Below are 72,089 nucleotides of genomic sequence, written 5' to 3'. Positions count from 1 at the left end.
GTGTATGCTTTAAAGATATGGAGACACTATCTATATGGGGCACAAATTCAAGTTTTCTATGATCACAAGAGTTTGAAGTATCTATTTGATCATAAGGAACTAAATATGAGACAATGGCGATGGATAAAGTTCTTGAAAGTTTATGACTTCGAACTACTATATCACCCGAAAAAAACAAATGTAATGTTACACATACTACTGATGTAAGTTTACAATTATTTAGAAATACTTATAAATCTATTTTTTAACCATTGACATTTGATTTTTATTTTATTAAATTAAACTTTAAGGTTCCGTTCAAAAATCAAATGAATGTATAGAACAAATATTTCAATCACCGTTTTAAAAAGAAAAACTTGGGAGAATGCATTTGTTATTGAAAGATTATGACAGCATGAACAATTAAGAAAAAGAAATTACACTAAACGCATGTATTATTTTCTATTACACTAAACTCATGTATTATTTTCTTAATTAATTATTTAAATATATAGTCATTAAATTCAATTGAAAACTTTTTACATGAACTTGTATGTAACCAACGTAAAAAAACTTGTAAAATACTTTAAGTTTAGCATTGTATTTCTTGTTATATTAGTTACTGAGAAACATATCTAAAATAATACTATAGAATACACTTTTTGTAACAATAATTTATTTAGCTAATTAAATGATAGAAATACAACTTTACAACTATATTATATAATGAAGTGGAAACCTCGTTATTTAAAGTGGTTTTCCAAGTATATTTCACCAAACAAGTATGTTAGGATCATTAATTTCTCCCATGAGATGCCACTAATGGAAATTTCATATTTAAGTTGTGTTTTAAGAAACTTCACCAAACATGGTGGTGGAAAGAGTGAAGGCGGAATATTAAAATGAATTTTATATATATATATATATATATATATATATATATATATATAAAAGAAAGTGGATTAGGTTTAGGGTTCTATGGCTTTCACCAACACCCTTTGGTAGCATATATATTCATAAATCATATAGTGTAGGGCCCTCTTGTTTCTTTTCCTAGTGGAAAGGTTGTCATTTTCAATGACCACATGCATTTATGTTAATTTAAAGTTTGAGGACTACCTCTCAAATTATTGTTCATCCAAACCACATATTTTCATAACATCCATTAGGATGCTTTCATTATCAAACTACACTACTAAAAATTTTATATCATATAGAAAATTTTCTTGCAAATTTGTTAAAAAAATTTGTAAAAAAAATACTTTTTTCTACTATTTTTCTAAGAATTTTAATTGACAAGTAATTCTTTTGTGAGTAATTATTTTTTGCAAAATTATAAAATTTGCAAGTATTTCCTACAAAATTTGTTGTGAAAAGTGTTTTATACAAAATATTTTACAAAAAAATTGACAACAATTTCTTGCAAATTTTTTTTATAACAAAATTTATAAGTATTTCCTAAAAAAAATTCAAAACAAAATTTACAGAAAATGAGTTTTTTTAGTAGTGCTAGATGTCTAACTACATTTTAATTAGTATTTTATAAAATTATTATTATTCATTTTATTGTTTTCTCTATCTAAAGGTGAATAGACTTGAGTTGAAAATTAACAAGTTTCTTCTCTTTTTCTTTTTTTATTTGTTTTTCACATTTTTTCAGTTAATTTTTATATATGACTTTATTTTCTTCTTATTCTTCTTCTACACGTGATAGAAGAAATGAGGGTATTTCTTCCTGAAAACACATGCATGTTACGCCTAATTATTATTTTTTGGAAGTACTAAAATATTTTTTTTCACAATTTTTTTATTAATACTTCATGTGATCTATGTCTTCTTCTTCTTCTTTATCTCTTACACACTCTCTTTGTCATTGTAGATAAGTTGTAGAAGAAAAGGTCTTTTTCCTCATAACATATTTTTGATGCATATGACCATTATTCTTAATAACACTCTTTTTGTAGTTGTAGACAAACGGTTAGAGTGAGGATCTTCTTTTAGTTTCTTCACATATTATAATATAATATCAAATATCACTATTGAAACTGTAGTAATTAAGAATAAATCTTTAATGTTTTCTTTATTTCAATATATTTATTTTTAAATATTTTTTACCTCTCAAAATTATTTTCAAGCAAAAGTAATTAAATATTCACTCAACATATTCATTTTCACTTCAACATACAATTTATTTTGAAATTCCTTGTGCACATTTATGAAATAAATATTTGCATTTTTTTTAACAAAAACATGTAAAATATTGTGAAGAAGTGTTCAAATACACAAGAGAAGATTGAATTATATATTAAAATTGTTTTTAATAAATTTTAAGAGTAGCATTTGACATAGACAAGATGAAGTTTTCCTCAACAGCTTCACCCAATGTTGCATACTACATATCTTGTTTAAACACCAACTCACCAGATACAAATTTATGTGCACAATGTTTTGGCGTCAGAGATTATCAAACTAAACACAACTATGTCTCACAATAATTCGTTGTAAAAATACGTAAATATAAAATATAATATTAATTATGACATATGATATATTGATTCTTCAATTTAGGTCACATATATGTGTACGATACTTTACTAATACTTATCAGTGAAAATTTAGTCTATAAAACAATAATATTTTTATGATGATAATAATTTATAAATTTTTTTAAGTTGACAACTTTAATACATATGGTTTTAATTTGGATTTATACATTAACAATAATATATTTATGACATTTTTAAAAATTATTGCACATTTTTCAATAGACATCTATCATGTATCGTATCATATTATTTTTAAAATAAATGTATCGACGTATCAGATATATGTCGTATCTGATACACGTATTATATTTGTGTATCATAAATTATGACTATTATGACTATTGAAAATATAAAGGTTAAGAGTAACTTTATAATATTTATTTTCAGCATATTAATTTTAAAAAATTTCATTGGTCTCTCGAGACTACTTTTAAAATAAAGTAATGAAATATTCATTCAATATATTCATTTTTCGCTTTAGAAAATAACTCAGTTCGAACTTCTTTTTAACATATTTTATGAAATTAAGATGTATATTTCTTAAATAGTGATAAATGTAAAATATTGTCAAAAACAACTCAAATACACAAGAGTGTTAAATTATATAAGCTTAAATATTTTTTTGTCCCTATTTACGTTGTATTTACTCAAATTGGTCCTTATTTTTGTTTTGTGTTCAATTAGATTCTAATATGTACTTGTCAGTTCCGGGTTTGTTTGATTTTTTTTAATTTTTCTTTAAAATTTTTAATTCTTTAAAATTTGAAATTTTTTTAAAATTTTAGAAAAATTGTCCACGTGTCAAGTCAGCATCATATACCACATGTCAATGTCAATGCCACATATCAGTCTGTGGTTGTGTTATTTCTTTGGTTTAATTACTCGAATGGTATCCGTTTTGGTTGAGGTGTGTCAATTTGGTGCCCACTTTTAAAAAAGTGTCAATTGCATCCTAACTTTTGAAATAAATGCATCAATTAGGTCCCTTTTAGATAGAGATGACTAACACCATTAACGGTGTGCCACATGTCAGTTTGTGTTTTTTTTAAAACTTTTTTAATTTTTTTTTGCAAAATAAAAATGTCACGTGTCAGGTCTCTAGTATAACACATGACATTGTAAGTGTCACGTGGCAATGCAATGCCACGTGTTAGTGTCACTATCAAATGTTTATCTCGATTTAAATTTAGTCTTCATATATGTCTCAATGATTCAATTTAGTCCCTATTCATGTCACAAATCCAATTTTGACCCAATATTTTTTAATAATTAAAATCCATTTTTTATAAGATTAAAACTAATTAAGTATAAATATTTTTACAAAAACTTAATATATATATATATATATATATATATATATTAAAATTTAGTGATAAAAGTCATTTTATTAAGTCATTTTTAATAAAAAATATTAGTATAATATTCATACAAATAAAAAATTTGGTTTAAAATTAGTGAGAGACAATATTTTTCTATTTTTTTTTAAAAAAGTAATAATTAACAAAACATTAGTACTTAATAAGAAGTAATAATAAAGTACTATGTTAAAAAGTCATTTTTAATAAAAATTATTAGTATAATATTTATACAAATAATAAATTTGGTCTGAAATTGAAGAGAAACTAATATAAATATTAGTACTTAATTTTGTAAAAATATTTATACTTAATTAGTTTTAATTTTATAAAAATATGGATTAAAAAAATATTTTCATTATTAAAAAAAATTGGGACAAAATTAAATCAGATACACATATGTAAGTACCAATATTAGGACCAAATTGAAAAAAAAAATTAACTGTGGGACTACATTGAAAAAAAAAAAACTGAACGAAAACTAGGACCAAATTATTATTTAAGCCTAAGTACTAAATTGAATCAAGAAGACATTGAAATCAACACAATAATATTTGATAGTGACACTGACACGTGGCATTGCATTGCCACGTGGCACTAACAATGTCACATCTCACAATAGGGACCTAACACATGACATTTTTTTTGCAAAAAATAAAAATAAATAAATAAATAAATAATGAAAAAAACACTGACTGACATGTGACACGTCGTTAACGGAGTTAATAATTTATGTCTGGAAAGGACATAATTGAAGCACTTTTTCCAAAGTTGGGATGCAATGGACATTTTTTTAAGAGCGGATACCAGATTGACACACCTATACCAAAGTGAGTATCATCCGAGTAATTGAACTTATTTCTTTTTGTTCAATTTAGTTACTATATATTTATTTTTGTTCAATTCAATTTCTATATTCATTATTTTTGTTCAATTTAGTCTCAATTTTGGTTAAAATGAAAAAAATTTATCGTTTCTAAATTAAGACCAAATTTACGTTTTCTATAAATATTATAAAAATATTTTTTCTAAAATTGACCCTTTTATTAATTATTTTTGAAATTTAATTATAAATTATTATATTTAATAATAAATTGAATATAATTCTTAGATTCAATGGTTAAATAGAATATAAATTTAAAATATTATTATAATATAATTATTAGATGTTTTTTCTAATAATTATATTCTAAATAAATATAAATATTCTTAAAATTGAAATTTAAAAATATTAAAAATATTTTAGAAAACGATACTAATATTTCTAAAATTGACATTTAAATATAAAACATTTTAGGTTTTAATATCTAAAATACAATAAAAATATTAAATGTTTTAGATTTAGATGTGAATTTTTTAGTATATTTTTCTAAATAATTTAATGATTGTATTATAATATATTTTAAATAATTATATTTTATTTAATAATTGATATAAGAATTATATTATATTCAATTTATTATTAAATATAAAAAATTATAATTAAATTTCCAAAATAATTTATAAAAGGGTCAATTTTAGAAAAAAAATTGTATAATATTTATAAAAAGAAATGGCCTTAATTTGAAAACAACGAAATTGTTTTATTTTAACAAAAAATTAGACTAAATTGAACAAAAATAATAAATTTAGAAACTCAATTGAACAAAATTAAATATATAGAAATTAAATTGAAAAAAAAAAAACAATCACAATTACAACACGATCCGGATAGGCTAAGTCGTGTTGGCCTTAAGGATACAAATTTTAAAAAATTCAATTTAAATTTCTTTCATAAAAAATGGATTTTGGATTTCAAATTTGATCAAAATATTTGGACTGAATTTAAATCTTGATTTGGGTCAAAAATCCAATTCAATTTTTTGAATCTAAAATAGATGTGAATTGAAATAACACTAACATTAACATGTAACACCATCCTAATGAAGTTTTCATTCACAAACTCACTCTATGCGAAAAAACTATATATCTTATAGTTCTATAAGCATCAACTCTTTAAAGCAAACAACCGCATCTCACGAGGGGGCTTATAATATATCAATGTAAAAACATGCATATGTAAAATATAATATGATAACAAATATGGTGATTGAAACTATAAGGATTAAGAATAAATTTTTATTATTTATTATTTATTTTGAAATTATTCATTTGGTCTTTCGAAATAATTTTCAAACTAAAGTAATTAAACATGCATTTAATATATTTATTTTCACTTTAGCATACAATTTATTTTGAAATTTCTTGGTGGACATATTTTATGAAATTGATATTTATATTTTTGAAATAATGATAAATGTAAGATAATGTGAAAATTACGAAGAAAGAGTTGATTATGTATTAAAATTGTTTTCAATAAACGGCAAGAGTTGCGTTTGAACAGGTCATAGAAAGTTTTAATTGACAAACTCACCCTAAAAGATTACATATTTTATAGTTTATTTAAGCACCAACGTATCAAACACAAATGTGTATCTATATGACGGGGGTTCCAATTGGTTCAAATGGAGATTATTTTATTTCTCAAAATAACAACTTAAATTAATTTGAGTCAATCCAAATATTTTAATTTTTCACTACTAAAATACATAACATATTATCAACATTCATCTTGATATTCAAATAAAACACAATATTCTTGCAGAAAATCAAATATTATGATCACGTCACCTTAATGTCTAAATCATCTATCCTAATGCTTGTTTAAAGAAACTTAAGCTCTCAACTCTTTTACTTTAACAAGAAAGTTAAACATATATATAGAAAATTTTGATTAATGATCTAAACATTCTCTTATAATTTTGTATTCAAGAGATTGATCTTTATCTTAAAAAAACCACATGCAAAAACACTTATTTTCTATGCATGTAAAACCTTCCAGAACTAACTTGAAAACATGGAGCAAAGAGAAACTTTCTCTAAAACAAAAATCTTATCAGACATTAATGATGCTCATAATGTGTTACGAAGAAGATTGACTTTTATCTTGCAACAAATATCTTAGAATTATTTGAGACGCAACTAATAATCAAGATAAATCTGTTTAGAAAACATAAGTATACTATTAATATTGTTAAAATATTATTGAGGGAGATCATGGAACTTGGAGTACAAGAAAATGCTTTATTAGTAATCAATTTTAGTAATTAAAAAGTTGTTTGTTATTATAATGATTAATTTAAATGTCAATTTAAAAAATAAAAATTATTGGTTACTAAAATAGTCATTATTATAAATAAAAAATTATAATTGGTTATCAATTATTTGGAGACCAATTTAAGAACTAAGTCATTTTGGTAGTCAAAAACTAGGTAACTAATTTTTAGTGACCAATTTCTTTTGGTAGCCAAAACCATGGTAACTAATTTTAAAGACCAATTTAGTGACTAATTATAATTTTTTATTTATAATAGTAATTATTTTAGTAACCAATAATTTTTTATTTTATAAATTGATATCTAAATTGATCATTATAGTGACTAACAATTTTTAGTCACTAAAATTGGTTACTAATGGAGCATTTTCTTGTAATGTGTTGGTTTTGCCAATGGTAATTGATGTTATAAAATAATAACTAAAAATAAAACAAGATAGATATATGGATAAAAAGAGATAATCCAGTTCTTATAACAAATAATAACACAATATAAGATAATATAAATGAGGAAAGGATAGAAAAATCCTAGGTTGAGACACACATAGCGTTATCCTTAGAGAGAAAACAAAAAATGTAGAGCACAGAACAATACACAATATTATTTGCTCATCCCCCAAGATGCAATAACTCGTCAGATTGATCGAATAATTTCTGAATCTTATGAACACCACTGTTTTACTAGATAATATAGAGAATAAAGAAGAACATTTTTTTAGAGGACTCTAGTGTTTGCTGTGTATTTTTTTCCTGAGTGGTATTTATAAGTAGAAAGGAGAGACACAAAAGTAAATTTTGATTTAAACAAGAATAATTTTTAATCAATAAAAAAATTGTTTATACATAGTATTTTACTCGATTAAAACATTAGTAACAGGGCTATTTTCTTTTAATTTCTTTTAAATTATACTAGAATTTCTAACCATTGAAACCATGGAACTATGTCGGAGTCTAACCTTGATTTTATTTTTGGTATTCTCTCCCTCTTGTCATGTATTAATCACGTCAATGTATTTTGAAGGTTTTTTTCTTCTTCTAATATATGTAAGAATCCGTATTTGTTAAACACATTTTTATAAAGTTGGAAGTTAAATCCTTGAATCATGCGTCACGTCATTTAGATAACCAACATATCATTTGAGCAACGTGTAATATTATTTTCCATTTACTTCAAACTCTACTATTAAAATATTTAAAATTTAAGCAAATTCAAATAATAAAATATTCAAATAATTGAAAAAAAAAACAATAATTAAAAGATCCATAAATGAGAATTAAATGTGAGTAAAATATTGTTATGGATAAATGATGATCATCAAACTATTTTGATTCATAATTTAGTTATCTTGATTTTTATCTGCTTTTATTTAATATATATATATATATATATATATATATATATATATATATATATATATATATATATATATATATATATATATATATATATAAAGTGACGGATGTTTGATGGGCGGGAGGAAGTCATGGCTCCCCAATTTTTTTTTTAATTTTTAAATTTTTTGAAGTTTTTAAAAGTTTTTAAAATATTTTAAATTATATATGATTGAAAATTAATAAAAATTAAATTAGGTATATTTATTATTTTATGATATTATTTAATGTTGATAAATAATAAAATATAAAATAAAATATAAAAAAGAATACAAATATTTATTAAAATTCTTTTTCATTATTTTTGGAGTTTTTCATATATTATATTTGTCTCTTATCTCCACCTTTTCTCTCTTTTTGTTTTTTTTTTTAAAAAGAGAAAGTTAAATATAAATTCATTATTTTTGTTCTAATTTCTTATGTTTCTTTTCATTCTTGAAAACAAAACTTTTTTTTTATTTCAGTTAAAAGTGAAATATTAGTTTAATAGTTAAAACTATGAATATTGAAGAAAAAGTAATGTGCTATATGTTTTTATAACAAATGTTTAATTCATGGATAAAAAATCCCATATTTCCTATCAATCTTGTTTTGAATTTTCTTTTTTAGAAAATACTTCCAAATTTTGTTATGAAAAAACAAATTGCAAGAAATTGGTACTAATTTTTTGCAAAATATTTTGTATAAAACACTTTTTACCAAAAAATTTGTAAAATACTTGCAAAATTTATAATTTTATAGAAAACAATTATCCACGAAGAATTTATCTGCCAATTAAAATTTTTAGAAAAAATAGAAAAAAAAAGTCTTTTGTTGCAATTTTTTAACAAATTTGCAAAAAAAATCTCATGTAATATGAAAAATTATAGTAGTTATTGTGGCTTGATTATGATATAATTTCCTTTTAGTAATTATGTCTTTGAATTTTTTATTAAATCATGATAAATTATTTTTGAATTTTAAACTTAAAAGAAAAATAGTTAGATTAATAAAGAATAGATTTATTTTTAAAGATATGTTTTAACCATCGACTTTTATACCACTTGTTAGGTTTACAGTTTTACTGGAGAGACACAAACACTAATAAGACCTAAATCCAACCATATAAGGCATTGACATCACTCTTAACCCAAAACCTTGAGGTTATGAGTCTTTATCCTTATATAGTGTTTTACTTTCTCATTTCTAGTTAATGTAAGACTTAATAGACTCACACTTGAATATATAACAATATTATACAAGTGATACAAGAATATGTCCTTAAATATAAGAATATCCATTGAAAAAAAATAAAATCAGAAAATTTTATTTAAAATAATATTAATCTCATATACAACTTTATAAATTTTAAATGTATTATTTTGCTCCCAAAATTATTGGTCATATCCGCTACCACCGAATATATGGTCTTCACAAAATGTTTAGTTTGATTTTTAGAATTTCGAATTCACATTATTGATGTGAAAATAAAAAAGTAGTACCATTAATATCACGGTACATAAATAAGTACATGTATTATTGTGTAGTATATAGCAAATTCTTCACTTTTATCCTAATGCTATCGTCATGTATCTTTTTTAACGAGGCAGATAGAATCTGAAAATTTATTAACGACACCATTCTTCCCAAGATAACATTTAAAGTTCCAACACCATTGATTACGTTGAAATTCATTCATAAAGTTGCCTGTTTTCGCACAATAATATGAACAACATGTCCTCATACATCTCAATAAAAAAGTTTTGGAATGATTCTTTCAATTAAGAACAAATTAAAGTTGGAAGAATTAAAAATTATTTTACTTTGGAAGTGTAGAATATATTGGGATTAGAATTTGAAATAGATTTTTTCAAACTTTAGTAATATATAATTCACCTATTCACAAAGCTTTCAATTCTCGGGTTAGTTATTATAATTAATAAATTAAATTTATTTATTTTAATGTCGATTTAGTATAATTTCCTTGTATTTCTTTTGTTCATTAAAAAATATGGACTAGCTATATGACCAACTAATTTTGTAGTTTATTCTATTCATTTGCTTTGGGATTTAAAATCACATGTTTATATATTAATTTATTGGATCAAATCTAATAAAATACCAGTACACTAAGGGTTTTTGTCCCGGTTATTTTTGTTATTTTTGCTCGATTTTAGAATCGAGGCATATTGAGCGGTAAAAGGGAATGACTTTTGGCTTCGGGTGGCAACCGAAGGCATAGAGACACTTTACTGCCTTGGTTCTAGAGGGATCGAAGCCATAGAGATGCTTTTTTGTCTAAACTGAAACCATAGGTTTACAAAAATTTTAATTAATTTAAAAATTCGAAGAGCATTTGACCTCGGTTATGGTAAGAACCGAGGCCATAAACCATCTTTTTTGCTTCGGTTATGGTTACAATTGATGTCATATACCACCTTTTTGCTTCGGTTATGGTAAGAATTGAGGCCTAATATACTATTTTTTTTAAAATACATTTTCTATTTTATTGTTATTCCCACATTTAAACCTACATTTTTTTTCAAAAATTAGAATAGACCAGAACAAAATATTTTATGAAACATCCACAATCGAAATAAATTTAAAAGACAATTAGAATATCCACAATCGAAATACATATCTTAATCAATACTATTATACATCTGAATTATAAATTTTGCACATGCTATCTTACCAAACTTTATGGGCTTCGCGAGAATTGGCGCAAGACTCTTGAATGTCTACAAAATAAGACATTAACTTAAGTTAGTATATAGAAAGACAATATTGCAAAGTATTCGTTTTAATTCAAATATATATTATCGTTTCCCAATTAGTTGTAATGCGAGCACACATAATGGTTGTCATCCATTACATTATATAGTAACCGCACTTGTATGAGCCGATTTGTCTATTACACTACATTATATCAACAACATTACAATTAATTAAGGAAGAAAATCAAATCAAACAATTATAAATATATGGATAAAAATATCAAACCTGGAGGGAACACCATGCAAGACATTTTGCCTTAGCAATTGATCTCCCTAACAACATGTTATGTCCATTAATTGAACTATGATAAATGAAATAAGTTAGAATACTTTTATATAAATTATTAGTATTGTATCCCCTTATATTAATTTAAAAAAAAATGTAGCTTCTTCAAAATGAAAACTCGGGGACGATACATAATCTTCATATTAAATCTCAAACGGGAAACTAAGACTAACTCACACTATAAGAAAATCAAACAACATATTTAAACAAATAATTAACCACATATATAAAATATAAAACTAATACATAACAAACTACAAAATCATAGGAAAATATTAGAATTAGGATCCTGAAGTGTAAAAAGCGAATGACAATGGAAGATGATGCAATGCAACACTAACCACGTTTTCGAAAGCTACACGACACAATAAAAAACACAAGAGAAGGTCATAAATAATAGAAAAAAGCAAAAACAACAAAAAATCTTAACAAAATATATTACCTATTAAATTGTAGTGTTGTTACAATGCTCTTAAATTCAGACTCAATGCTCTAAAATTCAAACCCAATGCTCTTAAATTCAGACCTAATTCTCTTACAAAACTACTCAAAACACCCCACACAATTTCAAACCCAATGCAAATCAATTATCGCGACTCAACAATAACCCAAATTGAAAATAAATATATACAAAACAAAAAACAAAAGGAAAACGCGTGGGAAACTTACCTTGGAGGAACGACATCGCAATGGTGGCCGAAAAACGGAGAAAGAGGTGCAGGAAATGGTCGTGCACGAAATGGAGGTGCAACGAAACAGCGGAGGTGACGTGACGGTAGCCGGAGTAGCGTGGTGGCAGGTGCAGGTTGCAGGGAGAGAGAAGAGAGAAATAGAGTTGCAGCAAGAAGAGAAGAGCGCGTGGAAGAAGAAGAGGAAAAGAGGTTCGCGTTTTTAGCCCTAATTAAACTCTATGGCCTTGGTTCAATTGATAACCAAGGCATATGATAGGTTTTGGCACCGATCGCCTGCCACTCGAGGCCAAGTATGTAACGGCTAGTGACATTTTTGAAATATTAGTCAAGTTTTGGCTTTGGGTCTCCGCAATCGAGGCATATGCGAGCTTTTGGTACCGAATTTTAATGAACTAGAACATAAAACACTTTTTTGCTTCGGATATTCTATAAACTGAGGTATAAAAGTTGGTTGGAATTGTAAAAATGTCACCGCGCCATTATATGCTTCGGTTCTTAAATAACTGAGACAAGTTAAAAACAATAATATGCACTAGTGAAGATATATGTTGATTTTGTAGCTAAGGAGTAATGAATCTAGAAGCCATTATCATTTCATATTAGGTTTCTTGTCAATTTAGACAAAATGTAGAATCTTCATTTTTTATACCATTTTACAACTCATTATTCCATCCATGAATAACTAAGAACAAAGAGAAATCAACATAACAAACAATCTTATTTTTAACATATAAATTTGTGTAAAAAAATAAAGTTATACCATTATGTAAATTTCTTCAAATTCAAAATGTTTGTGATTTATGAATATTTGCTACTACATTGGTTTTTTAAAAATAGTTATAGTGAATGACCTTGTCATCTAATTCTGAAAATTTATGTATGGAATATCCATTAATGTGAGTGGTGGAGGATTGTTTCAACCAGTATTACCTTGATGATAAAATTGTTTTGTGTGACACTTAATAAAGAAAAGAAAATTATAAATTACACATAAAAATTTGACAAGAATTGAAAAAGTGTTGAAAAGGACATGAAATTTATCTTTAACAAACAAATGAGAAAAGTGGCCATTTGATTGGGTCAAAGAACAAAGCCTGTTGGTCAAAATCAATTCCCGCAATTCATGTATTTTGTTTTCTTTCAAATGTCTTTTCTGTTTTTCTTCTTCTTCTTATTTGCCTGAATGTTATTTTTAATGGCTTTCGTAACGAATCTCTGTATTCATGTAAGGTGACAGTGTATAAACATCAATGTTCTAAAAAAAATGATGAGTAAGAGTATTTATATAAAAAGAAAATAATACACACAATCACCCAATTATAATAACTATTTTCAAATTTATATTAAGAATTGATTATCGGTGTAAAATATATCTAAACTTAAACTTTATTGATTAATAAAGAATTACCAAATTAGAAATTATTGTTTGTGCAATAAATATTATTATTTTCAATTCTACGATAACTTGTTTGTAAGGACAAATTTATACCCACTTATATAATGAAAAAGTAGTTTGACCACAAGTCGTATATGTTGTAGGTCAAACAAATAACATATCTTGTTAGTATATTAGGATATATCTCTAAATAACTCTGATATATAATATAAGACTCGAAAATAGATGATACGAGAGATCCAACAAATAACAAATATCGTTAGAGTAAGTCTCTAAATGACTTTGATAATATATATTTTAAATCTAACTCAATTTTAGAAAATCAATTTATAAAGTAAAGTTTGTAATCAAGTATATAATGAATAATATCATAAATCCAACAAATTATAAATCTTGTTAGAATAGACATCTAAGTAACTCTAATATTATATTAAAAATTAAACTTCAAACCTAAGTAAATTTTACAAAATTAATTTTTAAAGTTATATTTATATTTACTTATATAATATAAATTTATCTTATTTTTGATGAATATCGAATCATCGATATATTTATTTGAGAAGATTGATGGAAAGAAAAAGAGCTTTTGATTCCTCTAGCAAAGATTTGTTAGAAAAGTAAGTTGTGATTCACCCAACCTAGACGATGAGAAAAGAAAAAAGAAGTTGTGATCGAAATTGGGAGCATTTAAGCTAACATTATTCCTCTGAGTTAATTTTCCAGTTGAAGATAGTTGTTGGGCAGTGGCACACATCACAGTGACCTCTGTGTCTGTCTCTGATCCAAGTGGTCCATGGTTGGATATAATTACTCATCAATCAATTAGCTAGGGTATGCCATGCTGTTTCATTGTACTAGAGAGATGGAATAATATTTCAAATATCAACATTGCAATAATAATTCTTTCTTCCATTCTTCAACTTCAACCCTCTCTTCCTTATTCTTATCTACAGGTTGGTAGCTAGTAAGGTACTACGGTATTTGTACATACATCCACCAAACCAATTTAATAATTTCACACTTATAAATTATTATTTTTTTCATATCACCTTTTATTCAAGTTTACACACTGGAGTATCTTATTATTGTGTAAATCATATAAGTTCAACAATCTATATATAATTAAGAACTATTAAAGATAACATAACTCATTATGCAACTTCACTCATATTCAGTTCCACTTTTCGACACTTACCAAACATAACTCATACAAAAACCAAAGAACATAAGCTATAAATATCATGAAGATTTCAAGTTCTAAGACTCTACAACAACTCATCAACTGAAATTATTTTCTAAAATCGTCGTAACTAGAGTTTTAGACCTATTTTTAAATGATTTCAAATTTATTGTAAAGTTAACGTTCAATGGCTACAACTCTTATGAAGATCACTAAGCCAAATTAGACCAGAATTAAATCTATTGAGCAAATTTTTTATCGACTCTGAAATTTATAGGAGTAAAACACACCTTCTATCCACCTCAAATCCGTTAGGTGGTTGGGCAATTTACTAAGCAATTTTTTTCACAGTAAAAATCAACTCCTATCTGCCTTAAATTCCTTCTGTGGTTGGTGAATGCCCTAAGTGAATTTTTCATAGTAAAAATAATTTCCTCTTTGCATCAAATTTGATATGCAGTTGTTGGAGAATCCACTAAGCAAATTATGCAATAAAAAGGAGGTTTGTAGAGTTGCAAATTGCTCAAACACCATTGTAAACTATACAATAATTCTTGAAGGATTGTATTAATATATTTTTTATGCTATTAATCTGACTTTGAATATTATTATGAAATGTCTTATTTTATTAGTTTTATACTACTAAAATGAGATGTTACATTAATAGTATCAAAACAGTTTGTTCTTAAGATGACCTGAGGATTGAGAGTTTGTCATGTCTTGCAGGTTTAAGTATTCAAGTTTAAAAGAGTTTGTTTGAGAAACTATAAGTATTAACAACATAAAACATCTTGATAGAGTAATAAGGGTGAACACAAATGACTAGATCAGATATAGTTTTCCTTTCTTAATTCTAATGGTTTAGGGAAAGAAGAGATAGACAAAAGGTTTTGCTAGTTGAGTGTGCCTAGTCCAAAGATTCAAGTCGAGTGTGCCTAGGGCAGATAATCAAGTTGAGTTTGCTTAGGCCGAATAACGAGTCGACTTAACCCGGATTGAAAGTCGAGTTGAGTCGGTATGGGTCAAAGGTCTTGCCGAGTCGAGCCTGATTGAAAGATCGAGCTAAGTTTGCTCACTATTAAGGTCGAGATGAGTCAAGCTCAAGCCAAAGAATCAAGACGACTAAACCTAGGCTGAAATATATTCATCTTAGCCCAAACTGAAGGTTGAGCCAATTTGGCTTGAGTAAAAGGTTGAGATAAGTTTGATGACTAAAGTTCGAGATCAATTCGGTGACCGAAGGTCGAGTCAAGTCAACCGAAATTGAAGGCTGAGCCTGGTCGACCCCAATAGAAGGTTAACAAGGGTTGGTCAAGCAAGAAGGGTTGATCAAGAAGGCCGGGACAAATCAGTCCACACCGGATGTCGAGTCCAATCAACCAGGACTAGAGGTTAATGTGAGTTGGCTACAATGAAGGTTGAGCCAAGGCAACCCATGCCGAATATCGAGTTGAGACGACCCTAATGAGAGGTTGGGCTGAGTTGGTCTCGACTAGAGTTTGATATGAGTCGGTTCCTACCAGAGGTCGAGACAAGTGAACCCCAAATAAAAGTCAAGACGATTAAATCTGGATGAAAGGTTGAGATGAGTTGACTCCGACCAAAGGTTTAAACTAGTGGACCTAGGTTGAATTTTGAATTTAGTCATCTTGGGATGAAGGGTTTAGTTGAATCATCCCGAACCCTACATTGAGTTAAGTTAGCATAATCCCAGGTCGAGTTGAGTCGACTTAGGCCAAAGTCGAGTAGGGTCGAACCAAGTCCAAGTGGAACCTAATCGATACAGGCCTATGTTGAGTTAAGTTGGTTTGGTCATAGGTTAACTCAAGTAACCTCTGACTGATGTTAATAAGTTAAGTCGGTCTGACCTATGTTTAATAGACGTAATAATTATGTATATTAAATTGATCTCATTGAATTTAATCTAAGTGTAACATTGTGTGAGAAAAAAATATTCATCATGCTTAATAAAACTTGTTAATATTGCTCATTATAACATTATATTATGGTTATTTACTTTAATTTTAATAAGTTTACGTGTTTATTGTGATATAAGAATGAAAAAATTAAGGGCTAAATATGTTTTTAGTCCCTTAACTTTTAGTAAAAATTGGAATTAGCCCTTCTTTGAAACTTTGGCCTAATTTAGTCCCTCAACTTTAAAAATACGTGAATTTAATATTTTTAACCAAATTTTGTTAAGTTTACTTGACATATCAAATGTGTTTCATGATAGTTATTTAACTAACATTGAAGCGGAAATGTGTCAAACAATGTAAATAACTGAAATACTATCACGAAACATATTTGAAACGTTAAATAAACTTAACAAAATGTGATTAAAAGCACTAAAATCACGCATTTCTAAAATTGAGGGACTAAATTGGTTCAAAGTTTCGAAGATGGACTAATTCTAATTTTTTATTGAAAATTAAGGTATTAAAAATATATTTAATCCTAAAATTAATTATGTTAAAATTATTTTATTGAAAGTAAAAAAAAAATATCGTTTAATTTTTCTAAAAAGGCTTAAATGACAAACACTCATATTATCATTTTTCAATGGGTTAGAAGTCCAAAATTGATCACACGGGTTGACTTACCACGAGTTGAGTTAAAAAATGGCTAGCTCAATCCAACTCACTTTTTGGTCACTCAGAAATTCGATAACCCGGCTCAATCCACCATGGGTTGGCGGGTCAGTGAGTTGGCTCAATTAAAAATGTTTTTTTATTATTAACTCAATTCATTTTTATATATTAATGGATTTCAAGTTTTCACTCAATTCTCCAAATATTATTGTAAAGATAATAATTGAAAATTAAAGTATCAACTTAGATAAGTTGACTAACCAAAAAATTAAGCATCCAAAGTATTCAAACATTATTGAACAACATATGGTATTTAAAAATATCATATTGAGAAACTATATAATTAAAACTGATAAATAATTATAATTAAAAAATTATAAAGAAATGGTAAAAAAAATAATAAGGTGCTATTGTTGGTGAGTTACGAGTCAAACAACCTTCATCTCGAAGCCATTTAATCCATGGGTTAAGTGAGCTGGGTCAGTACAATCCACCTTTAAAAAAATAAAAAATTTCTCAACTCAATCCAACTCAAACTCTTGATGAGCCGAATTGACCAATAAATTATAATTCATTTTGATATATATATATATATATAATATGCATAAACTCTATATTTTTTTTTATTTCATGTTTTAAGAAAAATATATTACATAAATCAAATTACATAACTTGTGAGTTGTAACATCCCTAGGGAATATTACTTAAAAATAAATAATAAAAGAAATAAATTCTTTAACAGTCATCTCGATAACAATCCCAACGCGGGAAAAACTTAAATTTATTAGAATAGTGCGCCAAATCTCATAATTAAATCCATAAAATGTTACAAGTTTCCAAAATTTGTATTTAAAACATGAAATACAAATGAGCAAGACTCTAGCTCTAATCCCATACTAGCCCTCACTCCGCCATCTGAACATCCTCAGCACCACCTGTATCAACATCTGCTCCCGTGTAACGAATTACACGATCATCGCCACACACAAACAGAAAGGGTGAGCTGAGAAAATAAAATAACAAGCATATAAAACACCAGATAGATCATATACCCGTCTTATTCATTATATATAATTCTTGGCCAAGACCTTAACCCCAAGACTTATCAGTCTTCAAATCATACAATTGGTTAGCCTTGGACTCGGGAACATGATGCTCACACGAACCTGCCCGCTCGTGGCCTTGCCTCTAAGAACCTCCTCGCTCGTAGTCCTACTCTACGGACCTGCCCGCCCGTAGTCCAACACATGTGATCCACCAGCCCCCGTACCTCCCCGCACGTGGCATCTCTCAACGTGAGCACGGAACATACGAACCTACCTCGCTCGTATCCCCACGTGAGAGTAACTTGATATGAACCTCCCCGCTCATATCATCACATGTCAATCACCATCCATGAACCTACCCGCTCATGGCACAACATCTCCCGATCCAAGCAAAACACCATTATTAGTTAAAACAACACACACAGCTCATAACCTGACACGCATGCGCCTGGCGCATCCACCAGTACCGCTTGGCAAAACAGGTTCAGGCCGCCTGGCGATTCACGTCCCACCGCCAGGCGCTATGGCCTTCAATAGAAGCTCGCTGTCTCGCATCCGCCTGGCGGATCTCATCTTACCGTCAGGCGCCAGCCTCTACAGACTCCCTTTCTGAGTCTTCGACCGACTGGCGCACCCAGTCCAGCCGCCAGGCGCTGTGACAGTACCATACTAGTCATGTTTTCATCTCTCTTTCCATTTATCCCACACTACCCTAGTCCCTCCAAGGTAGCAAGACAATCTTGGTTAACCCCACTCTCACTCTGGGTTTCCTAACCAACCTCTTGACGGATTACAGTACCTATAACCCCCATTCCAAACTCCCTATCACACCTACTATACACCAATTTCTTCCAACATTATATAGTAAGCTCTCTTATCTCCTAATAAAAGCCACACAGTATAGTTTCGCATACCATATTCTTTACTCAACTTGCTCTATCACAATACCACACTTCCTACTAAGTTAATTTTATAATTCCTTTTACACAATCATGGTAATACCCCGAATATTAATCCAACTATCTCTTAATCCAGCGATGCGACTCCAACCAGTGGGTTCACTTACCTGAGACTTGTCATTAAAACTCTTATCCTTACTATTCCAAACTAACCTTCTTACAACCTTACCCTATCATGTGCATATCCTCACACTTAATTCATTTTCCTTAATTATATACTACAGAGTATTTAACCCTTACTGTTTTACCAACAATCGTCTACAACCATGACTTGCCCAATTTCTACTCCCTTCCATTCTTTTCTCCCTCTTTTAAGCACTCAAAACCAGACCTGCCCCCATCATCGCCTGGCGGCAAGCAGCACGCCGCCGGGCGGTACACTAGTTTTCTGCAGAATCGCAGACTCTCCATTCCTATGACACGCTCAGTCCATTTCCAGTTTCCATTCCTACTAATTTCAGTCACCAAGGTGCAACCATACCTGCACTAGGTGTTAGTTATCTACTCTCAATTTGATTCATAATAATGTCTCTATTTTCACCCTCATACGTAGCCCCCAAATTGATTCATACCCCTATCCTCTCTTAACCTTGTCCTTCCCCAAATTGGTAATCAATTTCGGTCCAACAAGGCATCAAATAGAACCCCCTCACATCAATCATAAAAACCACATGAATACTGGTACAATTAGCATCAAAACAACAAAAGAAATGCGAACGATGTCGCGCCGCCTGACAGGAATTCATCGCCGCTAAGCGGTTCAAGCCAAAACAAGAACAATGCTCATCACTAATGTGCCGCCTGGCGGTAGGGAATGAACCGCCAGGCGGTTTCTGGGAAAAACCCAGAAACTTCGATAAAACAGTGCGCAAACTGACAGATTACATGCAATTTTGATCACGAGACACGATGTAATAGATATAACTAAGGAAAACACACAAATCAACTCCCCTTACCTCTTATCCTCGCTCCAAACTCGAATTGGTGAGTGTGCTTTGAAGTAAAAACCTTCTCTTCTCTTGATTTGCACCCTTTACACCGTTCTTCCTCTCCAATTCCTCTCTGCAATGCGTCCACACCAGCTATTCTCCACCCAACGCCCACACTCCTGTCTCAATACCCCTCCTCTTGCTAATTCTCTTCCTTTTCTTTACTCACTACCTCTCTAATTACCCCTTTTTACCACTAAACGAAAACTTAAATAAAATAAAGCTTAATGGTTAATTAAGCCCCCTCACATGCTGCGTCCAGCCCTCTGAATTACCTATTCATTGGCTGCTAGGGTTCTCAAACCCCTTCAGATTCATGTTAATGAAATTTGGCAAAAAGAAAAATAGGTTAGTTCTCAACAAGGTTTGAACCCATACCCATGCACAGACCAACCAATGCCAAACCATTAAACCAACATATGTTTTATGATGATTCCTACAATTTTAAGGATTTATCATCATCCCTACGCATTCGATATATAAACACACAAAAATGCATAATTTAAATAACACTCAAGTGACACACATAGGACTCAAACCCAAGTCCTCACACACAATAAAGTACTCTCAACCACAGGAGCTAGCACTTTTCCACGTCATAGTTCTTCACATTTATTACTTTAAATGTTCTCATTACCCCATCCTATTTAAATAATTAATTAAATAACCATTTAATTTTCCCAGGTCTTACATGAGTCATCTCTAACTTGGTTAGCAAACAAATTCATGAATTTTAAATGATAATTATTCTGATTGTATAATAAATAATATATAAGAAAGAGTAATTATCTAATCATTGTATTATAAAAAAAAATTATGTTTTATTTTATAAATATCACTTATATAGAAAAAATTACACGAGTATTGTGTGCTAGGTCTTAGGGGGAGGTTCATTAGGGAGTTACAACACCAATGAGACCTGGGCCCAACCTCATAAGGGATTGACACCACTCTCAACTCAAAATCTTAAGGCAATGAGTTTATGGGTCTTCATTTTTATATAGTGCTTTACTTTCTCATTTCCACCCAATGTGGGACTTAGACTCATACTTGAATTCTCAACAATCTCCCCCTCAAGGGTGAGTTCCTTCCACATTGGTACACTTCCCCTGTAGTGGAAACCACGAGTAACCCTTTTTTGTACCGTCGTTCTTCTTAACAAGACACGCTTACCAAGAAGACTTTCGATACATGGACTACACTACATTCGTCTAAGCCAATCACCATAACCATCGACTCTGATACCACTTGTTAGGTCTTATAGGGGGAGGTTCACTAGGCAAATACAACACCAATGAGACCTAAACCCAAGCACATCAGATATTGACACCACTCTCAACTCCAAACTTTAAGGCAATGAGTTTATAGGTCTTCATCTTTATATAATGCTCTACTTTCTCATTTCTACCAATGGGACTTAGACTCACATTTGGATTCTCAACATAATGCCTCTTCCCTCTTCATTTTTCTTTTCATTTTCATTTTCTCTATCACTTTCATAATTTGATCACACATTGTAGTATCTACAGGATTACAAAACATTTCTAGTCAATCAGATTTTTCAACAAAATAAGTATCTATTTATTCCATAGATTTTTTTTCTCCTTTTATTTATAATTTGGTCATCAATCTTGATGGGGTCACTTGAGGAAAGATGCCTTTTCAATGTCTTTTTTTCATATACTAAAGTTTGGTTATGTTTGGATATCTTGCTCTAGGTCCCTAGATTTTTAAATAATCTTGATACTTAGTTTTTGAAATTGCTAAGAAGACAAACATTTTACACAAGGAAGATATTCATGATTTGACATAACTATAAGATAGATGGCATGTAATGAAATGACTTGATGACTATATTTTTTTGGTTTTTTTATGCAGGCATTGTGGTTGGCTAAAAATTTGTTTGGATGCTTGAACTTGAGTATTTTGGGTTTTGATTTGATAAATGATTGTTTAAAATGATCTAAAATGAATATTGATACTAATGAGTTGATCTAGTGACCAAGTCCGAGAAGTTAAGTATAAAGTTTTCAAGAATGGAGTTTTGGATATAGTTCAAATAAGTAAAGCAAAATTGTATAACATTTCTTATCAATAGTTATGAATTTGATATGACCTAAAACATGCATATTTTAAGTTAAGGGAACAACGCTAAATTTAAATGAGTAAAGAACAATATTGAGTAAATTATAATTTGGATTGATCATTGAATTGCTTAGAAGTTGTTTGATTTAAAAATGCTTTTGAAAATAACTTTGAAATTGATGGATTATGCTACTGAATTATTATTTTCCATATTTAAGCTCAAGTGAAATTAGAATATAGATCCAAACCTTGCTCTTAGTCTTATTTTTTCTCGAGTAAAAATAGAGAAATAAATGATCATGCTCTCAAGAGAAAATAATATTGCAACTCAACTCAATTTTTGCCTAAATTTTTCTTAAGTGAGCACATTTTCTCTTAGGCTAAAAAAGTTGTTTCTTAAATAATTTAGTATATGTTGTCTCTATAAATGCAAAATGAATATTAATTTTTATATTTGATTGATTTGTGATTTTGTTTAAATGAAATATATCGTTTTACAATGCTTATTGAGAATCATGAAACTTATAAGAATTTGCGGTCACATATCTAAGATGATATGTGAATTGTTCTTTGATTTGAGTACTAAGTATTGTCTCATATGTTGTAATAGAGATCCTTTGTTTTACTGATGATCTAAGTCACATAGACTAAGATATTAGGTGGTGAGAAGTTGGGGGGCAAAGTTCTTGCACACCTACCATGTGTAGATGTGCAGCTTGGGTTGTTGATAAATTTCTAAAACATGTTAATTTTCCACATAAATTTGGACCTTATCATGCTTTAATTGATCATATTTTGAAAGTAAACAACCTCTTTTACTTTAGATTACAAAATGAGGAGTAGAAAAGTGAGAAAATAAGGAAATTGATGTGTTTATGATGTTTTTGCAAATATTTCCAAAGAATTTAAGGATGTGGAGCTTAAGCCCCAAAAATGATGTTGAGCGCTACAAAGTCGGTTAAGGAAACCCTCATGTGGAAGAAACCCCAAGCACCCATATGAGGAAAGACGCTTAAAGTTCAACCCCCAAAATGTGTCGTTGAGTGCCAGGAAAAGCGGTTTGGAAATATCTGGAATGTAACTTTTGCAATTGAGCCACAAGATAGCGTTCAACACTTAAGGTAGTTAAGAGAAAACCTTGCATAAAAGGAAACCTCTACAGTTGAATGCCAAGCTGCAGTTGAGCACCGCCATGAACAATTTATAAAGACAGACCTCATGTCCTCATTTTAATTATTGAATGGAGAATTAAATATGTATTAGTAGAGTAGGAATACAATGTTGGAGGCTCGAGAAAGATACTACTATCAATATTCTTATACAAGAATCACAAAATCAAACTACCAATATACTTGCTAAATCCATGTGGATACGATAACCCCCATTTGGTTGCACTACAACTGATTTAGGGCACTTGTCAATCAATCACACAAATAAAAACTTTCTCCTTTTAAATCTTGATCCATTCAACACTTCGCTGTGTGAAGGTAGAGTTTGATCACTAATGGATAACTCAGAAAATACTATTGTGATTTACTCCACCCCCTATTAGTTATAATGAACTTACCTTAATCCTTTCTCTTATATTCTTTTGTAAATCTAAGTCTTGGATATTAGATTAGATATTAGTCTCTGGTAGGACATACTTAATACATATCTTTGGAAAGGTGTCAATTGATATTTCGCTTGTTGAATATCTTTGATATATAGATCCATGTGTGGTTTATGTGGTTGTTCTATGTTGGATTTTAAAAGAAAGTAAATTGCTATGACTAGTTAATAAAAATGTATCTTTATGTGTGTGTATACACACATCTACAGAAAATATTCTATATAGCGACAATTTTAATATGGCAATTGATTAAAACTGCTACTTTTTTACGATATGATACGATCGTTGGAAAATTGTCAAAATTTTCATGTAAAATATGACGTTTTTAACTATCACCTTTTAATAAGCCTTAATATTCTCTATTGTGTTAATGTATTTTGGTTAAAGTGAAATACTCCCTCTCATTTTTCAAACGGGTTTCAAGATAGTATTTTAGTTATTTATACCATTTAACACATTTCTGCTTTAAGATACACAAAATGAAAGTGATTATCAACCACAATCAAATATGCACCCGAAGATCAATACAAAACACAATTGACAAATATTCATGAATTTTAAGATATGTATTTTAAATATATATATATATATATATATATATATATATATATATATATATATATATATATATATATATATATATATATATATATATATATATATATATATATATATATATATATATATATATGCACTAATAAACTACTAGAAAGTGATTAATCTTCTTAAATTGTCCAATCAAATAATTTAAGATTCAATACATTTAAATTATTAGTATTGTATCCCCTTATATTAATTTAAAAAGAAAATGTAGCTTTTTCAAAATGAAAACTCGAGGACAATACATAATTTTCGTATTGAATCTCAAACGGAAAACTAAGGCTAACTCATACTATAAGAAAATCAAACAATATATTTAAACAAAAAATTAACCACAAATATAAAGCAATTTAGAACGGAACCTGGGAGCATGAAAGTTGAATAACAATATAAAACCGAGATCAAAGAAGATGCACAATTTGAGAACTCAACAATCTACAATGCAAGAGTACCTAATCATAAAAAATGAAACCACAAAATCCAAACTACTACAATTCATAATAGAAAGAAAAATCAAAGCAACATAAACGAACCAAAACGGCAAAAAAAAAAAACCAAAGCGCGAAGGGAAACCCATTTTTCGAACTCACCAGGAGTGAGAGACAAAGATTCAATCGACGACAACGGATGACGAGACGGAGGCGACGAAAACCGAATGATGGCGACGACAGTTGGTCGGCGACGACGTCAGAAGCTGGTGGTGGCAGAGGGTGCGGAGGGGGTTTTCACACAGAGGATATTTGAGAAGATGATGAATAGTGAAAGGGTTTCACGATTTGAGAATTTAATAGGATTTATGGCCTCAGTTCAATTAATAATCAAGGCCTAAAGTGACTCAATGGCCTCGGTCAACAAGGACCCGAAGCCAAAGGTAACGGCGCTGATAGCATTTTTGAAATTAGGGTTAGTTAAGGTTTTTGGGCTGGCTTATAGGCTTCAGTTCTATTGTAACCGATGCCTAAAACTGCCCCATATTACTTCGGTCCGTAAGAACCCGAGGCCAAATGTGCTGACGCTGGTGGCAATTTTGAAAATTTGTTTTCTAGGCTGCCTCAGAGGCTTCGGTTCTTTGTGAATCGAGGCTTAAAACTGCTTACTGCACCGGTTTTTCTGAGAACCGAGGTAATATAGTTTGATGAAATTGCAAAAATGTCACCGCCTCCTTGTAGGCTTCGGTTTCACTATAACCGAGGCTTATAAGGGAAAGTAAAATGTCAAATCTGCACTAGTGATAAACTTATCAAAATTTGGTTAAAAGGATTAAACCAATACATTTCTAAATATGAGAGACTAAATTGATCCAAAGTTTCAAAGATGGATATTTTAATTTTCGTTGAAAGTTAAGGGATCAAAAACATATTTAACCCTTTATTAAAATTTTATAATTCACTCTTATTTTTTTAATTATGATGAAAGTCATTTCCCTCTCTCTGGATTTTATTTTGTTGCTTTGCCTTTTTATTCTCTATGCTAGATAAAGATCATTGAAATCCTATTCCACCTCGAGCACACGGACCACAAACCCCTCTTCTAGTACCTACATGGCACCCTTACCTCCGCTAATTCCATCGAGTATCGCCCTTTGGACCCCCCCCCCCCCCCCCCCCCAAATTCATTCTCCCTTCTACAAATTAGACCTCATCTCTCTCATCACTTCTGTTGAGAGGCCTATGAAGGATCAAGCCACTATGTACACTTCATGATGAGAAGAATCCTTGCCGCTGGTGAACCATATTTACTCCCTTATTCGTCATTTTCCTAAAAGGAACCCATGTCGCTAGCAATAAGAGGAAGGGAGAAAACAATGTCATTGTCGATGTTGAAGATGTTAAAGAGCCACTTCATATCACCCATAGACGCATCCAGGTGGTTCAGGACCACATTACCAACAATGAACACGACATGAAAAAGGCAAGATCGAATTCGAGTTGACTTGAAATTGCCATCAATAAAATTAATTTTGGTTAAATTTTTTGTTTATTTTAAATATTTTATTTATTTCTTATTATGAAAAATAAATTTTATTAAATTACATATAAATACAAGTGAATAATTATAAATTATATAATATTTAAATTATGAAAGTTGAAAACGAATAATATAATGAAAATAATGACATTTCAAATTGTTGCTTCTTAAATGAAATTGTTTTTCTCTGGTTAATATATATTATATCAATTTTAGTTGTCGTTATTTACATATAAAAAGCATCATTGTATACACTATATTAAATGATGGTTATTGCAGTGGTTCATTACAAATCACAATATTATTATATTTAGTGGCAGTAAAACCTATGAGGATTTTTAAAACCGCTACATATGTAAATTGTGATGGTTGAAATCGTGTGATATACAAAATATAATTTGTTACAATTTACATTATTTTTTAAGTATATTTTCTTAAGTTAAACATTTGTTTCAATAGTTTACTCTTTCGTGTGTTATTTGTGTAATTATTTATGTAGTGTACTCCTATTACAATACCATGTATAAGAACAAATATGGGTAAGTGTAAGGATAAACATTTGATTTAAATAAAAATTTTGTTTTGACTTATCATTTCGTAAATATTTATATTCATATTTATTTTGTATAAATTTAGGTTGCAAAATTTTGTACAAACCCTTTTATAAATTTATAGTTAATTCAATGTTTAGGACCTTATAAATTATACTTATTTTCTCAAAAGTTCTCTAAATCATACTTACATTCTCGTATGTTTTAAATTTTTATTCATATTTATTCTATTCTTAATAAAATGACATTAATATTTTCTCATAATTTTAGATAAACGTTGTATGTTTTTAATAAAAGTCACACTCATCCCTTATACTTTTTATAAAGGGGTATTCTCTTATTTTATTTTAAATATCATATTAAGTAAAACTTAAATAATAAATATGAAAATAAAAAAGCAAAGTTTTAGCATAAAAAAATTAAACAATTTTTATAGACAAAAAAAAGGTAGCAAGTGTTATTTTATTAAAAAAAAACATAAAGAAGATGAATATTATTTAGTAAAAAATTGTCGGGGTGTGTGAGAGTAATTTAGTAAAATCTCATAAGAGGTCAATTCAATTTTTTTATCAGTATTATGGTTACTTTATGATTATTTCGAGATAATAAATTATTTATTGATTGATAATATCTAAAAAGGAATATTGTTTTAAAAAAATATTCATCCTATGTGTAAGAATTAAATTTAAAAAAAAAACATTTTAGTGGATAAAGAAAGAAAATTTCTATGAATAGTTTATAACACATTTTTTTATTTCAATAGAAATTTTATCGTTTAGAAATATTTTTCTCTGTACACTATATAAAAGTTTAAATTTTTAAGTTGTATATTTCCATAACAAATTGTGCTTTTGAAGAGTTTCCATGATAATTGAATAAGATAGGTAGAACATATTCTTGATTAGGATAAGTCTTCATTTCTCAATGATTATCTCTAATATCTTTTCTACTTTTTTTCGTGGGATTGAGAATTTGAAAGTAACATTGGTTTGATCAAGAAGTGTTGATCGTGCACAAGATAGTTTGATTTTTTATCTATTTATATAGACCAATTGGATTTTAAACTTGTTTTGTTAGAAAGGCAAACTAAACTATACATATATTCATGTTTGTATTAAATTAGATGGGTGAATTTCATTTTTGGTTGAATTATGCGGAGATGTTAGAGTATAATTATATACATCTTATTTGAAATTGTTGGATGATTAGAATATTACTATGAAACTTAAAAAGAATAATAATGATTATTGAGTTTACAATGAGTGTTATACATAGTTAAATAAATTGACAAATTGGTATTACAACATAATAAACATATAATTTATATTGGTTTGGGAATATATCATTTGAGAAATGAAATATTAGTCAAGTGATACTTAAGTGAGTTATGATTAAATGTATTATTCAAGTTTACTTAAGTGAGAACATGGTTGCTCAAACAATAATCTATATTCAGGGACGAAGCTTCTTTTAAATTTTATATGTTTGTCCCTCTCAAATTTATATACGTTTATAAAACAAAATTTTTACTAATTGTGAAAAACTCACCGATAATTTAATTAAGACATCAAATAGTAAGAAACAAAAGGAAATTTGTACATGAGATTATAACAAAGTAAGTACAATGAACCACTTTCACGTACGAAAGATGAAAATAAAATTTTCAATATGTTTGTGATAAGTTAAATGTTGGTCTTAATTTGAACATCATTAATAGAATCTTCTGAAAATTATCGTGGCAAATTATCTCGAAATCGTTTAAGATATTCAAAACTTTTGTAATCTTGAATAATAAATTATGTATTACTTTTTGTATTGTTATCTAAGGTGATAATGAATGTATTTAGTTAACTACTAACTTATTTGACGAGTAACTAATAAATAAGTTTGACTAAGTATTTTATAAATAACTTAAAGTAACTTATTTTATCTACTTTTAAATTATAAATTACAAACTATTTGAGCTCACTTATGATCATAAATGATTTCATTTTGTTTTAAAATTACTACTTTAAAATTATATATATATATATATATATATATATATATATATATATATATATATATACGATTAATTAATATAATTAAAACATTGCAGGATGACCAATCCAATATAATCTAATTAATATAATTAAAGAAAAAATTAAAATCAACCTAATAGTTACACCTTAACTACATAACAACAAGTGTTCAATGATAAGTAATTGAAGACACTATACAAAAAGTAGTTCCAACCGAATACAATAGTATAAGTGAGTGTTTTTCAAAATAATTGTTTTTTTTAAAATGAAGTTTCATTCTTTTTATGTTTTCGTCTAAACCGATTATTTCAAAAATAACTAGTTTTTCTTCTTTGAAAAATCAAATCCTATCTTTTTCAAAGTATATTTTTATCTTATTTGAAAATCATTTATCTACAATTAAAAATAATATATTAAAATAAAGACATGGTATCGTGTTTGGTTTTCTTAAAAAAAAAAATAAAAAGTTTTAGTGGAAATCATTTTCGGAAAAAATCAGGTGATTGAGTTTAGATTCTGTTGTGTATTATTATCTGCAGTATCTCTCCATTTGTGTTTTATGTGGTTGGACCGATGTTATGGTTGAAATTTAAATGCAACTTCATTGTTAGTGATCACACATTTTCCATAAAAACAATAACCGTAATTTAACTTTACCATTTCTCTTTTAAATCTTGGTTTAGACAAAGCTCGTATGTTAACTTTCTGTGCACTTATGTTGATGAGACCAATTTGGTTGTAATTAGTAGGATTAAGATAGCAGTAAAGAAGTTTAGATAAGAGATGAAAAATGTTAAAGTGAAGATGAGTTTATAAAGCTATGAAGAGATAGATTTGAATATGGCAATAAGATGATAAAAAAGAATATAATGTATGGAAGTTATTTCCTTGGTTGATGATAGATGTGTGTAGGGTGAGTGGGTTTTTGAGGGTTGGGGTCACACTTCTCTCTCTCTCTCTCACGTCCTTTTCAATCATTAATTATAATACATAAAGCTAACACAAAATCATCGTCTTCTCTTCCCTTCAGCGGGAAAAAAAATCACATAATACTATCACTTTCCTCTCTCTCTCTCTCTCTCTCTCTCTTTCTCATATATCTCTCTATATTCTTTCTATTTAGCATCTTGGTGACAAAGAATCATGGCGCTTGCATTCCATGGCTTCTCCATAAGGCACGCACTTATAAATATATATATATATATATAGGGATATTTTTGAATACTTTTTATGGTTTTAATTTGTTGGGTTTTGTTTGTTGAGTGTGTGTTTTCACTGTTATGACTGTGACTGTAACTAACTGTGTCTCTTTCTTTCTGCGGTTGTTATGATTCGGTGTGGCAGGGACTACACTTCAAAGATGAGGGCGGTTGACGTTTTCAAATGCTGGCCATTTGCCGCCGAGGGAGTCAGCCGCTGGGAGGCGGAGTCTTGGCTTCCGCCAATCACTGTTCCCAAGTTCAGTGGATGGTCGGATGAGTTTGTTGGAGAGAGATCTAACGTCGCCAGAGATGGTGGAGACCAAGGAAGGGAGAATCGGGAAAGCCGGGCGGTTTATGATGAGAGTGAGTCGGAGAAAGTGGATAAGTTTGTTACCTGTGGATGTGATGTGGAGGAGGAGGAAGTGGAGGAGGAACAGGAGAAGATCGAGATGATTTGTCCGGTGTGCAGAGAGTTCAACGCTGCGACGCTGACGGCGGTGAACGCTCACATCGACGGTTGCCTTGTGCGGAGGGTGAGGGAGGAGCGGCAGCGGATACGCCGGTTGAAGTTGAAGGCGCCGAAGAAGCGATCCATCGCGGAGATTTTCGAGCTGAAGGAGGACGTGGAAGAGGAGAAGCAGCCGCTGGAGATAGAGACGGAGATGAAACTCTTGCCGTTGGACGCCGGCGAGGTTTCGAGCGCTGTAACGAAGCTCCGGTGGCTCTCGGACCGGCTTGAGGCGCTGAGATCCAACGGAATTTCCTTCGAATCGGTGAAATCTGTCGGAGCAAACTCGAATTCCCCGGAGGAGGAGAAATCGGAGAGGCTGCGTCCTGGTTGTAGGGTTTTCAACGCCGCGACGGAGACGGCAGCGAACGCGCACATCAACGGTTGCCTCGCGACGGCGGTGAGGGGGGAACACTGCCGGAGACCGAGTTTGGATAATCCGAAGCCGAAAGCGCCGAAGAAGCGCTCTATCGCTGATATTCTCACTGTGGCGCTGCCAATCGACGGTTACGGCGACGGCGAACTCGCGGCGGGGGAAGAGATAGACGATGAAGGCGAAGAGTTCGGAGAAGAATTGGAGAAACACGGGTTCTCCGGCGAAAGAATCAAGAGTAAGAAGTGTACGAACAACATCGTAGGGAAAAAGAAAAAGGTGAAGAAGGTGATTGTGAAGAAGAAAAACAAGGCGGAAAAAGAAAGCGTTTGGCGTGTGAACGGTGAAAGTAAGAAGATAAACAAAAGGAAGAAGAAAAAGAAGAAACTGAACAACGTCTTCACTGCAACGAAGGTATGTTTCCATGTATGTGGTTATTTGTTATACATGTCAATCAATGTGATGTTATGTTATGTATGATTTTGATGGCATAAAATATAAGTTAATCTTCCATGAATGTATGTATGCATGGTAGTTCCATAATTTGGTGGGTTTTGAGGCATAAAATATTAAGCAATAGTGTAGTTTCTGTGTTGGGGTAGTTGATGGTGCCATGCGATAATAGGTTTGCGAACTCTACGCGTGGCTTTTTCTGCATCAAACTGATGCCAAAAAGTGTGGGTTTTGAGTTATTAAGAGATAGGCTTACGATTGTGAATGGTTCCTACTTTGTGGTTAGGCACTTGTGAGAAAGTTGAGGTACGAATATTGAAGATGAGGGTTTATTGATGGGTTACTAGCTACTACTACTACTAGGTGAAAGAGTTGAATCTAATGATGAGGGTTTTTGTTTGCCCATCTAGTTACTACTATTAGATAATAATTTTGGGGTAAATTAACAAATGGGCCATGGGGAACTAGATATAATTCTCATCTATGATGATGGCTAGTTTTTCTGACATAGGTTGGATACAGATTACAGCTGGATAAGGTTTGGGTTGTATGGGATCTTTGAGTGAAGCTTCAGAATTTGAAGGATCCTTTGTTTGGTCTCTAATAGGGATGTTTTGTTATGCCATGCCAGAGGACACTGCATCTGAAAAATTTACGTTGGTTTGGAGTAATATGGAGTTATTATCCTATGGACTAGTGTTTTGTTTACCACATCAAGAGATAGAAAGAATGTGATTTATTTGAAATTTAAAAAGTAAGAAACGTGGGGTATGTAATTTAATATGTAAAAATAATCCTTGTGTTTTTAGAGAAAATGAAATGAATGAGCGGGTAACAGATCCGAACCTAGGAGGAGAGTATGTAGCTACGGAAAAGATAAGCCCGAAAGTGATGATGATGAGTACATGGTAATTCTATCTGAATATATCAGTACGTTGAGGTTGCACGATACTGATATAATGTCTGATCTTTTGGTCGGTGGTAACTTTTCCCCTAGACTGGATACTCGAAAACCAGTTGAACACATTAATGCAGTTCAATTTCAAAGTTGGATTCGGTTGAAAAAACTGACATCTCAGCTCTAGTTTAAATCTACAAATTTCAACTCTTTCCAAGCTCTCATTCTCATTCTAATCATTTTTTTTTTAATACCTATATATCAACTAGTAATGAGTAATCAGAATAGAGTAACCTATAAATGGTATCAAGACTTTCTAACTCAGAATTCTGAATAGTATAAAAAACAAGTAAATATATTATAGTATTCATTGCATGAACATGTTTCCAACATATATATGATAATATGATAATAATTATTTATCCGTAGCTGTGTGGCTGAACTTTTACGTAAGTGTTTTTTTTTTGGCAGAAATTACGGTAAAATGTAAATATAATAGTTGAATATCCAAATTATTTACTGAAATTAAAACTACACCTGGATACTTTGACCCCTTAAAAACTTGTAAATACAAGTAGAAACAGCGTGGTCACGAATGTGTATTCAATTTTTCATAACAATGAAACAAATATATCTTACATTAGTTAGTTTTTATATGTTTTTATTTTAGTAATTACGTATTTAATAAAATAATAAGAAAACTTGTAAAAAATATAAAAGAATCGTTTTTATTAATTTTAGCCTTTAAACTAAAGGATTAATATGTTCTACATATAACATTTTAAAGATTATTTAATAACCTTTTTTCCTTAATTATTTGATAAAATTGTTTTGTACTAAATTATACGAAAATTAAGACTTCTAATTTGTACTAAAATTATACATACCATTTTTTGCCATTATATTAAAGAACTTCGGATTCTATTCTGTCCAGCAATATGTTACCGTTTTTGATTCGTCAAAGTGTATATTTTGCGAAAGAATACTATTATCCAGTTACTACAATTTTGGTTATTTTACTATAAAATGCAATAAAAAGTAAAGTGAAAAAAAAATGTTGTTAGGACTGAGGAGGCATTGAACTTTGAATCCAACTGTCATATATATATATATATATATATATATATATATATATATATATATATATATATATATATATATATATATATATATATATATATATATATATATGTATGTATATGTATCAACTAGTAGTATTTATAAACATAATTAATCCAACTGCAATTTATTACTATTTATATATGTGGATAGTTACAAACATTATTTAAAGAACATTTAAGATGAATTAAATATTATTGTATTATTTTATTGGTAATAAAAAATAAAAATAAAAAATTGTAAATTGTATACATTTTTATTTTAAAAACTTTTGAATACAATTAATGGAATTTTATTTTAGCAAATGATTTGTATATCTATATATTTGTTAGTTGAGTAAAGTTAAGTATTGGTTAAAAGATAAAAAACTTGAGTATTAATTTAATTTGGCATAAAAATTTACCATATATTCACAAACAAGACACTGTACATAGATAATCTTATTTTTGAAAGTGAGTATTTACGACATAGTTACATAGTTACGGATTACATAAGCTTAATTTCAATGCTATAAATTAATGTTATTGTTATTATTATTATTATTATCATAAAATGAATAAGCTCTTAAAAATTTCCTTTATTAATCGTAAGCACCTTTAGTGATATACGTAATTAATACTATTAGTTAAAATGATAATATTTTTCTTTCCTCACTATTATAAATAAAATGAATAAGCTTTTAAAAAATTATTTTGAACACAATATTTAACTTATACACATTTTTTGTATATTTAAATATGGGTTTAATATTTACACAATCAATGAAAATTATGTCTATACGATGATTTTAATGTAGTCATAAATTGTTCAAAACTATCATTACACCACAAACTCAGTCACTGCTTAGGAAATTGGACTCTTGTAATGGTGTGTGAACTCATTGGACGTTAGACAAACTTTTCCGATAATTGTTTAACACTTGAACTTTCTTGTTTAAAGTTTTAACTAAAATCATTACCAGGGAATTTAATATTTAGACTGATATCATTTCTATTACAGATATTTTTAGACAGGTATTTTGGAAGATATTTTAATTTTTAATACACATTTTCTAACTCAATTATTCTTAAAAGTGAAAAGAAAAGACTAAAACAACAAATTAGCATAAATTTATTTACTTTAAGAATTAAAATATATTCTATCATACTACATAATAGGTTTGGAAGATAAAAATATTACATATAATTAAAGCCATCAATTAATAATGTTCTGCAATATTCTTTTAAGGAGGAAAAAGAAAGTAACCTAATTGTGATAAATTTGCTTCATAGTTATTAGTATTATGTCATAAAATTTGCTTCTAATATTTACGCAAACTGGAAATACACAGCAAAGGGTAGTTATTGAGTTATTTAGGAAATTATATCCATTATTTTTTACATTATATATACATAGAAATAGTATTGCTTTGAAGACATACTTATTATCTCTGTACCCAAAAAGAAGGAAAACCAATTACCCGAACTGAAATTGTTTTTGTAATTTAAAAAAAGAATGATATTTTAATCCATTTTTTTTACCCACTTTTAATTTATCACTTCAATGCTTATTAAATCACTATATTATATCACTAAAAAGAATCAAAATAGATGATTTAACAATGATTACAATACTAAATTAGAAATAAGTCAAAAAAGATAGGTTAAAATATATTTTTTCCGTTTGAAATTATACAGTAAAATGACAAATTTCGAGGGCTTTGCTTTAATAAGTTAAGGAATTTATTTGCGTCAGCAACATATAGATAGATCTTTCTCACTGCATGTTAAGAGTGGGAGATATTATAGGGTTAGTAATAGTATTTTAAAGTTGTTTCAATTTTTTTCCTAGTCAATTAATCTAACTTTTAAAGAAAAAATATTATTGTATTAATCAAAATAATTACTTTTACTGTGTTCAATAATTAAGTTTAAATGTAATATATAAAACTATGAATTATTTAAAATTCTTTAATTTTTTATATAAAAAAGTAAAATTAATTATTTAAAATGTATATAACATAGTACAAATCATAAATTACATTTTTGTAATGTAAAAAAAAAAATCCATGGCAAAAATAACTAATATATTGAAAAAAAATATTATATTGTCTCTTATTTCTATAACGGTCCTAATGGAGTTCACACAAATTTTGGAAATTGCATTGATTTTAAAAGGTTATTTTGACATAATTTTAAAATTGAAAAAGGTACGATTGTTTAAGCTTAAATAATTTTATTTATAACTATTTCTTTCAGGGTTTCCTTGCTTAATTATTATTTCTAATTTTAGGAAATATTATCAGAATATTTTGTATGTATTGTTTTTCTTTTAATTCCAAAATAGTATAAATTCTTGATGTAACATCCCAAAATGTTACTATGAATAACATAGCAACTAAATATATTTTATAAACAACTTAAACATAAACATGTAAATATAAATATAAGTACATAAACATGCATAAAAGAATTATAACCCATTTAAATACATAAATTAAGAAAACAACTCAAATAATATATATATATATATATATATATATATATATATATATATAGATATATATATTACGCACGTCTTTTAAAAGGGTAAATTAATTTTTTCAAAATTAAAGAAGACTGTATTGCACTAACACCTTCTAAAAACACAAGTCTTACTTACTTTGAAACATTTTTAATTGAAAAAGTAACTTTTCTGTAAATTACTAATAAATAGCATAAGAAGCTTCCCCTCAAGTTTTCTTGTAAGGCATGCCATTTTATTTTATTTACTCTGATGTTATTAATATGATTCCTATAATTCCAAGACAAACTCTATATGAACATTCATTAATTTCCCTTACTCAAATAACATATATGTTTTATGAGTTTCTGTATAAAATAAAATCATTATTTTTAATTATTTATCCTATTAAAAGGGATTTTTATTTTCTTAATTATCTAATCTGTACTTAAACTATTTTGCAAATTTTAAAGTTAAAAGTTTAAATGTTCATATTCTATATATACACCGAGAGAGATGATGCATTTTACGTATATTTATTAATCATAAATATTCTTATAATGCATATGTCCGTGATACCTGCAACAAGTTTGAAGAAGTGTGATTCCTCTGCTTGAAAATGGCAGAAGTTTATGAAGGAAGAAAAGAAGTAAAAGGGAGGAAAAAAGAGGAAATAAGCCCTTTGGAATAAAAAAATTGATTCCACTATGTTATTTTTTATGATACTTTTGTGATTGTTGTTATTATCATTATTAGGCTTAATCAAGTTGGTTAAATTTTGAATGTCTCAGGAGGATGCTTGTAAACGCAAAATGCAGAATCCAGTACATAGTTTAAGGAAGCTAGGTACTGTTGGGAATAAAAAGGTTAAACTTGATGACATTGATGAGTCTTCTGCACGTGAGAAGAAATTGGGTGCAAAGATTGTATCAGTAGAAAAGAAAGAAAAGCTGAAAAACTGGGACTTGGTTATAAAGCAACAAAAAGCAGTGTCTCCCATTCGTGGCACTCTTAAGAATCACAAACATATTTCTGGAAGTACTTCAAGTGGTAGTAACATTCAAAATGGCACTGAGGAAAGCCACTACGATGTTCAAGTAGCATCATTAGATAAGCATTTGGGATTTTCTGCAGAGGATTCGGTACTCAGTCCGAAAAAGAGAAACTCGTTTGATGAAACTGTGTTGAGTTTATCTTCAGATACGCTGGCCTCTTCATTTGGAAAAGAGCAGTCCTCTGGAAATGTTGGAGGAAGTTTGAATTTGGAAGAAAGAAGAAAGGATAACACTGCCATTAACACAGATAAGAGAAAGGAGGTTAGTCCTATAGTTGAAAGTAAACAGTTTTCCAATATCCTGGGACAAGTTTGCATGCAAAATATTTTAAAGCCCTGTACCAATCAAGAGAAATCAAAAAACTTATTTGAGAACCCTGAATCATTATCCCACATGACAATTTGTGATAATAATTTGCACCGGTTTGATGGCAACACAACCACCCTGCATGTTTCTCAACATCTTTCGGCATTTCAAGGGGGGCAGAGTTCTGGCATAAATACACAAGCGTGTGAATCTGAAGCTTTGAGTTACGCTGGAAAATTCATTGATCACTTGGGAGGTCCAGTTTTTCAACCTAAACATGCAAATACAAGGACATATTTGGAGCCTTCACCCTCTTATTCTGCTTCCTGTGATGAAATAAATGAGAGACCTGAATTTCCATTCAGCACATATGGAAACAAGGATAATTCGTTGTCAGGCACGTTTTCTGCAGATATGGTTGCTGGATGGGGTAAAGGAAGTGTAAGGAATCACTGCATGGAGCAGAACTCTTACGGTTTACCACTAAATTCTCATGGTGAGCTAATCAACTTCGGTTCAGGTGGAAAAGTTGGGATGATCCAGCCAGAGACATCATGTACTTTTAGAGGTTCTTTAATGGAACATGTGAATAATGTTTTCCATGAAAATAGTCAGGACTATATAAGGATTGGTAAGAGGCATGTTGTTCAGAAGACTCCTCAGGACCGGGGCAATCCATTTCCGCATTATTCAGGCAGTTGGTTAGGTGTTAGAGAGTCACACAGCAGGAAGAAAGAAGATATCTACCCGCATAACTCTGATTGTTGTTCCAATCTCCATGTCCAGCAGCCTCTTGATTCAGAAGTGAACCTTCTCAGAAACCCTTTCATTGAACAAAATCAACTTGACAAGGTGCCAAATCATAGGGAATATGGAATGATTTCTCCAAGAGGAAGCTCGGCTCTTGTTTCACCTAATTCAAGCCAACCAACAATGAGGTTGATGGGAAAAGATGTTCCCATTGGTAGAAGCAGCAAAGAAAAGCAGCAGATTTTCGGAGGAGTTCTTTGGGCTCAAGATGAATCCAGAAGAAGGCATTATTCTGAAGATGATGATTCTATGTTAGGAAGATGCTATATGCGTGATTGGGCTTCTGGTTCTAAATTACAGAGACAAAGTGAGCATGTGTTACAATCTGTGAAAATTCAAAGCAATCGAGCATTGCAAAGTACCATGTTGATGAAAGGTCCAAACTCTGAATTTCTCAACCTGCAAAGTGATCGTATATCTCAGAATGCAAGCCTTGGAACAAGCAGAAATATTAGCACTAATCTGCGTCCTATTTCCCAAGCACCTGCTTCCTGTGCAATATACACAAGGCAACAAGAACACTTGCCGGAGCAGTTTGTATCTGGAGCTAAAACACAAACACCAGGACTCTGCTTTCATTCTCAGGTACCATCCAGTCCTTACAATTTCCATCTGTCTACTTTAAGCAACGGTGAGCAGAATGAAGAGAAGAAGCGCCATCGTGTGACAAATTCAGCGTTTGGATTTCCTTTCTTGCACCCGATTGTTGAAGAACAGGCCAAATCATCTTGGTTCAAGAGGTCCCATAGCAGTTTTCCAGCATCTTCATTAGGCTCCACATATCAAAAGATGCCCGAGAGCTCTACTACTACAAGTTTTCATCAAAATTCATGGAGAAATGATTCAACTACCACATTCGTAAATCATTCAGATGTTTTGTATCCTAATTCTGGGACTTCTCACTATCCCAGGAACGCCCCTCTTTCCGCATATGCTTCAGTTTCCACCGTTGCCAAACCACCCTCTGCCATAGATGGTTGTAGAAACATACTTATGGTCAATGACAGAGTGAAATTAGATGATATGATTGCCAAATACCAGAATCCATGCACCAATGCCAGGAAGAGACCCGGAGCTAATACTTTTGATCCTGCAATACCTAACAAGTTACTTAACAGAAAAAACTCAAGTCCCATGACAGGGCTGAGTCGAGTGACTTCAAGTGCAAATTTGCGGCAAAACACCAAAGAAGTTGAACTTAATCTCCAAGTGGGTGCAAGAAGTGAATGTGTTTTGAATGAAGGTCGGAATCTAAATCCCAGAAGCCATCTTGGGTTTCATTCTTCTGACCAAGATGACGCGGTAGTATCAGGTCCTGTGAAACTTGGTCCTGGTGCTAAGCATATTCTGAAACCGTCACAGAATCTGGATAACTCAACACCGATCCATTCTGCCATTTCTATTGCTGCGACTTCTGACTGTGGTAGGGATCTAGAACTTCAAGGAAAATTGACAAAAATGTACATATTTTAAGCGTAAATCATCATTTATGATGAGACCTTTTGCCTTAATAGTTTATGGACACCCATGAACATAACAGAATCGTCCATGTATAATATTGCCAGCTTGTGGGAAATTGATCTTTTATCATCTTCGCAATCCTGGGAAATGCTCAATAGCTTTTGACTAAACTCTACCGTTTGCTGCTTTGAAATTAGTGAAACTGGTAGTTGCAGATTTTTTTTACTAAACTACAATTACATAGAAATATTGTTATATTTTTTGTTATTTGAATCTCAAGGATGGGATTGTTATAATTTCATCAGAAAATTTCCTACTGAATTACCACTCAAAATAAAATCTTCTTGTTTGAATAATCAAGTAGAATATAAAGTCTTCATGACAGGTTTAGAATCATTAGAGTCACTAAGACGAAAGCTGTAATGATAACAGGAAATTTAAAATTAGTAATCAAACAATCAAAGAGTACCAGTATATAATAGTAGTTTGCTTAAATCATTTGAAAATTATGAGTTAGCACATATGCAAAGTTTTATGAATATGGAGGCAATTAAATTAGCCCTAATACGTTAGGATACAAACTTTTGATTGAAAATTTGAAAACTTTGCTTTAACATACAAATTGTTGTTGGCCGAGTATGTTGAAAAATTGTAATGAGTATGCAAAATCTTCTAAAGAATGTAAAAAATAATAATAAAATTATTCAATGGATCTTATATCCATTAACTTATACATGAACTAATTTTAATTTGTGAAAAGTATTTATTTTTTATAAAAATGTTTATGCAGAATCTTATTCAAACGCAAGAAATACATGCAATCATGAGAGTGTGCTGTTTGATATTGACGGAATTATTAATGATTTTATCTTATCAAATTTACTAACCAAAAAAAAAGAGAATAAAAAAGAAAAGAGAAAAACGAAATAAGTAGAAATAGTTTGCATGGTGACAAAATTAGTATTAAGATATTTCCCCTTTCACTTTGTTCACAGAATACAAGAGTGAGATATTTCTGTTCTTTACACCATTACTCTTATCCATTGTCCAAACTCAAAACATTTCTTCAATTTATGATTGTTCAAAGTTCAACTTGTTCCCCTCAACACAGCTAAAAGTTGTTAGTTAGTTACCCACCTCAAACGAACACAACCATTGAAAGATACTGAAAGCCATGGCATGTTCTCCTTCTCCAATATCTTCTTCATTCACATTTGCCAATCCATCATCACTTCCGAGGCCCAGAAACTCAGTTTGTTGTTCTCTAAGCCCTCGAGCTATGGCGAAAGAGCTTTACTTCAACCATGACGGTTCAGCAACAAAGAAGTTGCTGGTAAGGACTAATAGTTTTGTTTTGGTTATTGACAAGCTGTGAGTGAATTGGTGTGTGATTGTGCAGGCAGGGGTGGACATGGTGGCTGAGTTGCTTGGTGTTACATTGGGTCCAAAGGGGAGGAATGTTGTGCTGCCCAATAAGTATGGACCACCCAAGATTGTAAATGATGGAGAAACTGTTCTCAAAGAGGTGCTTCATCATTAACCATGTTCTTCTTCTCTTTAGAGATTGATGTTCTTTCTTTTTGTACCATGGTCGGTTTAAGGTTCTCAATTTGGAAATTAAGGTTCTCAAGCATGTCATATTTTTTTTCCCACGATTTGGTGGGTGTTTTTCATATTGTCTTATTGCTTGTGTGCTTAATAAACTTGTCTATAATCTGGTCTTCTAGTAATATGGTTTTGTGAACTCTTTCCTTGTTACTTAAGATTGAATTGGAAGATCCGTTGGAAAATGTTGGTGTGAAATTGGTGAGACAAGCTGGTGCCAAAACCAATGACCTAGCTGGTGATGGCTCAACTACATCTGTTGTTCTTGCTCATGGCTTAATCAGAGAGGGGACAAAGGTAAACAAAACCACCTAAACATGAGTCTCCTATTACATCAATCACGGCAAAATTATTTCATGTTAGCACATATGAAAAGTTGACATGTGTTGCTATATTAAAAAAATCCTATGGTTGTCAAATTTGCAAATAAAAGTTGAAGAAACATTAGTTTTTAGTTCATGCTTTGATCACCATGTTAATAACTTTAAAGGGGTGTTCTTAACTTTGAGTTCTCAAGCTCTTTTTTTCTTTCTCTAGGTTATTGCTGCTGGAATGAATCCTGTTCAAATTGCTCGTGGGATTGAGAAGACAGCAACTGCACTTGTTTCTGAACTCAGTTCCATGTCAAGAGAGGTAGGATCAGTTCATTTCTTTTTTAAAAGTTAAAACATCTAGATTATTAAAATTTTGAGAATCATAAATGTGCATTACGACTCACACAAGGAATTAACATTATTTTCAACTCAAAACCTTTTAAATTAATAAATTTACCAGTCCTTTATCTTATAAAATGTTCAACTTTTTCATTTTTTACCAACGTGAAATTTAAACTCACTTTGATTCCCGGCGTTGATTTAATTATGATTTTTGCTTTGTGTCAATTGTTGGTTATAGCTTGCAAAGTGTAACAACATTGATTGCACTTGCAGGTTGAGGATCACGAACTTGCAGATGTTGCAGCAGTAAGTGCAGGGAATGATTATGCAGTTGGAAACATGATTTCTGAGGCACTGCATAAGGTAGGCAAAAGAGGAGTAGTGACAATTGAAACCGGAAAAAGTACTGAGAATAGTTTAGAGATTGTGGAGGGAATGCAATTTGATCGTGGATATTTGTCCCCATACTTTGTCAACAATAGAAGAAAGATGACAGTAGAACTCCACAACTGCAAGGTATCATCATTTGGAGTTTGGAAGAACTTGTAAAAGTGCTTATGATTATCTTTAAGCTTGACTCAACAAGCTTCATGGTTGAGCTTATGCATCTTTCACATTGAAGCTATTACCAAGTTCTATTAAAAATGTGATGCAATTAAATGATGATAAATAATTACATGATGCATAGTTACTTGGTTGCAGTTGCTTTTGGTGGACAAAAAAATCACAAACCCAAAGGAGTTGATCAACATACTGAACAATTCTGCAAAAGAAAAGTACCCAATTGTGATAGTTGCAGAGGACATTGAGCAAGAAGCTCTAGCTCCTGTCATCAAAAATAAACTTAGAGGGGCGCTTAAGGTAGCTGCCATTAAGGCTCCTGCCTTTGGTGAACGCAAGACTCACTGCTTGGAAGACATTGCCATCTTGACTGGAGGTACAACATCCAACACTTCAACTTATAACCTTAATATGTTTTGTTTGCTGATATGTTTGGACAACAAGAAACAAAAACTTTCTCATTTAAAAGTTTAAGTTTATCTTAGTAAGATTTGTTGTTTGTTGGATCTATCGTGTTACATGTTATAGGATCATTGTTGCACCACTTACAAATCTCTAGTCTCTTGTTGGAAATATATATGTTGAGAAAGTGTGTTTGAGATTCTACATCGGTTAGAGATAAGACAAATTTATGTTATAAGTGACCTTATAAGGAAGTGCAAACCTCACCTTACAAGTCGATTTTATAGAACTGAGTTAGATTTAAGATCCATTTCTTAAAACAGTATCAGAGTAAATATTGTCTTCACTTCAGCTTACAGATTTGTTCACAAAATCCCTATCTCCGGCTTTGTTTCAAGAACTTTTTTTCAAGCTTGGCTTGATGGAGGCTCTCAGCAATAATTTTATGCTTTTCTGTTCACCTTTTCTGTTTTCATTTATGTTATTCTGTGCTATTATCATCTTTGTTAAACTTCTATTGGAATGCATCAGTAGTTAAAATGCTAAGTGGAAGTTCCATTTTTACATGCGTAGTCTTCACCCTGTAGTTTATTCTGCAGTACAACATTAGTTCTTACACCCTTTGGTTTTTTGTAATTGATATGCTGTTTTTTCAGGTACTGTGATTAGAGAAGACATGGGTTTCACCCTAGAAAAGGCTACCAAGGATGTTCTGGGTTCTGCTACAAAGGTAGTCATAACAAAGAATTCTACCTTAATAGTTACTGATGGGAGTACAAGATCACTTGTAGAGAAGAGGGTTCATCAACTGAAGAAGCTTGTTGAGGTGCATACACAACTTTCAAAACCAGCACATCTCACACTTGACCAGTGTTAAATTTTGAAAGTAACATGATCTATGATTAACATATTTCACAGAATACCGTGGATAAATTTCCCAAAAAGATATTGAATGAAAGAATAGCAAGATTATCAGGGTGCATTGCCATTATCCAGGTATTGTAAATTTCATTTCACTTTGTTTGGACATTTTGGAGTTTAAGAGTTCGGATTAAGTATGTTTTTAGTCCATAAATTTTGACGCAAAAGTGAAATTCGACCATATTAAAACTTTGATATATTTTGGTCCCCAAACTTTAAAAGTGAATGAATATAATCTTTTTAATTCAATTAAGTTAATTTTTTTTATGTGTCGAACGCATTTCATACTAACATTAGAGTTATTTACATCGTTTGACATGTTCTTACTTCAATGTCAATTGGGAAACACGTTTGACACATCAAACAAATCTAATATGATTAATATCCATTTATTTTTAAAGTTTGGAGATAAAAATGTATCAAAGTTTAACACATGAACAAATTTTAACTTTACATCAAAGTTCAAAGATTAAAAACATATTTAACCCTTAAGAATTCTGCTTCCTTTGAGATAGTTCATATACCTTTCAGCAACTTGAATTCAAATCATAGGTAGGAGCACAAACACAAGTGGAGCTGAAGGATAAACAATTGAGAATAGAAGATGCTCTAAATGCAACCAAGGTATCTATTTCATTTTCATGGCTATAAAAAGTTAATTTGCCACCATTTTTATGGTCAATCTTCCTACTTTGAACATGGCAGGCTGCAATAGATGAAGGTGTAGTAGTTGGAGGTGGTTGTAGCCTTTTAAGACTATCCAAAAAGGTGGATGCTATAAAACTACTTCTAGACAATGAAGAACAAAAGGTTTCATTCCACTCCACTAAGTTTTCCATGTCATGTTTGAAGTTTATGATTTAGCCAAACTCTTGTTTTAAATATCCCTCACAAGTTTTTGTTTTGAGTTCTATCTTTCTTTTGTCTGTTCAAGATATGGAATTTTTTTGTGTGTATTATGTTCAGATTGGAGCTGAAATCTTCAGAAGAGCTTTAAGCTATCCTGCAAGACTGATAGCGAAAAATGCTGGTGTAAATGGCAATGTTGTCATAAATAAGGTATTGAGCCTCTTGGGAGTTAATCATTTGCTAAACATGATTAAGAGTTAATCATCACATATAAAATATTGTTAAAAAACAAAACATTGGTAGAAGAGAGCAAAAGTGATCACTTGATGTATCAATTTTGCATGCTTTGTAATTTTACAAGAAAAATTTTCAAAACTATAAGCAAAGATTTTTTCTACCATTGGTCCTATGTTCAAGTAGTGTTGATGTATCAATTGAAAATTTTCAATTATTTACAATTTTAATTACCAAAATTTGGATTTTTTTTTTTTTCAGATTTTAGTTTATTAAACTAAAGAAGAACGTATATGTTGAATAAGATGCAAGCTTGAGGCGTTTATGGTATGCAGGTTTTATTGGAAGATAACATGAATTTTGGTTACAATGCTGCTAAGGACTGTTATGAGGATCTGATGAAGGCTAGGATTATGGATCCAACAAAGGTATGGCCATTTAAATACCTTTTACATATGGAGATTTTAGTTCACAAATTTACGAAATAAATGCTTGTGTAAAGGTCAAATTAGATTATCATAACAAAATTTCAATTCTTATTAGAGAAAAGTATAAAAAAAAGAATAAATTTATTTTTACAAAGTTCACCAAAATATATTGTTGTCTTTAATTCGAGTTAAGATTATAATTATTTTAGCTAATGGTTACTTTTTCAACATCTTTAATCAAGTTTTTTTTTTTCTATTGGCGGTGACGGAAATAGATTTTCTTACCAATATCAAAATAGGCTTTCTTACCAATATGGGTAACTTTGAAATTATAAATAGATTTTCTATTGGTGAAAGTGCAAGTTTAATAAAAGTTATAATTTAAGGTAAGTTTTACTAATATAGTAGGATTTCAATAGGTACAAAGTGTACTAATACTAATGTAGCACGACTTGAATAAAAAAAAAAAGTGTCAATGTGATATAATTTCAGTTTGATTGGAGTAAAGTCGTATCATGACACGAAGTTGTGAAACATTAGCAAGATTTATCTCAAGTTGTAATTTTTTTAAAACTTACACAAGTTTTATATATCAAGTCATAGTTAAGTTTAATACCAAAACAATATATTTGATATTTACTAAAAAAACATCATTGATATTAACCAAGAACACATTGTTTAATAACAATTCATAGATAACTTGGTCAATATTTGCAAATAAAAAATAATTTTAACGATTTCAATCCAAAAATAAACATTATGGACTTTAAAAAAGAAAACCTCACTTGTCACTAATCAATAATTTATATATATATATATATATATATATATATATATATATATATATATATATATATATATATATATATATATATTTTATTTTTTATTTTTTTGAAAATTTTGAAATTCTAAAATTGCACTTATCTCCCTTGAGACAATAATAAATGGCATTTAACTTACCTCCTACTTTTAAAATATAAAATTACATCCTTTATATTTTTATTAAAATTTCCCGCTTCCTATATTACAATATTTTTAAAATAAGCATAAACCTCTCTCTTTTTTTTGATAAATGACTCTCGTCTTTATAAAATTGTTACAATTACACATTATAATAATGTCATTATTTTAATGAAAAAGATTAAACTATTCTCCAAGTCCCCAAAGTTTGCCACCATCAATATATCACACTGCACTTGTAACAGATTAGCACCAGGAGAAACATTTTGTAACAGTGTTCCAGCACCACCAAGTTTTATCCAGAGTTTGCATAAAAAGGGATCAAAATTCGATCTTTATGCTTGTGCAGTAACTAAAGCTAATAGTTTTGAAGCCTAAGAACTAAAATTTAAGCCAAAAACCGAAGAAAAAGAAAAGGTAACAAAAAACAGGAATGGAATGAGTGAAAAGCATGAGGAAAATGATGTTAATTTAGCAGTGGAAATTGGTGCAGGTAGTTAGATGCTGCATAGAACATTCAGCTTCAGTGGCGAAGTCATTTCTAACATCTAATGCTGTTGTGATTGAGCGGAAGGAGTTGCAGCCAATAACATTGCCCCCAAGAAAGGCCATGATGGCTACCCCAAATCTTCCCATCTCAAAAGATCTTCCCTTTTCAAAACCTCTTCCTATGTCAAAAGATCTTGCTATGTCAAAAGGTTATTTCATTCACTTCTTCATCTTCAATCTCCTCTGCTACAATATTTTTCCCTGTTAGTAGTAATGATTGTGTGCAAATTTGGTTACTCAGGTTTCTTACCAAAGGGCTTCTGAAATGGAAAATTCAGTGTGAGCAATGAAGAAACAGTTCAGATTAATCCACAGATACATTGTACAGATAGTGGCATTAGGAACAACAAATGAAGTTACCAAGATCTCAATTTTGTAATAAATAAATTTCTAAAATGTTGATACATGGTAAAAAAAAAAAAGTGAAAATAAAAATCCTATTTTTTGTTTTGTCGTCTGGAGTAAACCATTCCCCGAATGCCATCAGGATCGGCGACGAAGCCCAACGGCCGATAGAACCCGAGAACGCGGGGCTCCGAGTAAAGGGCAATATTGGAAATTCCTCTGCCGAGAAGCTCCTTCAGCAGCCTCTCGATGACGGCCTTGCCGAGCCCGATGCCCTGGAACGACGGGTCCACCACCACGTCCCATATGATGGCGTTGAAGACGCCGTCGCCGGTGGCCCTCGCGAACGCCACCGGTCGCCGCGTCCTCCGGTGCTCCACCCATAGAACCGCCTGCGTGTGCTCCAGCGCCAGGCGGATCTTCTCCGGGTCCCGCCGTGGGAACCCCACCGCCACGAACACCGCGTTCAGCTCGTCCAGGTCCAGCCCCTCCGCGTCGCGCCGCAACAAGAACCCGCGCGACTCCAGCGCCTCGTCGGATACCGAGAGCGGGTAGTCGCCGCCGTAGGGGGAGGACGACGCGACGGAGACGCTTCGGGGGAGGGCTCGCACCCGGGCTTGGCCGAAACGGAGACAGGGTGGAAGAGGAGCGGAGATAGCGCCACGTAACAACATTTTTTTATATAGAGAACAAAAAAGTGTTTTGAATTTAATTTATAATGAAAATTTCACGCTTTATGATCATTTTCTCACTTTGTCTTAAATAATATTTTTAAACTTAAAAAAAAGAAAACTCAAGCTGAAATAATATTTTAAAATTATTCTTACTTTCTAAAATAATCCTGATTTTGATTTTAAAATCGTATGGTAAATTATTAAGTAAGAATAACAAAAAACAAATGAAAAATATTAAAGATAATGATGTAGAGAAACTAGTACTTATATAAAAATAATTAATTGTACAGTGATTGGTAATAATTATAATAATAAAATAATATTTTTTTATTTATTCTGATGGTCTGGCAGGTTTTGCAGGTTTGTGGCTGAGAGAAAGCACTCGTGGATAAGGTGGTTAGATGAGAGTTTTTGTTTTATTTGTTAAATAGGGAAATGAAAAAGAAAATAAATTGGTACAAAATAAACATGAGAGACAGAAATAGAATTATTAAAGAAAACACTTTGTGAGTTGTTTTTATGGTTTTCAATGAAAAATTTTAGGTGACTGTAATAATGATTTATTAAGATTTAGACATTAAAAGTATCAATAAATCACCAATCAAGAACTTTTTTTCATTGTTTTGGATTTCATTTAATTTTTATCTGTTTTTATTTATGTGCAGTAACTTAACAGTGAATATACTTTTTAGTTCAATATAACTTTAATGGGTTAAATATGTTTTTGGTCCCTCAAGTTTGAGCGAAATTTGGAATTAGTCCCTCATCAAAACTTTTGACCAATTTAGTCATTCATCTTTCAAAATGCGTGAATTTAGTCCTTTTAACCAAATTTTGTTAAATTTATCTGACGTTTCAAGCGCATTTCATGATAGTATTTAAGTTAACATTGAAGCAAAAATGTGTCAAACAGAATAAATAATTTAAATACTATCATGAAATGCGCTTGAAATGTCAGATAAACTTAACAAAATTTGGTTAAAAGGACTAAATTCATGCATTTTGGAAGATGAAGGACTAGATTGGTCAAAAGTTTTGATGAGGGACTAAACCCAAATTTCGCTCAAACTTGAGGGACCAAAAACATATTTAACCCAACTTTAATATATGCACTTTAGTTATAATTTGATCATCTCTTTTAATTATATTGCCTATATTAGAAATGTTGTTAATTGTTTAGGTATACTATTAGGACACTATTGTCATTCAACAAATCGGTTGTTGATATTTTTGATTAGTTTAAAATTTATTTGTTAACTTGCTTAATTAAGTTTGAAGAGGAAAATAAATAATATAGTGTAGAATTTGTAGAAAATTAAATAAAAGTTGAATGTGTTATAATTTTGTGGATGTGACAACATTTTAAGCAACCGAAGAATAATATTTGTAATATTAATAATCATCCAAAACAAAAATAAAACACCAAATGAGAATACTTTGTTATAACTAATATAAATTATTATGTCCATAGTGAATTAATTCCATTAAAATAGTGTAAAAAAATAAACGAGTTAACGACCAATTTAGTTTCAAAATTATGAAATAAGGTATTTTCTTTTAAAAATGTATAATTATCTATATTTTAGTCTCTAGTACTAAAAATTTGTCAATTTGATTCCTAACTTTAATCACTTTCAATCAACTTTATTCTTGACTTTAGTATGCAAACTGTGCATCAATCAATTGTGTCAACACAGTTGTGAAAGTTAAGGAACACGTTTACCTTTTTGTAGTATATGATATACTAAATTAACATAATATCAAGATTTAATTTTGTTACATGTTGCTCAAATTTAAACTACTATTAATTCATTAAAAATTGCATGATTCAGAAGTCTTTGATACCAATAAATGTTCAAAGTAGGGAACAAATATAAACTGAACATAAGTATTCATGTCTGATACACACAATCAGAGTCATTCTTAGTTTCATTTCCCTTGGAAAGTTCAAGATTGTTGGCATTTAACTAAATTATATATGGTTCTTAAACCTTGTAATTGATGCACAACAATTATTGATTAAAAGATATATGTAAATTCTTTGAAGCATCAATTTGGTGAAATTATTCTTCAGTGCCTCCTTGCTTCTCTATCAGCCTGCATATGCAATGTTATTTATGAGGTAAAGTTTGTTTATGCAGATCAAAAGAAAGATAAAAGTTATAACATACTGCTTTGACTACTCTCTCAAAGGCTTCAGAACCATGTGTATCTATATAACGTTCAACGGCTTTCCTTGCATCAAAACTCATCATCTGAAGAACTTTCTTTTGGTCTTCATGATACTTGGAATTTCCATAGAAGCTTCCTATGTTCCTCACATATTGCCTCACATAGTTCTCATATATGTAAGCAGCTCCATTGAACATTGGCAATACCAGCCAGAGGCAAAACACCAGCTTCATGTATGGCCAAAGTGGAAACCTAAACACATAAAAAACAAAAACTGTTCATTTCTGTCACAATTGTTCTGATATCATGTTCAATTCAACCATTTAAAGAATAACTATGTTTCTGTTAAGTTTCATGAAAGAACTTTAGAAAGATTAAGAGATTACAGACATACTTGTCAGTAAAATGTGTTATAGAATCTCAAGATTCCTTCAAAACTGGTTTTAGTTGATATATTTAAAAATCATAGTTTTAGTCTTGTTTTATGTCTTTTTTGGTTATGAATAGATCGAGTTTTACGCACATACCATGCTAGGATCTTGTAGCATGAAAGCTCAAAGAGGGTGATGAAGGAGTATAAAATCCAATATGTTAGCCACTGTTGATCATCCAAGGTTGAAGGACTCTCAATTGCCCTCATTGATGCGTATCTATTACATTTACTCATAACACAAGGCATTTAGTTATTGTATCCAATAGTAATTCATGCATCAGAGTATGTGAATGGATAAGTTTGTGCATTCATATGTTCATGTTTTCTTCTTGTTTCAATTAAGAATCAATTAGGAAGATAAAAGTTACTGTGTCCATGTACTTACAAAGGATATAGGAGCAACACTCCAGGCCTGGTATACAGAAACCAAAACAGATAAATTAGAATGTTAATAATTGCTGATAAAAGAATGAGACTGCATTATATGTACACAGTTTTATGAAACTATGGAAAGAGAAATTTGTTAGGTATAGCTTCCATTAAGAATATGCTATGTGATTCAAAAATTATATATCATTATTTGGTTTGAAAACATTACGGTTAGAACATAATTTGATATAATAATATGTCTTAATAAAATATAATGAAGTGATAGAGATTCATTTACCCCAATATTGTGTCCAAATGTCTTGCCATTGTTCCTAGGATGCCCATGATGAAGAAGCTGTTTTAAGATCTTTTGCTGGGAGCAGATTTGGAGAGTAGATGAAATCTTTGGAGTTTAGAATTAGATACATTTGCAAGTAGTTTCTAAGGTATATATAATAGTGTGCTAGCAGGGTGAAGAACTCAAGCAAAGAATGTTTGAGGGCCAACCCAAAAGCCTTCTTTTCCCTTATGAGAAGAAATAACCATAAAGGCCAAGTATATTTATTCTAAAAGATTAAGGTTTGCATGTGCTTTTGAACTTGAAAGTAGTATATTCTAGTTCATGTCACATTCCTTCCATTCTCCTCTTCTCTTTCCTTTTCACATTTAGTTTGTAAGTATGTGTATTCTAACATTTGAACCCTTTCGTTCTACTCACCAGCAAGATACTCAAAGGTGTTTATTGCTAATAATGAAATTGTTCTAATATATCCAATAATAAGAGTTGAAACAAAAAAAAAAATTGAAATACTTCTTCCTTCAACCTTCCAAAATACTTTAAGGGATCTCCAGATTCAAAAGCGAACAATATCTTAGATGCGGCAACTGACCCTTACAATTCTATCTCATCGGACTTGGGATCAAATCAGAAATAAAAAAAGAGCATAAATGGTTCATACGTTACACATGAAGAACACGTCAAATTTCGTGTCCCTAGTTCATTTTCAGGTCAGAAATCAAATAAAGTTGTAGTTATTTAAGTAGAAGTCTTCTACACCTCCTGTTTTACTTCTCATAAATTGAAAAAGTACTAAACTTACATCACACCAAAAAACCCAAAACATAAAAATGGTAGATGTGATATTGGAATTCATAACAAAATTTAAGGATGACCCTTTTTTTCTCATTTATGCAATGTGCCCTGCCAAGGTAAGAATCTTGACATGTTTCTTTTGTCTGAGCTCATGAGGCACTGGTCCAAAAACTCTGGTTCCAATAGGTTGGCCTTGCTTGTCAACAAGCACCACAGCATTATCATCAAACTTGACCTCACTGCCATCACAACGACCCTTTTGCATTGCTGCACGCACAACCACCCCGTATACAACCTTTCCTTTCTTCACTTTTCCATTAGGATGTGCTTCCTTCACTGATGCTATTATTGTGTCACCTAATCTTGCCCCTTTCTTCCCTTTCAGTGCCTGTATGCACATCACCTTTTTGGCCCCCGAGTTATCCACAACCTTGAGAACAGTCCTCATCTGTATGAAGGTGCGTTGTTGCTAAAAAAATGGAAGAGAGTTTTTGTTAGGGGTAAGAAAAAGAAAACACATTTTTTAAAAAAACATACATATCTATGCATAACAAGGAAAAGGTATTGCTTGCTACAATATATGCATAACATGAGAATATACAACTAATATATTCATGCACTGACCTGAGTAAACAAATTGTTGCATGTTATCTCATGTGATGTCGTAAGTAAACCAGGGGAACTGTTGCTCAATCCACCAAACAGAGAACGACCAACTATTTCAGTTTTTTGACACATCACACAAAAAGAGTAGCAAGTTAGATGTTAGAATATCATCTGGTCAACATCAAAAATATTCACTTCATGGTTCAATGCTAAAAGAAGATGACAGGAGAGCTGAGAGAGAGGAAAATATAAGAGCTTAACACGTGAAATTTCAGGTTAGTCCTGAATGCAGTTGTTGAACAAAAGGATCATTACATGTTCCCAAACAACAAAATCATCTTCTAATAATTTAAGTACATAACAGGAGATTCGACAAACTTCTCAGAGCTACACATGATACTACAGCAAAAATGAAAGAATGAAAGACAGGCTCTAAACAGCAACAAAATCTTAACATGTTGGGCATAAAAAACATCCTTTCAAAAATCACTTGCATAGACACAAGGAAGTTAAAGGTACAAATGAATGCGACTCTTGCTAAAAGGGCGAAATTCCAAGCAACTTATTAACTTTCCAAGTCTACATACTCGTTTCATTTTCACCCAGTGAAAGAAAGCTTCAACAGGGGCAACAAGAAGAAGAAGCTGAGCTTGCCTAGTAAGTTACAACTTCAATAATTGTTATTCTTAAGCAGAATCTGAGCATTGAATTTTCCCAAGTTCACTACTTCATTTTGCGAATGTGCAATTGAGTGTTTACTTATGAAATAAGCCTCATTTCTTAGGTTCTAAAAACTGTTTTACACATGTCAAGCTCTTACTAGAAAGCTTATTAAAGTGAAACTGACTTTCTATTTTTCAGTTCCTAAGTTTTAGTCATTAGTTCAAATCACACAAATGACAAAATTACATCAAATTTAGAGTCTATTTGAACGAGGTTCTCCGGAAGTTCATCTAGGAGAGAAAAATAAGAAAGAAAAAATAAGTTCTCCTCCATAAGCAAAATTGGCTTATGCATAAGTTAAAAATATAAATTTAAAGAATTCATATGAGAGCTTCAACAAGTTAGCTTATGCATACACTAATTTTAGCTTAAGGAGAAGCTAATTTCAATTTTTCCTCCTATTTTCCTCTCCCATAAATAACTTACGGGAAAACCATCCAAACAAACCCTTATAATGAGAAAAAGGCTGGCAGATATCTAATATTGTGTGGCTGTGATCCTACCCTCGAAACTTTCTCCATGCTTCAGAAAACGGGTGGTAGGAAAACAAAGTATGAGTGCAAGGTCACAACTCAACTCCACGCAATCTAGAACTAGATATAAGTAGTTCAGCCTCCCACATAAAGCTTATTGACTTGACAGTAAAGTGAATGGACTTCCCAGGCTGATAAACCAAAAAGAAAAGCTTCTGTCCGCACTCCTAAGAAGCATTTCAAGAATTACAAGAACTTAACATATCTAGCATTATTCAACACTCGGTCTCTATGAAAAATGAAATATCTAACTTAAAGATGCTAGCAAATATATTGGATAGGAACTCGAATTCAATGTTAAAGATCCACCTAACATGAGAAAGTAATGGGAACTGCATACCTATGACGCATAGGTGCGCTGCGCCTATATGGCTACCATGCCCATACCAGGTACATATTCCATGCTAGTACTCATTTGGTTCATGTGGTTATGTAGTTAATACCCTTCGGTAGGTTTTGTAACAAATGTTCTATAGGTTTGTTTAGACAAAATTCTCTGTAACAATTTCTAGGATTAAAAAATAAGAAACAAAAACAAAAAGAATTTCTCCATAGCTTAAAATTAGTTTATGGACAAATTAAAAAATAAAAAGTTAGAAAGTGATATTGGAGAGCTTCTACAAGACTGCTTACTTATAAGCTAATTTCAACTTTTGAAGAAGCTTGTCTAATTTTTTTTTGTTCGTATTTTTTCTCTCCTAGATGCCATTATGGAGAAATTTATCAAAACATGCCCTATGTACAGGATAAAACATCTATCATAGTTCATAACAGTGAGAAAGAACTAGTTTTTACTGCAAGAAAAAGGGAAAAGTCCCCCGGAAACCACCAATACACTGCTCTAGATATTTTGATGGGTACAGATCTACTTCTCAACGTTTATCGTTTACCATAAGTCTCCTAAACTTTTTCTTATTTCAAAGCAGTTGCTGGTCTCCTAACATAGAACCCACTCTCAATGGGCCAAATCAGTTGCAAGCGAAGCTCCTTTCTCTCTAACACAAATCCTAGTATTTCTTTGGCCAATTAACCTAACTAGTTAATAAATAATGACTGTTTATCAGTACATTTCAATACAACTTAGTTATCAACTACCAAACTGAATCAATATGATTCCAGTTCAGACCAATCAATGTGAATCTCAAACCTGTTGTCACTGAGCATTATGTTCTGTTACTTTGTTCAAAACACACAACACAATTGAAATAAAATTTCAGAGAAACCAAACACCAATTAACAGATAAACGGAAAAAAATTGAAAAAGAAAAATGGATCTTGGTAAGACAAGCATTTTTCATTTACACAAACATATTCGAGCTCATAACCATAAAGCATAAAATATTATATAACAAAATAAACTCTAAAGCTCCTCGTGTTCCAAAGCATAATTACCAGGTTTGGGAAACAAAAAATTCAATCTCCAAAATAAAATAAAAATACACAAGTTGGGTTGTGAAATAAGATACCACGAGAACATCTGGAAGCAAAAGTTGCAGCCATATTCGAAATTTGAAGTCTTCTTGCTCCCTATTGAAATAAAGACACGAACTTTTCACTGTAAAACGAAAAATAAAGAATACCCAGAAGGGAAAAGTTACTCAATGTGTAAATACTAAAGAGATTATGGGTGGGTTGAAATGTCTCACCTGACCCTAAACCGAAGAAAGAGTAATGATGGTCACACTCACACCGGCGGGTGCAGCACTGCAGCTTCTGATTCTTCTGCTCTTGCCAAAAGCTGAACGCACCGTTTCGTAATATATATTGTGCCTGTATTCTTTTGAATTTTGACCTTCATTATATCACTGCTAAATTGCCCGAGTTTTGGCACTTGATCGAATTTTATTACTATTTAATTATGTTTTAAGGTTTTAATGAATTTTTATTTGAATTTATATGAAATCTGTTCTTATTGATTGAGTGGTTAAATTTTTACATTTTTAATAATTAAATATTTTTCATTTAATTTTTCTATTAATCGGATTATTAGACTATCCAATATATTACTTATTTGTTCACATATTAAAAAATATAAGGTTATTTGGTCAATAAATAAATAAAATTGTGGTTAATAATATAGGATATTTTCGGTTTTTATCTATTCTTTAATATTTAAGATTTATTTTTTTATTTAAGTTTTTTTACTTTTAATGTTTTTTAGTAGGTGATGTGACTATTATATTAGTTCTTTTTATTTGTCTTTACGTGTCAAGAATGATGACGTTATATAATTAAAGAATAAATATGTTAAATATGTTTTCTATTCTCAAATTTTTAATGGATTTTGAAATCAGTTCTTTTAAACTGCAGCACAGTTTGTTGATATATGTAACGGTGTTCCAGAATTCAAATTTATTATTTGACACATTATGAAATAGTTGTCAATTGTAATTAATATACTTTGTTTTAAACAAAAATTTAAAATAAAAATAAAAGAACTTAAAGTCTTTGATGGTGCTTTCGAAAAGGGCCAAAGACGTGGAGAAAGAAAACTTGTTGCATTAACTTTGGTGGTCATCTTGCGAAAACTCATATGAAGGTTGGCTTGTGATAGGTGGTTTGCTTACTTGAACGGGTATAGGTGATTCGAAAGGTGGGTAGTGTTATTGAATTGGATATTTTTGTGTTTTACGGTTTACATTTTGCCATGTTTTTATTAGGTGAGATGAAATCTTGTGGTTGTCCAATAGGATTTGTTGGAGCTAGGAGAAAGAATAATGGATCTACATTTTCATCAATATCTTCTGCATCCTCACATATGGAAAGTAAGCTTTGTGATTGTGGGCAAAAGTTGTTACTTCTGAGAGCAAGTGTCGTGAAGAATAATGGGAGAATGTTTTGGAGATGTCAGAATTGGGAAGTATGTATGTGAAATTTTTTATTTGTGTGTGGTTTGTTTGTGTTATTTATGTATTGTTTTTCATTGCAAACCGAAGGACACTGTAACTTTTTCCAATGGACAGATGAAGTAGGACCTGAATTTGAAGAAAAGGAAGAGAAGAAGAAATTGGACGGGGGAATGAAAATATAGTGGAGGAGCTGCTGAAAATTAATATACAAATGATATTGTAGTTCATATACGTAAAACAGTAAGTTACTTTTATTGTTCTTACCAAAAATAGGATGAATAAAAACATTGTCATGCTTGTGATCAATGGCGGACCTAGGTTAGGATAAAGGGGAGTCATGGCTCCCCCAAACTTTTAATTTTATATATATATATATATATATATATATATATATATATATATATATATATATATATAATTTTTATTATTTTTATTAAGTTATATATATATTATATATTTTTATTGTTTAAAAAGTAAAATAAAAATTAATTTGATGGATTAGTAACTGGGTTAAAGAGATTAATGTTTTATATCTGGTTATAAGGTTTATCCACAACAAGTTATAAAAAAGTATGAAATAAAAGAAAGACAGATTAGGAAAAAGAAATTGAAGAACAGAGATAACAAATATGCATACTCACACGATCTCATGAATAAGTATCCTAATATGATATATGCATGTTAGATTTATGATTCTTCCATTACAATATTTCTCCCAAATTAAGTTTTCCCAAATTAGTATGAACCCTAACTATGATTTTAGGAATTTTTTGTATGAAATTGGCATACACCTTAACTATATTTTCTCAAATTAGTATAATCCAACATTATAAAATGTTGATATTTTGTATTTTCAACTACATACAATGAATTAGTTGAATACTCTTGAATTGAAATAAAAATTAGAATACTCATTTATGTGAATTCAACAAATTAAAAAAATTAAAAATTGAAAAGTTTGAATTGCATGATTAAAATAAAGAAAATAATTTTTTTAATTAAAAAAATTATATATAAAACATCTAATTTGGCACCCCTACATATTTTCTTCAAGTTCCGCCACTGCTCGTGATGGCTTCTGCATCATCACCTACAATATCATCTTGTTATACAATATATTTTGTGTAACACCTCTACTAAGGACGATACTAAAAATCATATTTTATAACGCTTACACTGAAAACATAATAATACCTATAACTCTAATGCAGTGTTTAAAGAATAAATAGAAATTTAATTTATTCACTAAGTAATAAAAAATAGATGTCTCAATATTTAAAAATCAAAGAATTTGTCATCTTAACAAAATATTTACAAATGAAAATAACTTATTTCTCTGGAAATACGAAAAATAACTAAGGAAAACTAATTCCCAAGAATTTCCACATAACACTCCTCAATGTTGTGCATCTTCTTCAATGCATGTGCTATCATATGCTCTTGTGTTAAGTCACGATTACTGTAGTCAAACACAAACAAAACAAACTAAAGAGTAAGCTAACAAAAAAAATATAACCTATAATTAAAAGGTAGTGCATATATTTTATTATCCAATTTATCTGCATAATTTACTTAGTTTCCAACATACACAATAACACATACATTAGCAAACATTGCCTCATCACAAGGTCTCAGACTCGCATAGAGTCGCAGGTTCACACAGAACCACTACCAGCTCACACAAAGTTATCAGTTCACAGAGAGCTACCAAATATCCTACTCATGTAAAAATGTTAGTTGTTATACTCGTATAAAGTTTTTACCTTTCACTCACGTAGAGTCCATCCACTTACTAACACAAAGCTTCTAAATCTACTTTCTCATGAAACCTAACAAATATCTTAACCAATTTATTTGAATTTTATATATTGGTTTTATTACTAGCCTATCAATTCCAAAATATGTGGAATTTTGTTTATTAGAATGATTTATGCTTGTTTCCTAATTTTAAGAACATTTAAAACAAAAATTAAAAGCTTTGTTTTCAAAAGATAAAAAGTCAAGCTAAATTTAAGTACATCAAATGAAAAGATGACATGTCTCAAAAAGAGTTATACATCTAATGTTTTAAAAATTAAAAATATGAAATAAAAAGTTATATGTTGTAATTATAAGTTTGAAAAATTTGCTAAGAGCTTGAAAGCTCTTAACCTCCTCTCTTCAAACTCCAAATATAAAAGACAATCATCTAAAGCTAACAAGAGTTAACTCAACAAAATTTGAATATAAAAAGAACGAAAGCTTTATCTTCTCAAACCTATCAAAATGTATAAAGACCCTCACATAATGTCAACAAAAGTATAAACGAAACAAGATCATTTATTTGTCTTTGTAGTTTTAATATGTTTGTAAGTTTGTACAACTTCAATTCCCTTAAACATGTTAATGGGCAATCATAACAAAGGAAAACCTCACATTCTAAATGTTGTGCTCTATGTGAAGATCATACCCAAGTTTGGCGATGCAGCTATGATAAAAGATTTTCTAGAGATATTAAATTGGGTTTCAACTGACTCGCTACAAGTTTGAGTTGAGTTGAGTTGGAAAAAGTTTAGTTTTTTTTAGTGTGGATTAAATTGAATTTGACTAAGGTTGAATGTAGGTTAACCCAACCAACCATTAAATTTTATAGATTTTTATCATTTCTGCTTTTTATTATAATTATTTACTATTTTTAATTGTGTAGGTTGATAGTTCGACTATTTAAAATATTATAATGTTGTTTGAATACTTTAAATGTTTAATTTATTTATTTTTCAGGTTATATAGCTTTAACACTTTAATTTTAAATGACTATATTTATAATAATGTTTGGTAAAATAAATTAATACTTTGGTTGTTCTGTTATGGAATAATGAATCAAGTCAATATATAATAGATATATAAAATAAATTGAAAAACTAAATCATTCTTAAATGAATCAACTCACCAACTCATGATTGGTCGATTCAAGTTACAAACTTTTTAGCACACAAAAAAGTAAATTGAATTGCACTTTAGTTCAACCCTTGATGAGTCAACATGTTGATAAGTGTCCAATATGTGATAAATTTAAGATGATTTTGAAACTTATCTTGTTTTTTATTTCAATGAATTTTTGTATAAATCACCCCAATTTAGCTTGTTTTGCAATTCCTAGTATCAATAGAGAGTCAAAGTGGAAAAATAAAGAAAGTGAATGAATTTCAAGCTATTAGGGCAAAATTGACACTGGTGCAGCTGAGCAATAGATTTGAGGTTTGAGTCACATTAACAAACTCATTGTAGAAGGAAACCTCAAGTAGTGAACCTGAGCCTAAGCCATGAAAATCCTTTTCTCTAGGAAGTTATCCTAGGAGCTGCAACACCAAAGCATGAATCTCTAGCCATGAAGGAAACCCAAATAGGGAAGAAACCTCTACACTTGCAACCATAAGTCCATTGTCGAGCACTACTCTGGACAGTTTATAAAAACATAGTTACACCCTTGTGTTTGACAGACTTTTTGTGAGGTTCTTTTGAGAGACTCCCAGAGAGTTATTGTAGACACTTTCTCTTGTAATTAGTAAATATTATTTGAGGGTAAAAGAGAGATGATTCTTCCATGTGTTGTAATGTTCTCATCTAGTATGAGGAACTAAAGCTCTCTAAGTGTTGAAGTCAAGATGTAACCCTTTGGAACTCTCTTGTATTGGTAGTGTTTTATCTATCGAAGTATGCTTTTATTACATGTTTGTGAGTTATTTTATGCTTAATGTTGGATTAATTGATCACTCATCTTATTTCACTAGTTTGGGATTGAGTGAGAATTGGTTCCAAGTTGTGGTCTAACTAATTCTCCTTATGCTTTTAGATATTAAGAATAAATCTAAGGTTGTAGTTGGTTATAGAGTCCTAACCTTAATGCAAGTGAGTCATTCAAGCAATCACTGAGGAATCACACTGAAGTTTAATGATCCTAAGCTTTAAGTGCTAGGAATGGACTTAAAGTTACACCTAAAGAGAACTCCTAGTACTTGGATGATTGCATCTTTGTAAGTACAAGTTGAACCAATACAAGAGAGGGAAAAAGTGGTGAAATCTAGCTTCAATACATCTTCACTGTCTTGAAAAAAACTTCTACTAAACATGTGTTAATATAATATTTGATATTTGAGATCAACGCCATTTTCGTATCATAAACTCATTTGCATATCCTTCATACAACTCAACCACTATTTTATTTAACTCAAACTAGTTAGAATTTGTGTATTCTACCAAATCCTTGTCGATTCAACACTTATTGTACTATAAACAACCCAATATACTTGCTGATAAAGAATTGATTGCATTAGAGCATCAACACCAGTATTAGTCGTGTTGGCTCACTTTGACACCCTAAATTTTTCTTTAAGCTTTCAACCTTACTCCATTAGGCAAAACACATAATTGTGCAACCTTACACAGGGTTTCAAGATAATGTGATTAAGAAGGACAAATTCATGTCGTATCATATCGCTAGTGGGAAGTGTCTATAAGATTATTTCAAAAATCTTATTAAAGAGATTGAATAAAGTGTTGAATAAAGTAATTGACTAAAAACAATATGCTTTTATAGAAGGTAGGGGTTACTAGATATTGTGGTGGCAATAAATGAAGTGATTGACGAAGTTAAGAGGAAAAATGATGAGTTGCATAATAGTAAAGGCTAACTTTGAAAAAGCATATGATTCTGTTAATTGGGAGTTCCTCATGTATATGATGAAAAGGTTAGGATTCTATAACAAATGGATAAATGAATTAAGGGATATTTAGAATCGTCATCTATTTTTGTCCTAATTTATAGGAGTCTAGCAAAGGAATTTAAACCTTCTAAAGGGCTTTAGGAAGGGGATCCTCTAGCCCCATTATTATTTCTTATTATGGTCAAATGACTAGTTGGGATAGTTAGACAAGCTGAAATCAAATGACTTTTGGAAGGGATAAAAGTTGGTAACAAACAAATTGCGATTAGTATGTTACAATTTGTTAATGATACTATCTTTGTGGCTAAAGCTAACTTAAACAATATTATGACTATAAAGATCATCCTTACATGTTTTGAATCGACATCATGACTTAAAGTTAATTTCTAACAAAGCAAGTTAGCAGGCATAGGAGTTCAACATAGGGAGCTTGAAAGGTTTTCATTATTATTAAATTGCAGAATCATGAATATACCATTCAAGTACTTAGGCATCCTAATATGAGTCAACCATAGAAGGAAAGACTTTTGTTGGATATGATATAAAAAAATAGGAAAAAGTTAGCCATATGGAAAGGTAGGCATATTTCATTTACAAGAAGAGTAACCTTAATAAAATTTGCATTGCCAACCATTCCCTTATATTATTTATCAATAATAAAAATGCCTTTGGTTGAAGAAAAAATTATTAGAATAATTCAGAGAGAGTTTCTATGGGATGGTGGGCATGAAGGTAAGAGAATTGCATGGGTTAAGTGGGAAGTGATATGCAAAACAAAGAAATAAGGTGGCTTACGGGTAAAGGATTTGAAATTGTTTAATATAGCCCTACTCGAAAAATGGAATTGAAGTGGAGACTTAGTATGGACATTTCAAGTCTTTGAAAAGAATTTTTGGTCTCAAAATATAGGTCATGGATGAAACTAGATCATGCAAAAGATGACTGCAAGGATTCATTATGGTGGAGAGATATTAAGAGAGTGTGTGACTGCAAGGCTAAAAATAACATGGAGAAAAGGTAAGGGAAATAAAATAAGGTTTTGGTAAGATAAATGGTTAGATGAAACTCCTCTAAAGGTAAGATTTTCAAGACTATACTTGAACTCCATCATAAAAGAAACCACTTAGACGAGGCTAAATTTTGGGTTTGAATGGAAAATACTTTTGGTGGATATACATTCATGCAAGCTATTGAGGGAAAGACATTGTATAGAGTAGAGCGGAAAAAGGGATTTGGAATGGAGAGAATAATACACAGTGCAATCAACATATACAATCTTAGCAAAAAGATGTATAAGTAGGGTAGATTTTTGCTTTGATAAGTTTTGGAAAACCAAAACTTTATCATTTGCACAACACTTTACATGATGGAGAGTCAAAATAGATCGGGTGTCTACAAAGGACTACTTAATGATTAGAGGTGTGTTTGTAAAATGTAAAAGGTGTGTATTTTGCCAATAATATAATAAAACAATTAATCATATTTTCTTTAGTTGTCGGACTACTGGTTACATTTGAAATATATGTAACTTGTGCGTTACTCAACCCTAGGTGTTGAAACTGATGAACATATAATCTTGTATATTATTTGTTCAAAAATAAGTTGTTGCAATAAATTTAATTTCAAAAATAAGTATGTACTATTTACTATTAAATTAATAATTACATTTACTTATAAATACAATTAAATCATTAATTTATATGAATATTTAAATTTTTTATTTTTGTTTTAAAATAATATAATATTTTTAACAAAATCTCAATATCAACTCAATTTTTTAATTATTATAAAAATTACTTTTAGATGTTAATTATTATTTTTTATTACTGCAGTTTTATTTTAAATATTTTTATAGTTTCTCTATTCTTTAAAAATTTTAAAAAACTAATTTTGAATTCTAGTTCCAGTTAATCAAATTCTAACATTTTTTTTCTTCACAATAAGAATGTGTTAAAGTGAAGTGTAAATCTAATTTTTCAAATGAAGTTCAAATTTCAGTTTTTCAGTATTGAATTTTAACCATGAACAATAAACTGTGGTATTCGAATACAAATTGTGAATAATATATCATAATTTCACTAAATTATGATTATAAATAGTAAACATTATTGTTTAAGTTAATATTGTCAATAATGTACTATTTGAAATTTTTTACCAAGAACCGTGCTTTATAAAAAAATTGATAAACTCAATAAATAAATAAATTATATCATATTATGTTATATAATTTATGTATGTGCTTTATTTTAATATTTATCTATTATTTTTTATTTTACATTTTAGTATTTGAAAAAGTTGTAAAATAACTAAGGTGGTCTAAACACAAGATAATGCAAAATTGAAATTATAGTTTGTACAAAGATATACTTTGATTTTCAAACTTTAAAAATAGAGAGATGTCTTTTTAATTAATCAGTTTTATAAAAGAAACTGAATTGTTGATTTGTGAATAAAACCGAAGAAAGATCACCCGGAGAATATTCACCGGCACTAAGCCTGTGTTTGTTTCAAGAAGTGAAATTGAAGGAGTGAATTTAAGAAGAAAGAAAAGTGAAATTGACTTGTTTGGGTTAAGAGAAAGATGACAAGATTCGAAGAGAAATGAGAGGAAAGTTTATAAAAAATAGTGAGTGATGTGATAAATTAAAAAAATAGTTTAATTGATAAGAAAATAAAATTACAGTTTACCTTGTATACATAAGCTCAAGTATCTATTTCTTCCTGATTCAAAAACAAGAACAAAACTTACTTGGATTTACAGAATAATCAAACAAAGCAAAACAAATTCTCTTAAAATAGCAACAGGGAATCACCCTCCTCTCAACATAAATAGACCCCATCAACCCCTCTCAACATTTTACAATAAAGCATTCAATATTTAAAAGTCACTTCTACCACAATTAATGCATGCAAGAAGACAACTGTCATTTTCTTTTCTTTTTTTTTTTTTTCAGAGTAAACTATTTAATATTTAAAGTTAACATCTACCACCACCCATCTCATGTAAGAGGACAACTGTATTTTGAAGGATATGGTAAAAAATAAATTAAAATAAACAAAACAAGAAATATTAAAAATTTACCATCATTTTTAAAATTTAATCCCAATAATTTCTAAATTCTATATCAATTATATTTATTTCTACCATAATTATCTAATACAATTTATAAATTACAAATTTATAATATTTTAACAAAAAGTGTTTAGTTCTATTCATTCGTGATTACTATAAATATTTTGTATCTAATCAAAAATTTATTCTAAATAAAATATTAATTAATTTAATATAATAATATAACTTTTATTTAATTAAATTTGAATAATTTATAATTCAAAATAAAGTATTAATTAATTACATTTTAAATGATTACAATTTTTTTATAATAAATATCATTTTTCTCTAATGGCGTAAAAAAGTTTAAAATTACAACCTAATTAATTACAACCTTTTATAATAAATATTATTTTAGTTAATGACGTAAAAAAATTAAAAATTTTCCGGTAACAGAAAAATTAAATTAAATGTTTTCCTGTAATTACGTAACAAATTTTAAAATATTATTTTAAAAAGGTATATTTTTAATTCTTTTTACCATAATAAAATACCATAATTTTTATTAAAGAAAAACATGCATTTTTAACAAACAAAAAAAATCAGTTATCCACGCTAAAAAGATAATATGTTATACAGTAAAAGACCAGAACAATGAAAGGTACAAAGATAAAATAGTAATTCTACAAAGACTATATAACTTTTTACTCAAATCTCTTTCAGAAAGGATCACTTTCTCCTCACTCCTTCAAATATGTCCTTGCAAATTATCTCAATCAGCCGAAACAAATACAACACTCACCTACAAATCTGTCATCTACTACAGTAAATAGGTAGAAACAAACAGAGGTTAAGTCAGTACGAGGATAATAGAATTTAGGTGTAGAAGAGTATATAAGATTGAGTGGGTAGTCCTTTTGAGAATGCTTGTATTTATTTAAGATGGTTAAAGTTAATTGACAAAATATTTGCTATTTGACTTATAATTTCCAAGTATATGTCAATTATTATATTTAACAAGATTATGACATATTATGCTCGGTATGATATACTTTAATTGTATTTATATAATAGGATTTTATGAGAATAATTATATTTATATAATGTTATTTTTGAAACTCAGATGGAAGGGAAGTACAAATGATGTTTTAGGCTTACATTTGTCTTCGAACGTGTCAAACAATATAAATAGCTTGAATGCTAGCATGAAAGGTTGTTTGACACATTCGAAACTCAATTGGGTTAAAATGATTATATCTATTCGTTTTTAAAGTTTGAAAATCAAATATGAGACATAGAAGAAGTTTTGTAAGATGTTCTCAACTATAAGGAGACCAGTGGCGGAACTTGCACAAAAAATGTAAGGGTGCCAAATTAGATTTGTTATATATAATTTTTTTTAGTTAGAAAAAAAGCTCTTCATCTTTTATCTTTATTTCCTCTGTTTAAAACAAACACACATAATAGTAGAATTCAAAAAATTATTACGATCATTCGCTATTATATCATGTTATTATATTATGATACCAAACCATGAATACTATTTTAGATAAGCCCTTCATACTTCATTAGTTTAATTTGGTGATATTGTCAAATTTGAAGTCGTTTTTCTCAAATCGCATTTTAATGAATTTTTAAATTCATTATATGTAATTCTAAGAACTTTAGAGATTTGTTTTTGATTGTCTTGAATTCTTGGTTCTCATGAAATTTCTCAAGTTTAGTTAACGTAAATGCATTTTTTCCATCTTTATCACAAACCTTCCTCTTTAAAAGAAAGGAATCATTTTTTTTACTTTTTATCATAATCTTTCTAATATAAATTTATCACCTCTTGTATATTTAGAAAAAATAAAATTTATATTCACAAATCACAATTATCACAATGCAAAACATAACAAAACTCATACCACTTTAATTAAATAAGCAACACTGTATAAATTCAAAACTTTAAAAAAAATTACCATAGGTAGCGAAAAACACAAAATCCCTAAATTTCATAATTAAAGGTTAGAATAATTTGGGGAAAATTATAATTAGCGTTCATACCAATTTCACAAAAGAATTCCAAAATCATAATTAAGGTTTATATTAATTTGGGATAAACTTAATTTTGGAGAAATATCCTAAAAAGAATCATAAATCTAACATACATAAATCATAATAAGATACTAACCTTGATATGTGAGAAATCATGCAAGAATGTATACTTCAATCTCAATCTATATATTTCCCAACCTTTATTCCCAATCTATCTCTTTGTATTTATTTCTCTTCACACACTTTCATGATAATTTACATGGTGAAAAGATCTTATAGCCAGAAAAAAAACTCTAATCTCTTTTATAAATCAATGTCTCCATTAAATTTTTTACTTTATCTTTTATTATTATTTTTCATAATATAAACTTAATATAAATAATATATAAATATAATTTTAAAAAATATATAAATATATATAAAAAAATTCAAAAAAAAATTTGGGGGAGTCGTCGCTCCCCTGTCACCATATAGTTCCGTCATCGAAGGAGACCGTGGACAAGTCTAAAGTTTCTCAAGATATTGAAAACTATAAGTGTGAACTATTTTATTTTTGTTTCTTATGGAAATATAGATGTTTTTATTTTATTTTGAGACTTATGATCAAGTTACATTAGATTAAACTAAATAATGAAAAATTATATTCGATATAAAGTGTTTTCTTTAAGTAAATAATTTTTGAACTTCTAAGAAAGACTTTTTATTTAAAAAAAGAGAAGAAAAATTAGTTGAAAGATCTCTCTTTTCTCAAATAATTTTATAGGCATTTTAACGTTATGACCTTAGTCTCATCTTGTTCACCAATCACCTTTGTACGATAATTTTTGCGCCAACTATTTTCTCTTTATCAGAATTGACATTAGCATCATATTGTAACCGTCAAAAGTTAAATAAACCATGACCAATCATTTTACAATTTGAACAAAATAGAAGCAATTTCTCATACTCCACATTAGTAATAAACACAAAATCTTGACCTTTCACCAAAATTTAATTAGGCAAATCAAATAACAAATCAACATCTACCAAGACGTGTGCAAGGAAATCTCAAGACTTATTCTTGGTGTAATCCTATAAAGATAAAGGTGTACCAATTCCATGTGTTATTGAATCGCTTTCGGTTACCAATACTCTAAAGGAAAACCATGAATACGAACCCAACATTGAGTTTTTGTGAGTTTCACGAAAGTCGGGACAAAGTCTTTTGTCCAATAAAAAACACGAAGAATGTGAGGAGATAAATTCCAAGTTCCAACAGCCAACACCTTTCACGTGTCTTCTAAAAAAGAAAAAGCAAATTCATAGAATCATTTGCCAAGTGGAATTACCTTCCATTGACCCAAAATCCTTCTAAGCCATATCAAGATATTTTACAAAGGTTTAAATGTGTAAGCGGTTTATCCCCTTTTGTTAACAAAATACACCAATGCAAATGATTTTTACATTCCTACAAACCAACAAGATAAACTTTTTTAGAAATCTGCATAGAGATCATATCTCCCTTTATACAAGGAGAAGGTAGTTGATACAAAGGAATATCACACACATTATTAAAGACTTGTTCAAATGTATGTTTTTGTCCCACACATTTGAAGAAGATTTAAAGAAAGATAATTTTTCGTGATCTTGATTTTGTAAGTAATCCTAAGGAATATGAAACCTCGAAAAAAAATCATATAGCTATTGCTCACCGAGCGAAAAACTCAACTGCCTCCAACATAGAATCACAAATGAACACTCCAAGTGATGCACGATTAGCACTCCATAAGCAAAATTTACATCTCTTTATTTATTTATCTTTAGTAAGGACCTAAATATAATTTGACAAGACTAAGTTCCCAAAACCAAGATGGAACACCTTTGTAAAAAAGATGGGACTGTGAGGTTGGTTGCGGTAGTGACAACAACTAGTTGAGGTTTGGTAATGGCCTAAACATTAAAAGGTGGATCAACTTGGTGGTATGAAGGTGGATGCAACGATTTGTCCATGTCCTCGAATAGGGTAAATGGTGAGACTAGTGACATCGTATGGGACAGTCCGAGGAGAAATGAACCCTTATTGACACTATATATCATTGTCAGTGTCAAAGAAGAAGTAGTTTGATGCACTAACACAAAAAAGGCGGGCCAACTCAATGATAGCTTCGTCACTATCGAGAACGGATGACGTTTAAACACTTGTCTCTTGTATGATGTTTTTCTAGACTTAAAACTTCTTAAAGGACATAATACATTTATATTTTTATTAATAACCAAATAAAATTATGTATAAAATAATTTTAAATAACAACGAATAAATGGAGACGTATAAAAATATTTTTAAAATATGCTTTAAAGAAGGATATATAGTAATCACAATTTTTAGGTCATATAAGTTAAAGTGTAGGTCAAATCGACAAATCTATTATTTATTTCTTATATAATAGTCATATTTATTTAGTTTTATAACATGTTATCTTTTTCAAAAGTTAAACTATAATGTTTAAATTAATTTTATTTTTATATATGTTAAATAAAATACAATATTATTGTTACTAATTTATTGTAATGAGACCCTTTATTTATATTGATGTTACTCTTCTTTATATTCTATATATATAACGAGACACTTTATTTAATATATTATTTTAATTTATAACAATATATAATATATATTAAGATATTCCTATTTGATATTAATTGTAAAAGTAGAAGATAAATAGTAGGCTTTCCACTCTTTTCTTATTCATCAAATTTGGATTTTTTATTTTAATTTAAAAATATTATTAAAAATAAAATAGAAAATACTTTATATATACAAAAATAGAAAAACATCCTTTATATGTTGTGGTAAATCGAGTTCATCGCTTTTAAATTTTTGGACACTTGAGTTGGAGGACTAGTTACCTATAAGATTATAAATATAAAAAACTAAAAAAATAATGAAAACTCTAGAGTTTTACATACCAGTTATTATTCTTGTTCACTATTTTTTTACATTATTTTATCTAACTTTTTTAATAGTTTGTTTTCTATCCTAATGAGGACTAATAGCAACAAAAACACATTTAATTTGCTGATCTTTTTGACTTATAATATTAAGTCATAAACAAAACATATTTTCATACAAAATACAATATGTTTTTAAGTTCACAGAAACATGATAGTAATAAGTTTATACCTTGGCAAGAATCAAGATGTAACCTTTTTAATTTCCATACCTGTTATCCATATATATATATATATATATATATATATATATATATTTATTTATTTATATTTATCATATTTTTATTATACTAAAAATAAAAAACAACCATATTTAGATAAACTCAACACATACTATAAGATATAAAAAAAAATTGTATTTTACATAAATGAATTTGTTCCATTTAAACTTTCCACAATAGCAGATGAATAGGACGCTTCTGCCTCTGTGTGACCACGTTTGCTTTCTCTTCTTCATTTTCTTTCTTCTTCCCTCTTTCACCTCCTAATTAGGGTTTTCTTCCAAACCCTTCTTCATTCTTCTTACGCACTACACCGAATCCCACCCATTATCCGACGCGGTACGCTGTTTCGTTCCTTTTTTTTTTTCCTACGACTTCATTATCATGTTTTTTCTTGTACATACATACACTTATTTTTATGTTCTTGATCTTTTATTCGTAAATAAAAGAATTGATTTATTATTTGTCGGTTGTAACAGGGAATTCTCTGTTGATTTAGCCAGAATTTCTTAATGGGTGTTTCAAACTTGTCTCAAAATCATTCCTTTGTTTATCTACGATTTGTATGGGTTATTTACTACTTAAAAAGTGGAAGTGTTCTTTTGGGTGTACCCTTTTTGTTATTATTATGTTTAGTTTGTTGCCAGAGGTTTAATTGTATGGTTGCATGGTGTTAGACGTGATTGATCTCATGACAGGGGTGGAAGTTTGCTTGCTGAAATATGGTGAAATTTCGGTGATGAATCGATGCAAAGTGTTGAAGATAAATTTACTCAGGATTTCTTGTTTCTTAGTTTCAAAATTTGTTACGAATGTTATTTTTAAATTCTTAGGTTTTGTATATCTTATTTTATTTTATTTTTAACAGTGTCCTGTACACTGACTAAAAGTCTCTCCGACTAAATTTTAGTATTTTCTAGCATGGATCATGAATGGCATGGGAAATGCAAAGCAAACTTTGATCTTACAACCAGCTTTATTTTTTTTTTGCTACATTTGTTTTGAATTTTTGAGATTGGTTCTGCTGCATGTTATTTTCTATAAATCTGTGCTGAGTAATGAAATGTTGAACCTCATGTAACTCTGTGATCTTCTTCACTTTCTAGTTTTTATCTTTGGATTTTATACAAGTAGTTCTGCCTGGATTATATTACCCTTAGTGAATGAAGAATTCATATTGTGAGAAGGGATCATTCTTCCCTGAGAGTTACTTCTATAGTTGAGGATTAATTAGATAGATGTTTGATTAATTGAGTTGAATGAAATTTCCTGGATGCATTTTGTTATTGATATATAGATAGTGGACTTCGATGCAATTAGAAGAATCAAATGTCATTGGAGGATAGCTGTTACCCTCTATGGAATTGTGAGAAAAAAATCCTTTGTCTTTCAATTTTCAACTTTTAAAATACAAATAAACTTTTTTGATGTGATTGTTTCCATTATGCAGTTCTTGCTTCTTAAACTTGGCCAGTGTCTTAGAGGCAACATTAAAAGTTTAAGCGTCTTTTGTTAGTCACTTATTGAACTGAAGATTACCTAGACTGTATCTAGAGCTTTGGTTCCCTTTAAAACTTTTATTCTAGTAGCATTTGTATGCTGGGAAATTCGTGAATATTGTAATATTGAGTTTATTTGTAACTTTAGGCTTTTAGGGACATTGTGCCCTGTTCCAGCGTCTTGTATTGCATCTTAACTCACCCCCTTCTGAATCCTTCTGATAATAGCCATTCATATTTTTTTTAAAACTCTGTATGAATATTAGTTCTGAAAACTGGACTAGTTGTTCCTAACCTCCATACAGTAACAATTTGTTTACAATTTTTGATTTAAAATCTCCTTGCAGTTTCATCATTATAAACACACATGCACCCACATTACATAGCATATAGTACATTTTAACCCGCTAAATGGAAATGTTTGAATTAAATTTAATAGTGCTTTCTTTCAGGTTCATGCGATGGACATGTCTGATGCTGTTATTGTCAAATCTAGTAGGTTAAAATCGGTGGTGTGGAATGATTTTGATAGGATTAAAAAAGGCGACACCTGTGTGGCTGTTTGTAGGCATTGCAAAAAGAAACTTAGTGGTTCAAGTACCAGCGGAACATCACATCTAAGGAACCATTTAATTCGGTGTCAGAGAAGGTCTAGCCATGGCATAGCACAATACATTTCTACAAGAGAAAAGAGAAAGGAAGGAACTCTAGCAATTGCGAATTTCAATATAGACCAAGATACAAACAAAGATGATAATACCCTTAGTCTTGTCAATATTAAATTTGAGCAGACACAGTTG

At 30.0% G+C, this 72,089-nt stretch overlaps 6 protein-coding genes across 8 annotated transcripts in view; 3 read left to right on the top strand and 3 right to left on the bottom strand.

The window, feature by feature from the left end:
• Positions 1–30,169: 30,169 nt before the first annotated feature.
• On the top strand, positions 30,170–39,962 carry LOC114188845 (uncharacterized). The gene is made up of 3 exons (XM_028077504.2): positions 30,170–30,333; positions 30,503–31,655; positions 36,984–39,962. The coding sequence occupies exons 1-3, from the start codon at positions 30,302–30,304 to the stop codon at positions 39,834–39,836; spliced, it is 4,038 nt and encodes a 1,345-aa protein (XP_027933305.2). The 5' UTR covers positions 30,170–30,301; the 3' UTR covers positions 39,837–39,962.
• An 859-nt stretch (positions 39,963–40,821) lies between these two features.
• Positions 40,822–47,439, top strand: CPN60BETA4 (TCP-1/cpn60 chaperonin family protein). The gene is made up of 14 exons (XM_028075402.2): positions 40,822–41,157; positions 41,224–41,349; positions 41,589–41,726; positions 41,967–42,062; positions 42,359–42,601; positions 42,788–43,022; positions 43,705–43,874; positions 43,967–44,044; positions 44,522–44,593; positions 44,675–44,779; positions 44,936–45,028; positions 45,388–45,480; positions 46,934–47,138; positions 47,231–47,439. Exons 1-14 carry the CDS (start codon positions 40,999–41,001, stop codon positions 47,251–47,253), a joined length of 1,836 nt encoding a protein of 611 aa, XP_027931203.2. The 5' UTR covers positions 40,822–40,998; the 3' UTR covers positions 47,254–47,439.
• On the bottom strand, positions 47,270–48,028 carry LOC114187217 (Acyl-CoA N-acyltransferases (NAT) superfamily protein). The gene has a single exon (XM_028075403.2). The coding sequence runs from the start codon at positions 48,006–48,008 to the stop codon at positions 47,427–47,429; it is 582 nt and encodes a 193-aa protein (XP_027931204.1). The 5' UTR covers positions 48,009–48,028; the 3' UTR covers positions 47,270–47,426.
• Positions 48,029–49,827: 1,799 nt separating this feature from the next.
• Positions 49,828–51,433, bottom strand: HVA22F (HVA22-like protein F). The gene is made up of 5 exons (XM_028074606.2): positions 51,281–51,433; positions 50,999–51,025; positions 50,708–50,830; positions 50,180–50,432; positions 49,828–50,105 (listed from the first exon to the last, which is right to left on the bottom strand). The coding sequence occupies exons 1-5, from the start codon at positions 51,325–51,327 to the stop codon at positions 50,079–50,081; spliced, it is 477 nt and encodes a 158-aa protein (XP_027930407.1). The 5' UTR covers positions 51,328–51,433; the 3' UTR covers positions 49,828–50,078.
• A 509-nt stretch (positions 51,434–51,942) lies between these two features.
• Positions 51,943–55,735, bottom strand: LOC114186641 (large ribosomal subunit protein uL14mz-like). Of its 2 annotated transcripts, none has more exons than XM_028074603.2 (4): positions 55,584–55,735; positions 55,404–55,492; positions 52,700–52,791; positions 51,943–52,544 (listed from the first exon to the last, which is right to left on the bottom strand). In XM_028074603.2, exons 2-4 carry the CDS (start codon positions 55,435–55,437, stop codon positions 52,170–52,172), a joined length of 501 nt encoding a protein of 166 aa, XP_027930404.1. In that variant the 5' UTR covers positions 55,438–55,492; positions 55,584–55,735; the 3' UTR covers positions 51,943–52,169. The 2 variants fall into 2 exon arrangements, with proteins under 2 accessions (XP_027930404.1, XP_027930405.1); XM_028074604.2 differs by having other exon boundaries at positions 55,404–55,464; positions 55,584–55,720.
• Positions 55,736–69,947: 14,212 nt separating this feature from the next.
• The window catches only part of LOC114188081 (zinc finger BED domain-containing protein RICESLEEPER 2-like), a 3,976-nt gene continuing 1,834 nt past the window's right edge, over positions 69,948–72,089 (top strand). The window contains exons 1-3 of one of the 2 annotated variants that reach the window (XM_028076597.2): positions 69,957–70,129; positions 71,088–71,156; positions 71,742–72,089. The exon at positions 71,742–72,089 is cut by the window's right edge and continues 1,834 nt beyond it. In XM_028076597.2, the coding sequence (XP_027932398.1) occupies positions 71,751–72,089 (339 nt within the window). In that variant the 5' untranslated portion in view covers positions 69,957–70,129; positions 71,088–71,156; positions 71,742–71,750. Of the gene's footprint in view, positions 70,130–71,087; positions 71,157–71,741 lie in introns of both variants that reach the window. The other variant, XM_028076596.2, reaches the window with a different exon arrangement.

The sequence above is a fragment of the Vigna unguiculata genome, chromosome 6, assembly GCF_037176805.1.
Source record: "Vigna unguiculata cultivar grain cowpea cultivar isolate G323 ecotype 2 chromosome 6, ASM3717680v1, whole genome shotgun sequence".
NCBI classification, from domain to species: Eukaryota; Viridiplantae; Streptophyta; class Magnoliopsida; order Fabales; family Fabaceae; genus Vigna; species Vigna unguiculata.
The sequence above is the reverse complement of the archived record's forward strand: the minus strand, read 5'-3'. Positions and strand labels throughout refer to the sequence as shown.

Coding starts and splice junctions, on each gene's coding strand:
- LOC114188845 (XM_028077504.2), top strand. CDS start 30,302: ATGGCGCTTGCATTCCATGGCTTCTCCATAAG. Junction 30,334..30,502: donor TTCCATGGCTTCTCCATAAG/GCACGCACTTAT, acceptor TCGGTGTGGCAG/GGACTACACTTCAAAGATGA. Junction 31,656..36,983: donor ACGTCTTCACTGCAACGAAG/GTATGTTTCCAT, acceptor TGAATGTCTCAG/GAGGATGCTTGTAAACGCAA.
- CPN60BETA4 (XM_028075402.2), top strand. CDS start 40,999: ATGGCATGTTCTCCTTCTCCAATATCTTCTTCATTCACATTTGCCAAT. Junction 41,158..41,223: donor CAGCAACAAAGAAGTTGCTG/GTAAGGACTAAT, acceptor GTGATTGTGCAG/GCAGGGGTGGACATGGTGGC. Junction 45,481..46,933: donor GGATTATGGATCCAACAAAG/GTATGGCCATTT, acceptor AAATTGGTGCAG/GTAGTTAGATGCTGCATAGA.
- LOC114187217 (XM_028075403.2), bottom strand. CDS start 48,008: ATGTTGTTACGTGGCGCTATCTCCGCTCCTCTTCCACCCTGTCTCCGT.
- HVA22F (XM_028074606.2), bottom strand. CDS start 51,327: ATGGGCATCCTAGGAACAATGGCAAGACATTTGGACACAATATTGGG. Junction 51,026..51,280: donor CATTTGGACACAATATTGGG/GTAAATGAATCT, acceptor TCTGTATACCAG/GCCTGGAGTGTTGCTCCTAT. Junction 50,106..50,179: donor TTGAGAGAGTAGTCAAAGCA/GTATGTTATAAC, acceptor TTGCATATGCAG/GCTGATAGAGAAGCAAGGAG.
- LOC114186641 (XM_028074603.2), bottom strand. CDS start 55,437: ATGGCTGCAACTTTTGCTTCCAGATGTTCTCGTG. Junction 52,792..55,403: donor TGCTTCCAGATGTTCTCGTG/GTATCTTATTTC, acceptor AAACTGAAATAG/TTGGTCGTTCTCTGTTTGGT. Junction 52,545..52,699: donor GCAACAATTTGTTTACTCAG/GTCAGTGCATGA, acceptor CCATTTTTTTAG/CAACAACGCACCTTCATACA.